We start from the raw sequence: 72,089 nt of genomic DNA on the forward strand, positions 1-72,089 counted from the left end.
AGACAAAAAATTAGACCATGTTCCTCAGTAGTCCACCCAGTTACTGAGAAATCTCACCTCTAGTGACTCTCTCCCCCTGCTCTTCCCAGATCACTTGTGGAAAAGTTAATCTTCTGTTCTCTTTCTTTCCCTCCCTGGAGACCTAAGTGATGACTGATTCTTTAAATCTCCTAACATTTCCTTTCCTCTTCCTCCTTAAAAAAATATGTGTCAAAATGAGAGTCTGTGAGGGCCTGCCCAAATTTGGTGAGATGTGAGAGGCAGTGACCAGCATGACAAACCAGAATGGTGTTTCGAGGACGGCTCTACTAGGAGGGAACCATTTGCAAAGAGTGTGGTCTCTAGTGAGAGAAGGGCCCACAAACTCATCCATAATAGAAACCCTTAGCCACAGGCTGTGATCATGCTTTTAATCCTGAGGTCTCTTCACTTTCACAAACCCCAGTGAGCCATGTTGAACGACTGTTCGTTTCTCTTTAAGAGTAAAGAATATTCTCAGCTTCACACCTTCACTCTTTAGGAAAGAAAAAAAAAATGAAGCTCTCACATGTTTTTTTGGAAGTAAGAGAGTCTCTTGGGTAAATATGTTGTATCCTTTACAAATAATAGCCACCATTTATGAGGCACTGACTTCTGGCATGTACCTGCCATTGTGCTAGTGTTCTCTGAGCATTTTCTCATTCAGTCTCTCAACGACCTTGTGAGGTGGAGTCTTTTGTACACCCCATTTTACAGATGAGAACAATGAGGCTTATAAACTATGAAATACAATTTAGTGGTTCCTGAGAACATTAAACATAGAGTCACCATATGACCTAGCAATTCCACTCCTGGGTGTATATATACCCAAATGGCTTGAAAACGGGTATTCAAACAAATATGCCTACACAAATGTTTATAGCAGCATTATTCACAATAGCCAAAAGGTGGAACAACCCAAATGTGTGTCAATGGATGAATGAATAAGCAAAGTGTGATGCAGCCATATAACAGAATGTTATTCCGTCACAAAAAGGAACAAAGGACTGATACACATGAATACAATATGAATGAACCTCAAAAACCTGCAGCCTGCAAAAAGGAGACCCCAAACACAGTAAGATAAGCAAAATGAGAAGACAGCAAAACACACAGCAGATGAAGGAGCAAGATAAAAGCCCACCACACCTAACAAATGAAGAGGAAATAGGCAGTCTACCTGAAAAAGAAATCAGAATAATGATAGTAAAGATCATCCAAAATCTTGGAAATAGAATAGACAAAATACAAGAAACATTTAAGAAGGACCTAGAAGAACTAAAGATGAAACAAACAATGATAAACTACACAACGATAAACTAAACATTAGACAATGAAATTAAAAATACTCTAGGACTTCCGGGAAGATGGCGGAAGAGTAAGACGCGGAGATCACCCTCCTCCACACAGATACACCAGAAGTACATCTACACGTGGAACAACTCCTACAGAACACCCACTGAACGCTGGCAGAAGACCTCAGACCTCCCTAAAGGCAAGAAACTCCCCACGTACCTGGGTAGGGAAAAAGAAAAAGAATAAACAGAGACAAAAGGATAGAGACGGGACCTGCAGCAGTGGGAGGGAGCTGTGAAGGAGGAATGGTTTCCACACACTAGAAGCCGCTTTACTGGCAGAGACTGCGGGTGGCGGAGGGGGAAAGCTTCAGAGCCACGGAGGAGAGCACAGCAACAGGGGTGCAGAGGGCAAAGCGGAAAGATTCCCGCACAGAGGATCAGGACCGACCGGCACTCACCAGCCTGAGAGGCTTGTTTGCTCACCCGCCGGGCCGGGTGGGGCTGGGAGTTGAGACTCGGGCTTCGGTCGGAGTGCAGGGAGAGGACTGGGGTTGGCGGCGTGAACACAGCCTGCAGGGGGTTAGTGCACCATGGCTGGCCGGGAGGGAGTCCGGGGAAAAGTGTGGACCTGCCGAAGAGGCAAGAGACTTTTTCTTACCTCTTTGTTCCTGGCGCGCGAGGAGAGGGGATTAAGAACGCTGCTTAAAGGAGCCCCAGAGACAGGCGCGAGCCGCAGCTAAAAGCGCGGACCCCAGACACAGGCATGAGACGCTAAGGCTGCTGCTGCCGCCACCAAGAACCCTGTGTGTGAGCACAGGTCACTATCCACACCCCTCTTCTGGGGAGCCTGTGCAGCCCGCCACTGCCAGGGTCCCAGGATCCAGGGATAACTTATCCGGAAGAACGCACGGCACGCCTCAGGCTGGTGCAACGTCACGCCGGCCTCTGCAGCCGCAGGCCCGCCCCGCACTTCGTGCCCCTCCCTCCCCTCCGGCCTGAGTGCGCCAGAGCCTCCGAATCAGCGGCTCCTTTAACCCTGTTCTGTTTGAGCGAAGAACAGACGCCCTCCAGCGACCTACACGCAGAGGCGGGGCCAAATCCAAAGCTGAGCCTTTGGGAGCTGTGAGAACCAAGAGAAAGGGAAATCTCTCCCAGCAGCCTCAGAGGCAGCGGATTAAAGCTCCACAATCAACTTGATGAACCTGCATCTGTGGAATACATGAATAGACAACCGAATCATCCCAAACTAAGGAGGTGGACTTTGAGAGCAAGATTTGATTTTTTCCCCTTTTCCTCTTTTTGTGAGTGTGTATGTGTATGCTTCTGTGTGAGATTTTGTCTGTATAGCTTTGCTTCCACCATTTGTCCCAGGATTCTATCCATCCGTTTTTTTTTGTTTTTTCTCTTAATAATTATATTTTTATTTTAATAACTTTATTATATTTTATCTTACTTTATTTTATTTTATCTTCTTTCTTTTCTTCCAGCCTTCTTTCCTTCCTCCCTCTCTCCCTCCCTCCTTTCTTTCTTTCTTTCTTTCTTTCTTTCTTTCTTTCTTTCTACTTCTACTAATTCTTTCTTCCTACTTTTTCTCCCATTTCTTCTGAGCCGTGTGGATGAAAGGCTCTTGGTGCTGCAGCCAGGAGTTAGTGCTGTGCCTCTGAGGTGGGAGAGCCAACTTCAGGACACTGGTCCGCAAGAGACCACCGAGCTCCACATAATATCAAATGGCGAAAATCTCCCAGAGATCTCCATCTCAACACCAGCACCCAGCTTCACTCAATGACCAGCAAGCTACAGTGCTGGACATCCTATGCCAAACAACTAGCAAGACAGGAACACAACCCCACTCATTAGCAGAGAGGCTGCCCAAAATCATAATAAGCCCACAGACACCCCAAAACACACCACCAGACGTGGACCTGCCCACCAGAAAGACAAGATCCAGCCTCATCCACCAGAACACAGGCACTATTCCCCTCCACCAGGAAGCCTACACAACCCACTGAACCAACCTTAGCCACTGGGGACAGACACCAAAAACAACGGGAACTACGACCCTGCAGCCTGCAAAAAGGAGACCCCAAACACAGTAAGATAAGCAAAATGAGAAGACAGCAAAACACACAGCAGATGAAGGAGCAAGATAAAAACCCACCAGACCTAACAAATGAAGAGGAAATAGGCAGTATAACTGAAAAAGAATTCAGAATAATGATAGTAAGAATGATCCAAAATCTTGGAAATAGAATAGATAAAATGCAAGACACATTTAACAAGAACCTAGAAGAACTAAAGAGCAAACAAACAATGATGAACAACACAATAAATGAAATGAAAAATACTCTAGAAGGGATCAATAGGAGAATAACTGAGGCAGAAGAACAGATAAGTGACCTGGAAGATAAAAGAGTGGAAATAACTACTGCAGAGCAGAATAAAGAAAAAAGAATGAAAAGAACAGAAGACAGTCTCAGAGACCTCTGGGACAACATTAAACGCACCAACATTCGAATTATAGATGTTCCAGAAGAAGAAGAGAAAAAGAAAGGGACTAAGAGAATATTTGAAGAGATTATAGTTGAAAGCTTCCCTAATATGGGAAAGGAAATAGTTAATCAAGTCCAGGAAGCACAGAGAGTCCCATACAGGATAAATCCAAGGAGAAATACGCCAAGACACATATTAATCAAACTGTCAAAAATTAAATACAAAGAAAGCATATTAAAAGCAGCAAGGGAAAAACAACAAATAACACAAAAGGGAATCCTCATAAGGTTAACAGCTGATCTTTCAGCAGAAACTCTGCAAGCCAGAAGGGACTGGCAGGACATATTTAAAGTGATGAAGGAGAAAAACCTGCAACAAAGATTCCTCTACCCAGCAAGGATCACATTCAGATTAGATGGAGAAGTTAAAACCTTTACAGACAAGCAAAAGCTGAGAGAGTTCAGCACCACCAAACCAGCTCTACAACAACTGCTAAAGGAACTTCTCTAGGCAAGAAACACAAGAGAAGGAAAAGACCTACAATAACGAACCCAAAACAATTAAGAAAATGGGAATAGGAACATACATATACATAATTACCTTAAATGTAAATGGAATAAATGCTCCCACCAAAAGACACAGATTGGCTGAATGGATAAAAAAACAAGACCCATATATTTGCTGTCTACAAGAGACCCACTTCAGACCTAGAGACACATACAAACTAAAAGTAAGGGATGGAAAAAGATATTTCATGCAAATGGAAACCAAAAGAAAGCTGGAGTAGCAAGTCTCATATCAGACAAAATAGACTTTAAAATAAAGACTGTTAGAAGAGACAAAGAAGGACACTACATAATGATCAAGGGATCGATCCAAGAAGAAGATATAACAATTGTAAATATTTATGCACCCAACATAGGAGCACCTCAATACATAAGGCAAATACTAACAGCCATAAAAGGGGAAATCGACAGTAACACATTCATAGTAGAGTACTTTAACACCCCACTTTCACCGATGGAAAGATCATCCAAAATGAAAATAAATAAGGAAACACAAGCTGTAAATGATACATTAAATAAGATGGACTTAATTGATATTTATAGAACATTCCATCCAAAAACAACAGACTACACATTTTTCTCAAGTGTTCATGGAACATTCTCCAGGATAGATCATATCTTGGGTCACAAATCAAGCCTTGGTAAACTTAAGAAAATTGAAATTGTATCAAATATCTTTTCTGACCACAATGCTATGAGACTAGATATCAATTACAAGAAAATATCTGTAAAAAATACAAACACATGGAGGCTAAACAATACACTAGTTAATAACAAAGTAATCACTGAAGAAGTCAAAGAGGAAATAAAAAAATACCTAGAAACAAGTGACAATGGAGACACAATGACTCAAAACCCATGGGATGCAGCAAAAGCAGTTCTAAGAGGGAAGTTTAGAGCAATACAATCCTACCTTAAGAAACAGGAAACATCTCAAATAAACAACCTAACCTTGCACCTTAAAGCAATTAGAGAAAGAAGAACAAAAAACCCCAAACTTAGCAGAAGGAAAGAAATCATAAAAATCAGATCAGAAATAAATGAAAAAGAAATGAAGGAAACGAGAGCAAAGATCAATAAAACTAAAAGCTGGTTCTTTGAGAAATAAAGAAAATTGATAAACCATTAGCCAAACTCATCAAGAAAAAAAGCGAGAAGACTCAAATCAATAGAATTAGAAATGAAAAAGGAGAAGTGACAACTGACACTGCAGAAATACAAAAGATCATGAGAGATTACTACAAGCAACTATATGCCAATAAAATGGACGACCTGGAAGAAATGGACAAAATCTTAGAAAGGCACAACCTGCCAAGACTGAATCAGGAAGAAATAGAAAATATGAACAGACCAATCACAAGCACTGAAATTGAAACTGTGATTAAAAATATTCCAACAAACAAAAGCCAGGACCAGATGGCTTCACAGGGGAATTCTATCAAACATTTAGAGAAGAGCTAACAACTATCCTTCTCAAACTCTTCCAAAATATAGCAGAGGGAGAAACACTCCCAAACTCATTCTACGAGGCCACCATCACCCTGATACCAAAACCACAGAAGGATGTCACAAAGAAAGAAAACTACAGGCCAATATCACTGATGAACATAGATGCAAAAATCCTCAACAAAATAGTAGGAAACAGAATCCAACAGCACATTAAAAGGATCATACACCATGATCAAGTGAGGTTTATTCCAGGAATGCAAGGATTCTTCAATATACGAAAATCAATCAACATGATACACCACACTAACAAATTGAAGGAGAAAAAACATATGATCATCTCAATAGATACAGAAAAAGCTTCGGAAAAAATTCAACACCATTTATGATAAAAAAACGCTCCAGAAAGTAGGCATAGAGGGAACTTTCCTCAAGATAATAAAGGCCATATATGACAAACCCACAGCCAACATCATCCTCAATGGTGAAAAACTGAAAGCATTTCCACAAAGATCAGGAACAAGACAAGGTTGCCCACTCTCACCACTCTTATTCAACATAGTTTTGGAAGTTTTAGCCACAGTAATCAGAGAAGAAAAGGAAATAAAAGGAATCCAAATCAGAAAAGAAGAAGTAAAGCTGTCACTGTTTGCAGATGACATGATACTATTCATAGAGAATCCTAAAGATGCTACCAGAAAACTACTAGAGCTAATCAATGAATTTGGTAAAGTAGCAGGATACAAAATTTATGCACAGAAATCTCTGGCATTCCTATACACTAATGATGAAAAATCTGAAAGTGAAATTAAGAAAACACTCCCATTTACCACTGAAACAAAAAGAATAGAATATCTAGGAATAAACCTACCTAAGGAGACAAAAGACCTGTATGCAGAAAATTATAAGACACTGAAGAAAGAAATTAAAGATGATCCAAATAGATGGAGAGATAGACCATGTTCTTGGATTGGAAGAATCAACATTGTGAAAATGACTCTACTACTCAAAGCAATCTACAGATTCAATGCAATCCCTATCAAACTACCACTGGCATTTTTCACAGAACTAGAACAAAAAATTTCACAATTTGTATGGAAACACAAAATACACTGAATAGCCAAAGCAATCTTGAGAACGAAAAATGGAGCTGGAGGAATCAGGCTCCCTGACTTCAGACTATACTACAAAGCTACAATAATCAAGACAGTATGGTACTGGCACAAAAACAGAAAGATAGATCAATGGAACAGGATAGAAAGCCCAGAGATAAACCCACACACATATGGTCACCTTATCTTTGATAAAGAAGGCAGGAATGTACAGTGGAGAAAGGACAGCCTCTTCAATAAGTGGTGCTGGGAAAACTGGACAGGTACATGTAAAAGTATGAGATTAGATCACTCCCTAACACCAAACACAAAAATAAGCTCAAAATGGATTAAAGACCTAAATGTAAGGCCAGAAACTATGAAACTCTTAGAGGAAAACATAGGCAGAATACTCTTTGACATAAATCACAGCAAGATCCTTTTTGACCCACCTCCTAGATAAATGGAAATAAAAATAAACAAATGGGACCTAATGAGACTGCAAAGCTTTTGCACAGCAAAGGAAACCATAAACAAGACCAAAAGACAACCTTAAGAATGGGAGAAAATATTTGCAAATGAAGCAACTGACAAAGGATTAATCTCCAAAATTTACGAGCAGCTCATGCAGCTCAATAACAAAAAACAAACAACCCCATCCAAAAAATGGGCAGAAGACCTAGACAGACATTTCTCCAAAGAAGATATACAGAATGCCAACAAATACATGAAAGAATGCTCAACATCATTAATCATTAGAGAAATGCAAATCAAAACTACAATGAGATATCATCTCACACCAGTCAGAATGGCCATCATCAAAAAATCTAGAAACAATAAATGCTGGAGAGGGTGTGGAGAAAAGGGAACACTCTTGCACTGCTGGTGGGAATGTGAATTGGTACAGCCACTATGGAGAACAGTATGGAGGTTCCTTAAAAAACTACAAATGGAACTACCATATGACCCAGCAATCCCAGTCCTGGGCATGTACCCTTAGAAAACCATAATTCAAAAAGAGTCATATACCAAAATGTTCATTGTAGCTCTCTTTACAATAGCCAGAACATGGAAGCAACCTAAGTGTCCATCATCGGATGAATGGATAAAGAAGATGTGGCACATATATACAATGGAATATTACTCAGCCATAAAAAGAAACGAAATTGAGCTATTTGTAATGAGGTGGATGGACCTAGAGTCTGTCATACAGAGTAAGTCAGAAAGGGAAAGACAAATACAGTATGCAACACATATATATGGAATTTAAGAAAAAAAATGTCATGAAGAACCTAGGGGTAAGACAGGAATAAAGACACAGACCTAGTAGAGAATGGACTTGAGGATATGGGGAGGGGGAAGGGAAAGCTGTGACAAAGTGAGAGAGAGGCATGGACATATATACACTACCAAACATAAAATAGATAACTAGTGGGAAGCAGCCGCATAGCACAGGGAGATCAGCTGGGTGCTTTGTGACCACCTAGAGAGGTGGGATAGGGAGGGTGGGAGGTAGGGAGACGCAAGAGGGAAGGGATATGGGAACATATGTATATGTATAACTGATTCACTTTGTTATAAAGCAGAAACTAATACACCATTGTAAAACAATCCTACTCCAATAAAGATGTAAAAAAATAACCAAAAAACATTGTGCTAAGTGAAAGAAACCAGGTACAAACATCACATATTTTATTATACCATTTATATGAAATGTCTATCATAAGTAAATCCATAACAATAGAAAGTACATCAGTGGTTGCCAGGGTGTGGGGGAGAGGAAAATGGGGAATAACTGCTTAATAGGTACAAGGTTTCCTTTGTGGGTGATAAAAATGTTTTGGAACTAGGTAGTGTTGATGGTTGTATGCAAGTTGTGCACGTAATAAATGCCTCTGAAGTATATAATTTTAAATGGTTAATTTCATGTTATGTGAATTTCACCTCCATTTTAAAAATAATAAAAGTTTTTAAATGAGACAGAGTCTGTGGTGGCCATGGAGGTACTCCACTCAGCTCTTGCTCTAAGAGGACTTGCTGCAAGGGAGGTGGTTGGCTGACAGCCTCCAGTTACCGCAGTATTTATGCCCCAACTCCATGCTCTCTGTGGGTTGTTCCCAGTCAATGATGAGACACAGCAGGGGTACTGGAGCTGCACCAGTCCTGCCCAATTCAGGACCCCCCTCACAGGCGAGCTTTGCTTACAACTGAGCTGCAAGCTGAGGTTCCTTCCACTCACTTCTACTTCCCTCTCTTCGTTTTTTTTGTTTTGTTTTGTTTTGTTTTGTTTTGTGGTACGCGGGCCTCTCATTGTTGTGGCCTCTCCCGTTGCAGAGAACAGGCTCCGGACGCACAGGCTCAGCGGCCATGGTTCACGGGCCCAGCCGCTCCGCGGCATGTGGGATCTTCCCGGGCCGGGGCACGAACCTGTGTCCCCTGCATCGGCAGGCGGACTCTCAACCACTGCGCCACCAGGGAAGCCCTTCTCTCTGTTCTTTAACACATCAGATGTGTCCTTCGCTCCTCCACCTACTCCTGCTCCTCATCGCTTATCCATCACAGACACTTCCCCCCAATAAATCTTTGGCACATCTAATCCCATTTGCTATTTGCTTCTTAGAGAGCCCAAACTGACACAGCCAATAAATTGCCCATAGTTACACAGGTAGCTGGTGGCAAAACCAAGACACCGTATCTACACAACGAATCTTCATCAACTGAACAAAAATAGAAAATAAGATGTATTGGATGATCAGAGCTACCTCAGAAGCATTTTCATGTATTTCTGGTGGAATGGTTCTGATTCTCTCATTAAACAGCTGTGATTTTGAGCAAACCACTTACCTTTCTGTATCTCTCTGTTTTAAAACGGAAAATGAAAGGTCACCCGCTTACAACTTGTAAACCACTTCTCTCTCAGGTGTCCATGGTTGAGCTCATTAATCCATCTCAGCCCTTTCTCACACTGAGGCTCCAGGCAGCTATTCTAATTAATTAGGCATGTATATATATGATGAAACACTTGCCTCAGATGGGTAGGGTGTACTACAGCTAGTCCAGCCCAATGTGACTAAATCATCACATGTTTTTGACCTTGGCACTACCCAGAGCAGTGAGTTCTCCAAGCAAGACCTCCACTCCTTCCTGCCCAGCATCCTCACTGCCCAAATTGGCCTAAACCAGGACATCTGGATGAACTGATCTTACCCTGCATCCATATTTATGTCAGTCCACACCAGATGTCCCGTCTCCCAGATCATCTTTCACCACCCTATAATTCTGCATATCTTCTATGTGACTCTATCTACCACTCCTCCCCATGAGCCTTCTAGAATTCATGGCCCATTGTCAGCAAACCCTTCCTTTTATCTGCATTCCCTTCCTCTTCTCTTACTTACTCTAACTGAAATCTTGCTCTTTGCTGAGGACCCCGGCTCCCTCATAGCACTCTTTTTTTTTTTTTTTTTTTTTTTTTTTGTGGTATGCAGGCCTCTCACTGTTGTGGCCTCTCCCGTTGCAGAACACAGGCTCCGGACGCGCAGGCTCAGCAGCCATGGCTCAAGGGCCCAGCCGCTCCGCAGCGTGTGGGATCTTCCTGGACCGCGGCATGAACCCGCGTCCCCTGCATTGGCAGGCGGACTCTCAACCACTGCGCCACCAGGGAAGCCTCCTCATAGCACTCTTAAGTACTTGTTCCTTTCTCTCCCATACTCCTTATACCATTGAACCTAGGGGCAGGCTGCTGTTTTTGCACCTCCTAGCCATTTCTAGATCATTGTCTCTTCCTCTCACTGAAATTCCCAGGCTTGAACTTAGCTCAGTTGGACAATGCTACCACTGCCAACCTCCTTCTTAATCACTAGCCCTTAGTCACTCCTCATTTCTTAACAATTTCAGTACCTGACTCATGATTAGTCTCCAGTATTCTTCCTGTCATGACTCTTGGTGACTTTCCATATCCATTTAGACAGTTCTTTTATTACTCTAGCCTCTTGGTTAGATGCTTTTTGACCTCCCCTCTCCATGCTATTGTGTACTCAACTTCAGCCATCCAATCTTCAGGCTATTTCCTGAACTTAGTCATCACCATAGTTTCCATTTCAAGTATCCTCTTCTCATACCACACATTCTCTCTGTGCAGCTTACTCACTCTTATGTCATGACTCAAATAATTAACAAACCCCACAGGAACCAGTAGACCATCCATCCCAGCACTCATTCTTCTTTTGTCCTCATTTCCCCACTGTCCCCCAATTTAAATTCCATGGTTCTTTGCAAACAAGCTCAAGTCCCTTTCCCTATCTTCCTCCATCATGATTCCAGGGCCAAGCCCCAATCTTGAATAAATGTAATCCCCCACTTTCTCTGTGCCTACACCAGGGTAATTGAACTTAGCTGGAGAAAAACATACACAAATGCTCACTCATGTCACTTACAATCATTACCATGGCTCTCAAGAGAGTCCTTAAATCTGCCTGAGAGGTCCCAATTCGGTTTTCTCTCCCATGATTCTAGGTGACAATTTTATACCTTCTCTTTAAAGTTTCAACACCTCCTTCCTCATCTTTACTCCCCACAATGATGTCACTTCCAAGTGCACTGAGAAAATAGAAGCAATCAGAAGGGAACTTCTTATGCTCCTACTATCACACTTACTCTCTCCTCACTCCTTTGCTCTTACTCCCATGTTGTCCCACCAAGGACCTGATTATTACAGAATGATTATTTATGTCATCATTTCTTTATTGCTTTGTCATCCACTTTCTCCTGTAGAACCTAATTCCCAAGATAGTAGAGATTTGTCTTTGTTCACTGCTATATCCTGAGCACCAGAGTAATGCCTGGTATATAGTAGCATTCAATAAATATTTTCTAATTGTGCAGCCATTATGTTGAACTGAATTTATGTATTCAATCACCAAACAACCTTGCTTTGTCTCCCATTGCCCTTTTAAACCCACTCTCATGGTTCTAGTCCTGCCAGGAACCTCTGCAGGATTCATGACTTTTTTTTTTTTTTGGTCATCCTTCAGTTTATAATTAGTTTTTTTTTCACCTTAAGTAACAAAACACTCTCTCAGTTCAGTAATTAAAATGTGTAGTTCCATGTATATCTTCAATTAAACAGTATATCTTCAATTAAAATTAAACCTTCTCCCTCGCCTCTGCCTCAGACTTTTCCCTTTCGCAGTATTTTTCCCTCTTCCCCAATTTGCCATATAGGGTTTTTGATGGCTTCCCCCCAAATCCAACATTTAGGGACGTAAGAGAAGAAAGTAAAGGGAGAAGGACATTTCTTATTAGCTGACACTATCAACTTGACTTGTCATTGACTCTTTCTGAAGTTGTCAGCTGTTGACAACTGACTCTCTTATGAAGCTTTCAGGAGTCATTTGGTGTCCTTCCATCACTGAGGATCTCACCTGCAGTTCCATAGATGTGGTGAATGCGCTTCTATTTTGGCTGACTCTTACTCCTTTTCTCAGATCCTAGGAATCCTGTAGCATCTCCAGCTTCTCTCTGCTTAGATCTGCTCACTGCTTTTGGACGAGACTTAAGACAGTTCCTTGCAGATGTCTCTTGTGTGTAGCCACATGGATTCATATAGAATATTAATTCTTCCTTTACCCTCACAAACTCTTAAGTGCCTGCGGCTCAATGCAGCAAACTTGCCTTTGTTTTACCAAACTGATCATTCAGCCAGCCAACCCATTCTTGCTGGAACTTGACAGCAAACTGGAGTCTCCAAACAACCATGTCATAATAGCTTAATTTGGAACTTAATATATGCCAGCTGCATTTGAAGTGCTTTAAATACATTAATTTATTTAATCCTCTAACAGCCATTAAAGGTATGTATTATAATCATTTCTATCTTACAAATGAGGAACTGAGTCATCCCCTTTGTGGCAAGTCCTGCATGGTGGATTCCAGCCCCACTCTTTGAGGCATGATTTCTAGTACCTCTAGCCTTAGCCAAAACAACTCAACTGGTTAACTAATAATTCTAGAGTAGATAATTTCTCAGGTTATTTCCAGTACTTATAATTTAAAATTTTTAATATCATCATTTTCCCATCTATCCATGGTGAAGAATAGGAATGGGTTTAATTCATGGAGGTGATGATGGTGCTGACAGTAGAAGATTGGAAAAGGATTTTCCTGGCCTAAATCCCTAGAAGTCCCCCAATGTGATTCTGACTATGACTTTGTAGTTCAGCAGAAGACTAGCATAACATAGAAAGTATTACTCATGGAACCATGGAGTTATAACTCTTCCCTGGTCCTATTAACAGATGTTTAATTGACTATTCAAACTTGCACCAAACTGCATGAAGCAAATGAAAGCATAGTGCCAGAGAGACTAGATACGAAGGCCTGCTTTTTTAAACGTATATACATAAAACCAAGCTCCCAACTGTTTATGCCTCTCTGCCCCCATACAATTGCAACATTCCTCTATTGCAAAGATTTCAGGAGAGTGGGAACAAAAGTTAACTCCATGATAACTAGTTGGAGATTTTCTGATATAGGAAAAAGAGGCAATAAACATGACTTTTATGACAATATTTTGGTACTTGCTGCTGGGGCATCTCCTGCCTGAAAGGGAAGAAACAAGGGAACTTAATTATGCATTCAGAAAGATATTTAATTTGGGTTCCTGAACTTTGGTCTGTGATGATCACCGACTTTATAACTGTAGCTGAAGAGCATCACCATGATGTAGAACTAAGGAAAGCAAAGAAATATTAAAAGTCAGAAAGCTCCTATGCCTCATGTCTTGGATTTTGAAGGCTCTTCAGTGCACCTGGAGAGCAGAGTCCCCTGTCTACCACTATGCAGCTGTAACTGGTGAGGTATCTGGAACTCATAAAAAAAAACAAAAGAGAATCCATGAAAATAAGTATGTAATAATAAGGTGGATGTAGAAAGAAAATGATACCTGGTTCTTTCCTCTCTATCCCCGCTACCATTGTCTTGACATTGCAGTTATTGCCTAACTCTTTTCTCTACTTTCAGCCTTCCCTACTCTTATCCAAACTCAACTTCACAGCCAGAGTCATATTTCTAAAATGCAAATCTGATCATGTCACTTCTCCGCTCAGAAACTGTTGCTCCCCACTGCCTACAGGCTAGAGTCCAAACTCATTAAACTGGAAGTCAATGTCTTGAAAAGCTGACATCCACTTTCTGGCCTCATATCTTTCTTTTTTTTTTTTTTTTGCGGTACGCCGTTGTGGCCTCTCCCGTTGCGGAGCACAGGCTCCGGATGCGCAGGCTCAGCGGCCATGGCTCACGGGCCCAGCCGCTCCGCGGCACGTGGGATCTTCCCAGACCGGGGCACGAACCCGTGTCCCCTGCATCGGCAGGTGGACTCTCAACCACTGCGCCACCAGGGAAGCCCTGGCCTCATTTCTTAATGTAACATTTCCAAACCTATCATGCCCTCTTCTCTGTGAGCCTTTGCACATGTAGCCCTCCTACCTAGAATTCCCGGCAGTTAGGATAAATCATTTGCAAGTAACAGAAAACTCAGCTCAAACAGGCTTCAATAATGAAGCGTATATATCGGCTCACAGAATGGAAAGTCAAGAGGTGGACAGGATTCAAAGTTGGTTTAACCAATGACTCATCGGCATTATCAAGGGTTCACATCTTGCCATCCCTTTTCTCTGCCTTCTACAGCATCTGTTTCAGTATCTGGGAGGTTCATCTTGGGGTTACAGGATGAATATAAGCAGCAATAAGGTCTACATGGGATGGAGCATACATACCTTGAGGAAAGAGTGGTTCCCCAGAGAAAAATCTGGATGTTGAAAGGAGAAACAGAGAAATAAACTAAGTGCATCTTTCAAGTCCCAGCGCCTCAGCTGTGGGGAATCCCCCTATCCCCCAGGCGAAGCTAATAGTTTCTGCCTTAATGCTCATCTGATGCATTATACATAGCTCTTTCCTATTTATTAGTACTCCCACAACTCATAAAAGTTTTCATGTTGGCCTATTATGTGCTGACTATTTGATATATGTTAACATATTTAACACTAATAGTAAAACTCTGAAATAGGTATTGGTATCCATGTTTTATTTATGAGGAAATTGTTCTGAGGCATTAAATAACTCTCCCCAAACTCTAACTTCTGAGTTCATATTCTTTGCTCTATACTATGTAAATGAAAGCACATTACAAAATATTCACTACATAGCAGTCATCAGAAAGGTATGTTGAATGAATCATATCTTATCATATCTTCAATTCAATCATACCTTGAATGAATCACAGCTTACCATATTGTTATATATTTATGTATCTCTCTTCCACACCAACCATAAAATCCTCATAAAAAGGGATTATATTTTATTCCAGTTGAGAGCTCCGAAGTGTCATGATTGAAATCGTAGGCTTTTAAATACAAACTTTCTGGGTTAATACCTGAGTTCCTTCACTTCCTATGAGATTTTGGGCAGATTTCTTTTTCTTTTCTTTTCTTTTTTTTTTTTTTTTTTTGGCCTCACGGCCTGTGGGAACTTAGTTCCCCCAACCAGGGATTGAACCCGCGCCCCCTGCAGTTGAAGCACAGAATGTTTTTTGTTTTTGTTTTTTTTTGCAGTATGCGGACCTCTCACTGTTGTGGCCTCTCCCGTTGCAGAGCACAGGCTCAGCCGCCATGGCTAACGGGCCCAGCCGCTCTGCGGCATGTGGGATCTTCCCGGACCGGGGCACGAACCCGTGTCCCCTGCATTGGCAGGCGGACTGTCAACCACTGCGCCACCAGGGAAGCCCCTGAAGTGCAGAATCTTAACCACTGGACTGCCTGGGAGGTCCCCCAGTCAAATTTCTTAACCTTCCTATGCCTCATTTGCCTCATGTGTAAAATGGAGATAATAGTAGTACCTATATCATGGAGTCGTTATAAGAACTGAATAAGGTACAGAAAATCCAAACAACTATGCTTGAAACATTGAACGACCTCAGTAAGTATTACCTATAAAGTATTGCTATTTATCTGTTGTCCCCTTAGGATAATGACTGATACAAGGCAAAACAGTCAATGAAGTATGATCAGTCATGGGTAAGATCCTCACCCTGCAGAAAATGTTTAACCTTTCCTCACATTTTTCTTCCGTCTTCTAGTTTCAAGGACACAGAACTATTTTGTTAATCTGTAAAGCAACCAGGACTTGTTCAGCACTGAACAATGACCTTTTGGTGTTCTGGACAACACAACATAGGGGAGAAAAAAATCATGTTATGGTGAGATGGAAATTAAACATTGTCTAAGAATCAGGAGATTTCAGTTCTTAGAGTTGCTTTTTTTATTGGAGTATAATTGCTTTACAGTGTTGTGTTAGTTTCTGCTGTACAGTGAAGTGAATCAGCTATATGTATAATATATCCCCTCCCTTTTGGATCTTTCTCCCACATCCACCACTAATCCTACCCATCTAGGTCATCACAGAGCACTGAGCTGAGCTCCTTGTGCTTTACAGCAGGTTCCCACTAGGTATCTATTTTACACATGGTACTGTATATATGTCCATCCTAATCTTCCAATTCGTCCCACCTTCCCTTTCCCCCCCTGTGTCCACATGTCCGTTCTCTACATCTGCATCTCTATTCCTGCCCCGGAAGTAGGTTCATCTGGACCATTTTTCTAGATTCCACATATATGCGTTAATATACGATGTTTGTTTTTTTCTTTCTGACTTATTTCACTCTGTATGAGAGACTCTAGGTCCATCCACATCTCTAGTTGCTCTTTTTAAAAAACTCTGTGGGACACAGGTGAAATCAATAGAACCAGATGACTGTCTGAATGTTGGGATTGAGAAAGAAAACGAATCATTCTCAGTTATTCTGATCTAGTTTGTTTCTATATCTATGAGTGTGTTACTATTATATTCATTCTTTTATTTTTTAGATTCCACATATAAGTAATAATATACAGTATTTGTCTTTCTCTATCCAACTTATTTCACTAAGCAAAATAACCTCTGGGTCTATCCATGTTGTTGCAAATGGCAAAATTTCATTCTTTTTTTACTGCTGAGTAATATTCCATTGTGTATGTGTGTGTGTGTTTATCACATCTTTTTTATCCATTCATCTGTTGTTGGACACTTAGGTTGCTTCCATATCTTGGCTATTGTAAATAATGCTTCTGTGAACATTGGGGCTCATGTATCTTTTCCAATTAGTGTTTTTGTTTAACCAAAATCTTATTTAAAATGGAGGCAGGAGGCCATAAAAGAGAGTTGTCACGCCCTACCACTCCACCTCAATTGCAGGAAGAGATATATCTTGCTTCTCCAACAAAAATAAGGTTACTACTTAGCAGGAGGAAGGAAGAATTTCTTCTTCCCTAGCAACACCCCAGCCAGTGAGAGACTGTCACAACTTTAGATGAAAAGAACAAGTAGCAATAAAACATGTTATAACTCCATTTGTTTACATTTCAAAACCGAGCAAAACTATAATAGAGCCAATCCTTGGTATCCACTGAGGATTGGTTCCAAGACGTGCCTTGGATATCTAAATCCAGGGATGCTTAAGTTCCACAGTCTGTCCTCCTCTCTCCGTATCTGTTGATTCTGCATCTGAGGGTTCAACCAACCTGGAAGGGATTGTAAGCATAGCACTACACAATTTGTGGTTGATTGAATCTACGAATGTAGAACAGCTAATAGGGAGGGCCAACCTTATAACACAGTTGACCTTTTAACACCATGAATTTAAACTGTGTGAGTCCACATACACGAGGACAGATTTTGGTAACCATAGCAGGTCCTGGAACCAATACCCTGCCAACACAGAGGGATGACTGTATAATATACGGTAAAGATACATATATATGTGGCAGAACTATAAAGAAAAAAAGAGGATCATTAACAAAATGCAGGATAGAGGTTTACTCAGGAGGCAGGGGCGCATGCAATCAACATCTTCAAAGATGTTGGTGATTCCTAAACCTTAAACTGGTTGATGGATACAGGGACGTCATTTTATTATTATCTTTTAAACAATACATTTAAGTCCTCTAAATTCTTCTATTATATAAAATAGAATGTGTGTATGCTATATTTCACAATAAAAATGAAGAATTAAAAAAGAGTCTATTGTCTTGGTCCAGGTGATGGTGGCTTAGTCCAAGCTGGTGGAGACTAAAATATGGGGTCAGATTGGTAATATATCTTAGAGGCAAAAGGGACAGGACTTTGTGATGGTTTGCATGTTAGTGTTGGGGGTGGGAGTGTCAAAGATGACTCCTGAGGATTTGGAATGAAGACTGGGTATACATGGCATTAGGCATTATTTCTTAAAATGAGAGGACTTGAAGTGAAGCAGAGTTTGGTCCTGAGTAAATTGGGGATGCCTGTGAGATACCTGGGTGGAGACGGCTTTAGGCAACTGAGTATGTAGGTCTTGTTCAGAAGAGAGACTGAGACAGGAGGACTCAGTAGGGAGTCATCAGCAAGAGGATGACATGTCGTGCTGTGGCAGTGGATGGGATCAGTGGGTACTAAGCACAGAGGAAGGCTGTTTGTTCAGTGGTGAGTGCCTAGGTCTCAGAGTCAAATCCATCCTCTGCTAGAATGACTTGGGAGAGTTACTAAATACTCTCTGGCTTAGTTTCTTCATTACATGAAGACAAAGGCAATTGAGGCACATTGCTGGTGCTTGATTAAAGGTAGCCCTTAACTAATATTATTACTCATTAAGGTCACAGAAAATGTTGACCCAATGAACGAGTAGGGAGACTTGAGAAAGCGTCCCTATTCAATTCTGCCCTTTTCATTCTTGCTGGGGAGAAACATCCACCCTTTTACCAAAACTGTACCTTTTATTCCCAGCCTAAGGCAAGTGGAAAGCTGTGGGGAGAAACCAAGGAAGGAGGAAGGAGGGAGGAAACACTGGCTCACCAGATTATACTGCATTTTAACACAACATAAATCTCACCGAACTTGTTTCCTGCCTATTAGCATTGCATCCTGCTCTCTCTCTGAGTAGGCTGCCCAAGTCTGTAAATGTATCTGAACCATGCATAAACTTCATTTTCCCTTCCTCTTTTCTTTACTTTTCATTGAGCTCATCCACCCACATCATTTTCTCTCCATGAAAACCACCATTCTCATCTAGAAAAAACATTAAGCTCTCAGTATTGTCTGTCACTGGGAAACATTTTCAGAAATTTGGTACGAAGATTGCTGAAGAAAAACAAATTCTCTCCAACCTGGCAGAATGACTGTTGCTATACCAAATTTAGTGAAAGATTGCCATCAGGTGTTTAAATGCTTAAGCGACCCAAAGGTCAGAGGATGCCTTTATCTGCTGTTGCAAAACCTAATGCAAATTACAGACTCCTAGAATCAAGGGAGGGAGAGTAAACAACAAATACAATTATGAAACTCCTTCTCCTTTGTCTTGTCCATATGTTCATGCAAATTTTCAAAAATATTAATATAAAATATTTTCTATGAAAAATGTGAAATTAAAAGCTCACCTTTTCCATTACTGCAATGTGTTGTTACATCTTCTGAAACTTAAATATTTTCTAAAATTATTATTATTAGGAATGAGCTCTTTAATTGTAAAAGTATTAACCGAAAACATCATTCCTTTTGAGTGAAAGTGAAATGATATAAAATATTAAAGTGGTTTTAACTCTCAGGAAATTACAATGCTATAATTCAGTTTGAAACATAGTAATCCATTCATTTATTCAACCACTATTTAATGAGAACCTACTAGGTGCTAGAGACTGTTCTTGACTCCAGGAAGAAGCAATAGAACTAAATAGACAGGGTCTCTACACGCTTAGAGTTTGCATTATAAATGGGGGGCAGGGAGTTGAAGTGGGAGAGGCTGACAATAACTATAAACAAATATACAAACAAAGATTTTGATTTCAGAGCATGAGAAGTGCTTTGAGGAAAAAATAAACAGGGTAGGGACTCAAAGGACCCCGGGAGCAGAGAGTTCAGGAAAGGAAGCAAACCCTCTAGGAGATGGTTTTAATACCAGAAGGATGGGAATAAGCCATTCATGTGATGATGGGAGTGAGGGAAGAGTCTTCCAGGCAGTGAGATTTGGAAATGCAAAGGCTCTGGCTGGGAGAGCACTTGGAATGTTTACAGATCACAAAGTAAGCCAGTGGATGGGGTATTTATGTAAAGAAAGTGACTGTAAGAGTGCATCTGCAAAGCCTCATGGCCAATGAGAGGGTTATATTCAAAATCAATCCATTACCTTTGGACCCAGGATTCTTACTATTGACCTAAAACAATAAAACAGCCAGGTATTTTAACCAGCAAAATGGGTTTATTCAGCAACAGCAAAGAATTGCAATTCGGGACATGCAATCTATGGCGAACCACAGGCAAGTCTGGAGAACAAAGGAGAGAAACATTCTTTACGGAGGAGAAAGGGGAGTTGGGAAGGGTTATTATAAGTCCATTGGAGGAAACTGAGAGTTTGAAGTGTAGTGGCTTTCCAATGGCTGAGATGTGACAGTCTCTCATTGGCTGGGTTTTGCCAGACAAGGAAAATTCTTCCTTCCTCCTGCTAAGTAGTAAAGTAGTAACCCTCTTTCTGTTGGAGATGCAAGATATATCTCTACCTGTTGGGTCTGCAAATGAAGTGGAGTGGTAGGGCATGACAGCTCCCCCTTCTGGCCTCCTGCCTACATTTTAAGTAAGGTTTCTGTGAAACAGAGACTAATTGGCAAAGACACATACACCACAATGTTCATAGCAGCATTATTTATAATAGCCAAGATACGGAAGCAACCAAAGTGTCCATCAACATATGAATGGGTAAAGACGATGTGCTATGTACATACAATGGAATAGTACTCAGCCATAAAAAAGAATAAAATTTTGCCACTTGCAATAACATGGACGGAGAGTATTATTCTTAGTAAAGTAAGTCAGACAGAGAAAGACAAATACTGTATGTTATCTCTTATATATGTGGAATCTAAAAAAATAAAAGAATGAGTATAACAAAATTGAAACTGACTCATAGATATAGAGAACCAACTAGTGGTTACCAGTGAGGAGAGAGAAAAGGGAAAGTAGCTGATTGAGAGGTACAAAATACTATGCATAAAATAAATAAGCTACAAGGATATATTGTACAACTTAGGGAATATAACCAATTTTATAATAACTTTAAAAGGAGTATAATCCATAAAAATATTGAATCACTATGTTGCACACCTGAAACTAATATAATATTTTAAATTATAATATGTATAATATATTGTAAAATGTACTTCAGTTTTTAAAATTGAATCCACAAAAATAAATAAATAAGGTTTCTGTTTCTTAATTTTCACATTACCCACTTGTGATCAATCTGAGGAGAAAACTACTACAAATCTAGCAGCTGTTTTGATTTCTCCTTTTTTGTCAGCTCTGTCTTATGGCTGATCAGGTTTACTTATGCAATGTTTTACAAATCCCACCCAAAGCTCCTGGCCTAATTTAGGTCTTCAACATTTTTCACCTGGCCCATTGAAGAAGCCCTGAGCTCTGGCGTCCTGCTGTCACCCTCTCCTCCTTCAGCCTAAAGTTTTTCCACTCTGCTGCAAAGTTAGCTTGTTAAGGTACCTCTAACCAGGCTACTCAGCCTCAGACAACCTCAGAAGCTCCCGGCTGCTCAGACTGCTGGGCACACAAATGAAGGGCTCTCACAGTCTAGCCCCAATTTACATTTCCTGCTTCACCTCCTGTATTAGTTTCCTAAGGCGGCCCTAACTACCACAGATGGGGTGGCTTTAACAACAAATTTTATTGTCTCATAGTTCCGGAGGCTAGAAGTCCAAAACCAATGTGTTGACAGAGTTGGCTCCTTTTGAGGGCTGTGGGAGAAGGATCTGTTCCAGACCTCTTTCCTTGACTTATAGATGCCTGTCTTCTCCCTGTTTCTCTTTACATCACTTTCTCTCTATGTGTATCTGTGTCCTAATCTCCTCTTCTTAGAAGCATACCAGTCATATTGGATTAGGGCCCACCCTAATGACTTTGTTTTAACTTGATTACCTATGTAGGGTTCTATCTCCAAGTAAGGTTACTTTCTGAGGAACTGGGGCTTATGACTTCTGCATATAAATTGGGGGGGGAAGACAGAATTCAACCCATAACACCTCCCATCTCCCATCCAATATTTTCTTATCCTATGCTCTGATCCCATTTAATATTCAGGTCCCCAAATCATCCTATACTCTTTAACACCACCAGGGGTTTCCTCATTCTTTTCTCTCTGCATATAGAATTTCCTTCATGTCTTATTCAATTTGGTGAAATCTTACTCACCAAAAAAGCCACTCTCAAAAGCCATGACCTCTATAAACTCCCTTATCTCCCCCAGTACACACATATCTACAATTGGAAGAAATGGCCTCACCCACTTGTGTTTTTGTGGCCATTTGTTTATAAGTTGACATGACTTGTAATGCATTATATTAATTAATTTGAGGCACAACCATATCCCCAGATAGAGAGTGGTGAGCTGCTCCATGCTCTGCATGTAGTAAATCCTCAATAAATGCTTGATGGACCACACTGCATGGCACTGATTTTACTCTTACTTTTTTGGTTTTCTTTTTAGAAATATTTTTTTTTGGAGACTTTGACAGTGACAAATGGCATTATCAAAATGATGATGGAGACAATGTGATGGATCATGTTGTCAGACTCTACAGTTTCTTTTATATATGAGGTATTGACCAGCTGTGTGATTGAAGGAAAATAAAAGTATTATCCATTGGATGAGTGGTTGGACTTGACAACCTTTAAGCTCTCTTCCATCCCTGCCATGTTATGATAGAACTTTCAGTTGGATTTGAATATGTAGCTGTTTAATTATTAACCAATCCCATAACCCCCATAAACAATACTTTATTACCCAGCTTTTAAACATGCATGGCAGTGAATAATAATCCAAACCATTAGCCAATGAATAAAGGTGTTCCATGGTCAAATGACTTTCACTAAGGCTAAATTCCAAATCTCCCTTTTGAAGATGAGAATGATGTCAACATATTAAAGACTCTGAAAAATCCAGCAGCAAAGAAGACTTTTTAAATGTATTCCAACATTTCTGCCACGTATTTGATTACATAAAATTATATATATATATACAAATATAAATAATGCATAAATGTATAAAATGTTTATAAACATTTGTATATAAATTTGTATTTGTATGTAAATACATTGTACAAATACATTTGTATTTGTATGTAAATACATACACATGTATTTACCTATATTATAAAATTCATGTTTTGTATGTAAATGCAGATATAAATGCAGATAGATATATAAATAACAATATTGCAAACAGACATTTCATCTTAAGAAACTAGTGTTCTGGATTGGTTCAAGATGGTGGAATAGAAGGATGTGCACTCACTCCCTCTTGCAAGAGCATCAGAATCACAACTAACTGCTGGACAATCATTGACAGGAAGACACTGGAATTTACTAAAACAGGTACCCCACAGCCAAACACAAAGGAGAAGCCACAGTGAGACGGTAGGAGGGGCGCAATCACAATAAAATCAAATCCTATAACCACTGGGTGGGTGACTCACAAACTGGAGAACAATTATACCACAGAAGTCCACCCATTGGAATGAAAGTTCTGAGCTCCACATCAGGCTTCCCAACTTGGGGGGTCCAGCAATGGGAGGAGGAATTCCCAGAGAATCAGACTTTGCAGGCTAGTGGGATTTGATTGCAGGACTTCAACAGGACTGAGGGAAATGGAGACTCCGCTCTTGGATGGCACACAGGACCCAGGGAAAGGAGCAGTGACCCCATAGGAGACTGAACCAGACCTACCTGCTAGTGTTGGAGGGTCTCCTGCAGAGGCAGGATGGCTGTGGCTCACCATGGGGACAAGGACACTGGCAAAAGAAGTACTGGGAAGTACTACTTGTCATGAGCCCTCCTGGAGTCCACCATTAGCCCTACCAAAGAGCCTGTAGCCTCAAGTGCCGGGTGGCCTCGGGCCAAACAATAAACAGGGAGGGAACTCAGTCCCACCCATCAGCAGAAAAGAGGATTAAAGTTTTACTGAAGTCTGCCCAGCAGAGCAACACCCAGCTCTACCCCCCACAAGACCCTCCCATCACGAAGATTGCACAAAACTCTTAGATAGCCTCATCTACCAGATGGCAGACAGAAGAAGTAAGAAGAAGCACAATCCTGCAGCCTGTGGAACGGAAGACCATATTCACAGAAAGACAGACAATATGAAAAGGCAGGACTATGTATCAGATGAAGGAACAAGATAAAATCCAGAAAGACGATTAAATGCAGTGGAGATAGGTAACCATCCAGAAAAAGAATTCAGAATAATGACAGTGAAGATGATCCAGGACCTCGGAAAAAGAATGGAGGCAAAGATCAAGAAGATGCAAGAAATGTTTAACATAGACCTGGAAGAATTAAAGAACAAACATCTCGAAGAATTAAAGAACAAACAAACAGAGATGAACAATACAATAACTGAAATGAAAAATACACTAGAAGGAATCAATAGCAGAATAACTGAGGCAGAAGAACGGATAAGTGACCTGGAAGACAGAATGGTGGAATTCACTGCCATGGAACAGAATAAAGCAAAAAGAATGAAAAGAAATGAAGAGAGCCTAAGAGACTTCTGGGACAACATTGAATGCACCAACATTCGTATTATAGGGGTCCCAGAAGGAGACGAGAGAGGGAAAGGACTGGAGAACATATTTTAAGAGATTATAATCAAAAAAATCCCTAACATGGGAAAGGAAATAGCCACCCAAGTCCAGGAAATGCAGAGAGTCCCAGGCAGGATAAGCCCAAGAAGAAACACACTGAGACGAATAGCAATCAAATTGACAAAAATTAAAGACAAAGAAAAATTATTAAAAGCAACAAGGGAAAAATGACAAATAACATATAAGGGAACTCCCAAAAGGTTAACAGAGGATTTCTCAGCAGAAACTCTACAAGCCAGAAGGGAGTGGCATGATATATTTAAAGTGATGAAAGGGAAGAACCTACAACCAAGATTACTCTACCCAGCAAGGATCTCATTCAGATTCGACAGAGAAATCAAAAGCCTTACGGACAAAAAAAAGCTGTGAGAATTCAGCACCACAAAACCAGCTCTACAACAAATGCTAAAGGAACTTCTCTAGGCAAGAAACACAAGAGAAGAAAAAGACCTACAAAAACAAACCCAAAACAATTAAGAAAATAGGAACATACATATTGATAATTACCTGAAATGTGAATGGATTTAATTCTCCAACCAAAAGACACAGGCTCAATGAATGGATACAAAAACAAGACCCACACATATGCTGTCTACAAAAGACCCACTTCAGACCAAGTGACACATACAGACTGAAAATGAGGGGATGTAAAAATATATTCCATGCAAATGGAAATCAAAAGAAAGATGGAGTAGCAACACTCATATCAGATAAAATAGACTTTAAAATAAAGAATGTTACAAGAGACAAGGAAGGACACTACATAATGATCAAGGGATCAATCCAAGAAGAAGATATAACAATTCTAAAAATACATGGACCCAACATAGGAGCACATCAATACATAAGGCAAATGCTAATGGCTATAAAAGAGGAAATCAACAGTAACACAGTAATAGTGGGGGATTTTAACACCTCAGTTATACCAATGGACAGATCATCCAGATAGAAAAACTAATAAGGAAATACAATAGACCAGATAGATTTAATTGACATTTATAGGACATTCCATCTGAAAACACCAAACTACACTTTCTTCTCAAGTGCAAACGGAACTGTCTCCAGGATAGATCAAATCTTGGGTCACAAATCAAGCCTTGGTAAATTTGAGAAAATTGAAATCATATCAAGCATCTTTTCTAACCACAATGCTATGAGATTAGAAATCAATTACAGAGAAATAAATGTAGAAAACACAAGTACATGGAGGTTAAACAATATTTTACTAAATAACTAAGCGATCAATGAAGAAATCAAAGAGGAAATCAAAAAATACCTAGAGACAAATGACAACAAAAACATGACGATCCAAAACCTATGGGATGCAGCAAAAGCAGTTCTGAGAGAGAAGTTTATAACAGTACAATCCTACTTCAAGAAACAAGAGAAATCTCAAATAAACAATCTAACCTTACACCTAAAGGAACTAGAGAAAAAAGAAAAAAAAAACCAAAGTTAGTAGAAGGAAAGAAATCATAAAGATCAGAGCAGAAGTAAATGAAATAGAAACAAAGAAAAAAATAGCAAAGATCAATAAAAGTAAAAACTGGTTCTTCGAGAAAATAAACAAAATTGTAAACCTTTAGCCAGACTCATCAAGAAAAAGATGGAGAGGATTCAAATAAATAAAATTAGAAATGAAAAAGAAGTTACAACAGACACCACAGAAATACAAAGCATCAGAAAAGACTAATACAAGCAACTCTATGCCAATAAGATGGACAACCTGGAAGAAACAGACAGATTCTTAGGAAGGTTTAAACTTCCAAGACTGAACCAAGAAGAAATATAAAATATGAACAGACCAATAACAAGTAATGAAGTTGAAACTGTGATTAAAAATATTCCAACAAAAACAGTCCAGGACCAGATGGCTTCACAGGTGAATTCTATCAAACATTTAGACAAGAGCTAACACCCATCCTTCTCAAACTCTTCCAAAAAATTGCAGAGGAAGGAACACTCCCAAACTCATTCTACAAGGCCACCATCACCCTGGTACCAAAACCAGACAGAGATACTACAAAAAAAGAAAATTACAGACCAATATTACTGATGAATATGATGCAAAAATCCTCAACAAAATACTAGCAAACAGAATCCAACTACACAATAAAAGGATCATACACCATCATCAAGTGCGATTTATCCCAGGGATGGAAGGATTCTTCAATATACGCAAATCAATCAATGTGACACACCACATTAACAGATTGAAAAATAAAAACCATATGATCAGAGACCTTCAAGATGACAGAGGAGTAAGACGTGGAGATCACCTTCCTCCCCACAAATACATCAGAAATATATATACATGTGGAACAAATCCTATAGAACACCTACTGGATGCTGGCAGAAGACCTCAGACCTCCCAAAAGGCAAGAAACTCCCCACGTACCTGGGTAGGGCAAAAGAAAAGAGAAAAAACAGAGACAAAAGAATAGGGACAGGACTTACACCTCTAGGAGGGAGCTGTGAAGGAGGAAAAGCTTCCACACACTAGGAAGCCCCTTCACTGGCAGAGATGGGATGTGGCGGGGGGGAAGCTTCAGAGCCATGGAGGAGAGTGCAGCAACACGGGTGCAGAGGGCAAAGCGGAGAGATTCCCACACAGAGGACCGGTGCCGACCAGCATTCACCAGCCCAAGAAGCTTGTCTGCTCACCCGCCAGTGGGGGGGTGGTGGGGGCTGGGAGCTGAGGCTCCGGCTTCGGGGGTCAGATCCCAGGGAGAGGACTGGGGTTGGCTGTGTGAACACAGCCTGAAGGGGGCAGGTGTGCCACAGCTAGCTGGGAGGGAGTCCGGGAAAAAGTCTGGACCTGCCTAAGAGGCAAGAGACCATTGTTTCAGGGTGCACAAGGAGAGTGGATTCAGAGCGCCACCTAAACGTGCCCCAGAGACAGGCATGAACTGCGGCTATCAGCGTGGACAAAAGAGACAGTCCTGAAATGCTAAGCTGCTGCTGCAGCCACCAAGAAGCCTGTGTGCAGGCGCAGGTCACTATCCACACCTCCCCTCCTGAGAGCCTGTGCAGCCCGCCACTGCCAGGGTCCTGTGATCCAGGGACAACTTCCCTGGGAGAACACACAGAATGCCTCAGGCTGTTACAACATCACGCCAGCCTCTGTCACTGCAGGCTCACCCATCATTCGTACCCCTTCCTTCCCTCTGGCCCGAGTGAGCTAGAGCCCCCTAATCAGCTGCTACTTTAACCCTGTCCTGTCTGAGCAAAGAACAGATGCCCTCAGGTGACCTACATGCAGAGGCAGGACCAAATCCAAAGCTGAACCCTGGGAGCTGTGTGAACAAAGAAGAGAAAGGGAAATCTCTCCCAGCAGCCTCAAAAGCAGTGGATTAAATCTCCACAACCAACTTGATGTACCCTGCATCTCTGGAATACATGAATAGAAGATGAATTATCCCAAAATTGAGGCCGTTGACTTTGGGAGCAACTGTAGACTTGTGGTTTGCTCTCTGCGTCTAATTTGTTTCTGGTTTTATGTTTATCTTAGTTTAGTATTTAGAGTTTATTATCATTGGTAGATTTGTTTATTGATTTGGTTGCTCTCTTCCCTTTTTTTATATATAGATAAAATATATTTTTCCTTTATCTCTTTTTGTGAGTGTGTATGTGCATGCTTCTTTGTGTGATTTTGCCTATATAGATTTGCTTTTACCATTTGTCCTAAGGTTCTGTCTGTCCTTTTTCTTTTTTTCTTAGTATATTTTTTACTGCTTGTTATTAGTGGATTTGTTCTTTGGTTTGGTAGCTCTCTTCCTTCTTTCTTTTTCTTTTGTATCAATTTTTATTTAAATTTTTTTATTTTAATAACTTTATTTTATTTATATATTTTTTTATTTTGTTCTTTTTTTCTCCCTTTTCTTCTCAGCCCTGTGGCTGACAGAGTCTTGGTGCTCTGGCCAGGTGTCAGGCCTGTGCTTCTGAGGAGGGATAGTCAAGTTCAGGATATTGGTGCACCAGAGACCTCCCAGCTCCACATAATACCAAATGGCGAAAGCTCTCCCAGATATCACTGTCTCAAACTAACAACCAGCTATACTGAACGACCATCAAGCTACAGTGCAGGACACCTTATTCCAAACAATTAGCAAGACAGGAACACAAACGCAACCATTAGAAGACAGGCTGCCTAAAATCATAATAAGGCCACAGACACCCCAAAACACACAACCAGACGCGATCTTGCTCACCAGAAAGACAAGATCCAGCCTCATCCACCAGAACACAGGCACCAGTCCTCTCTAAAAGGTAGCCACCACAACTCACTGAATCAACCTTAGCCACTGGGAGCAGATACTAAAAACAATGGGAACTACACACCTGCAGCCTGCGAAAAGGAGACCCCAAACACATTAAGTTAAGCAAAATGAGAAGACACAGAAACATACAGCAGGTGAAGGAGCAAGGTAAAAACCCACCAGACCACACAAATGAAGAGGAAATAGGCAGTCTACCTGAAAAAGAATTCAGAGTAATGATAGTAAAGATGATCCAAAATCTGGAAATAGAATGGAGAAAATACAACAAATGTTTAACAAGGACCTAGAAGAAATAAAGAGCAAACGAGCAATGATGAAGAACACAATAAATGAAATTAAAAATTCTCTAGAAGGAATCAATAGCAGAATAACTGAGGCAGAAAAATGGATAAGTGACCTGGAAGATAAAATAGTGCAAATAACTACTGCAGAGCAGAATAAAGAAAAAAGAATGAAAAGAATTGAGGACAGTTTTAGAGACCTCTGGGACAACACTAAACGCACCAATATTCGAATAATAGGGGTCCAAGAAAAAGAAGAGAAAAAGAAAGGGACTGAGAAAATATATGAAGAGTTTATAGTTGAAAACTCCCATAATATGGGAAAGGAAATAGTCAATCAAGTCCAGGAAGCGCAGAGAGTCCCATAAAGGATAAATCCAAGGAGAAACACACCAAGACACATATTAATCAAACTATCAAAAATTAAATACAAAGAAAAAATATTAAAAGCAGCAAGGGAAAAAACAAATAACATACAAGGGAATCCCCATAAGGTTAACAGCTAATCTTTCCTAAGAAACTCTGCAAGCCAGAAGGGAGTGGCAGAACATATTTAAAGTGATGAAAGGGAAAAACCTACAACCAAGATTACTCTACTCAGCAAGGATCTCATTCAGATTTGACGGAGAAATTAAAACCTTTACAATCAAAACTAACAGAATTCAGCACCACCAAACCAGTTTTACAACAAATGCTAAAGGAACTTCTCAAGGCAGGAAACACAAGAGAAGGAAAAGACCTACAATAACAAACCCAAAATAATTAAGAAAATGGTAATAGGAACATACATATGGATAACTACTGGCTGAATGGATACAAAAACAAGACCCATATATATGCGGTCTACAAGAGACCAACTTCAGACCTAGAGACACATACAGACTGAAAGTGAGGGGATGGAAAAAGATATTCCATACAAATGGAAATCAAAAGAAAGCTGGAACAGCAATACTCAAATCAGAAAAAATAGACTTTAAAATAAAGAATATTACAAGGGACAAAGAAGGACACTACATATATTTATGCACCCAACACAGGAGCATCTCAATACATAAGGTAAATGCTAACAGCCATAAAAGGGAAAATCGACTGTTACACAATCATATTAGGGGACTTTAACACCCCACTTTAACCAATGGGCAGATCATCCAAAATGAAAATAAATAAGGACACACAAGCTTTAAATGATACATTAATCAAGATGGACTTAATTCATATTTATAGAACATTCCATCCAAATACAACAGAATACGCTTTCTTCTCAAGTGCTCATGGAACATTCTCCAGGATAGATCATACCTTGGGTGACAAATAAAGCCTTGGTAAATTTAAGAAAATTGAAATCATATCAAGTATCTTTTCCAACCGCAACACTGAGAGTAGGTAACAATTACAGGAAAAATATCTGTAAAAAATACAAACACATGGAGGCTAAACAATACACTACTAAATAACAAAGAGATCACTGAAGAAATCAAAAGGAAATTAAAAAATACCTAGAAACAAATGACAATGAAAACACAAAGACCCAAAACCAATGGGATTCAGCAAAAGCAGTTATAACAGGGAAGAAAAGAGCAGTACAATCTTACCTCAAGAAACAAGAAACATCTCAAATAAACAACCTAACTTTACACCTAAAGCAATTAGAAAAAGAAGAACAAAAAACCCCAATGTTAGCAGAAGGAAAGAAATCATAAGGATCAGATCAGAAATAAATGAAAAAGAAATTAAGGAAATGATAGCAAAGATCAATAAAACTAAAAGGTGGTTCTTTGAGAAGATAAAGTTGATAAAACATTAGTCAGACACATCCAGGAAAAAAAAAGGGAGAAGACTCAAATCAATAGAATTAGAAATTTAAAAGAAGTAACAACTGACACTGCAGAAATACAAAGAACCTTGAGAGATTACTACAAGCAACTATATGCCAATAAATTGGACAACCTGGAAGAAATGGACAAATTCTTAGGAAAGCATAACCTTCCGAGACTGAACCAGGAAGATATAGAAAATATAAACAGACCAATCACAAGCACTGAAATTGAGACTGTGATTAAAAATCTTCCAACAAACAAAAGCCCAGGACCGGATGGCTTCACAGGTGAATTCTATCAAACATTTAGAGAGAAGCAAACACCCGTCCTTCCAAACTCTTCCAAAATATAGCAGAGGGAAGAACACTCCCAAACTCATTCTACAAGGCCACTATCACCCTAATACCAAACCAGACAAAGATGTCACAAAGAAAGAAAATTATAGGCCAATATCACTAATGAACATAAATGCAAAAGTCCTGAACAAAATACTAGCAAACAGAATCCAATGGCACATTAAAAGGATCATACACCATGATCAAGTGGGGTTTATCCCAGGAATGCAAGGATTCTTCAATATACGCAAATCAATCAATGTGATAAACCATATTAACAAATTGAAGGAGAAAAACCATATGAAGGTCTCAATAGATGCAGGAAAAGCCTTCAACAAAACTCAACACCCATTTATGATAAAAACCTCCAGAAAGTAGGCATAGAGGGAACTTACCACTATATACTAAAGGCCATATATGGCAAACCCATAGCCATCATTGTTGTCAATGGTGAAAAATTGAAACCATTTCCTCTAAGATCAGGAACAAGACAAGGTTGTCTGCTCTCACCACCATTATTCAACATAGATTTGGAGGTTTTAGCCACAGCAATCAGAGAAGAAAAAGAAATAAAAGGAATCCATATTGGAAAAGAAGAAGTAAAGCTGTCAGTGTTTGCAGAGGACATGATACTATACATAGAGACTCCTAAAGATGCTACCAGAAAACTACTAGAGCTAATCAATGAATTTGGTAAAGTAGCAGGATACAAAATTAAAGCACAGAAATCTCTTGCATTCCTACACACTAATGATGAAAAATCTGGAAGAGAATTTACGTAAACACTCCCATTTACCATTGAAACAAAAAGAATAAGATACCTATGAATAAACCTACCTAAGGAGACAAAAACCTGTATGCAGAAAACTATAAGACACTGATGAAAGAAATTAAAGATGATACAAACAGCTGGAGAGATATACCATGTTCTTGAATTAGAAAAATCAACATTGTGAAAATGACTATACTACCCAAAGCAATCTACAGATTCAATGCAGTACCTATCAAAATACCAATGGCATTTCTCACAGAAGTAGAACAAAAAATTTCAAAATTTTTATGGAAGCACAAAAGACCCCGAATAGCCAAAGCAATCTTGAGAAAGAAAAACGGAGCTAGAGGACTGAGGCTCCTGGACTTCAGACTATACTACAAACCTACTGTAATCAAGACAGTATGGTACTGGCACAAAAACAGAAATATAGATCAATGGAACACGACAGAAATCCCAGAGATAAACCCACACACATATGGTCACCTTATTTTTGATAAAGGAGGCAAGAATATACAACGGAGAAAAGACAGCCCCTTCAATAAGTGGTGCTGGGAAAACTAAAGAGCTACATGTAAAAGAATGAAATTAGAACACTCCCTAACACCATACTCAAAAATAAACTCAAAATAGATTAAAGACCTAAATGTAAGGGCAGATACTATAAAACTCTTAGAGAAAAACATAGGCAGAACACTCTATGACATAAAACACAGCAAGATCCTTTTTGACCCACCTCCTAGAGAAATGGAAATAAAAACAAAAATAGACAAATGGGACCTAATGAATCTTGAAAGCTTTTGCACGGCAAAGGAAACCATAAATAAGAGGAAAAGACAACCCTCAGAATGGGAGAAAATATTTGCAAATGAAGCAACTGACAAAGGATTTATCTCCAAAATATACAAGCAGCTCATGCAGCTCAATATCAAAAAAACAAACAAACCAATCCAGAAATGTGTGGAAGACCTAAATAGACATTTCTGTAAAGACACACAGATGTACAAAAAACACATGAAAAGTTGCTCAACATCACTAACTATTAGAGAAATGCAAATCAAAACTACAATGAGGCATTTCCTCACACCAGTCAGAATGGCCAATAACAAAAACTCTGCAAACAGTAAATGCTGGAGAGGGTGTGGAAAAAAGGGAACCCAAATGCATTGCTGCTGGGAATGTAAATTGATACAGACACTATGGAGAACAGTATGGAGGTTCCTTAGAAATCTAAATCTAGAACTATCATATGACTCAGCAATCCCACTGCTGGGAATAGCCAGAGAAAACCATAATTCAAAAAAACACATGCTCCCCAATGTTCATTGTAGCACTATTTAAAATAGCCAGGATATGGAAGCAACCTAAAAGTCCATCAACAGAGGAATGGGTAAAGAAGTTTTGGTACATATATACAATGGAATATTACTCAGCCATATAAAGAAACAAAATTGAGTTATTTGTCGTGAGGTGGATGGACCTAGAGTCTGTCTTACAGATTGAAGTAAATCAGAAAGAGAAAATCAAATATCGTATATTAATGCATATATGTGGAATCTAGAGAAATGGTACAGATGAACTGGTTTGCGAGGCAGAAATAGAGACACAAATGTAGGGAACAAACACATGGACACCAAGGGGGCAAACAGGCAGGGATGGTGGTGATGGTGGTGGGATGAATTGGGAGATTGGGATTGAAAAATATACACTAATATGTATAAAATAGATAACTCATAAGAATCTGCTGTATAAAAATAAATAAATAAAATTTGAAAAATTAAAAAAAAAAGAAACTAGTGTTCTGGGGAACCAACTTTAGGAAAGGTGGGCCCTGTAATATTCATTGACTCTAATAACAAAATAGTATGTTTTATTAGAAATACCCATTTATATTTCTTTTTTAATATCATATGCTTGTATTTTTCTCCCACTCTACACACACATGGAATTAAGGGAGTAATATAAAACTCATTTCTCCACCTAATTCCTCCCTAGAGACATACCAGCAAGAGTCCTGAACTTCTGAAGCCAAGGTAAAACTAGTGATTATAATTTCGAGGTAAGATTGTTAGCAATTTATGTAACAGATTCTCATATTTGCTTACCAGTCACTGTGATTTTGGAAGAGCTTTACATTAGATCTCTGACTCATGAGGATTTTGCAAATGATGATTGTCAATTTTATGTGTCAGTTTGGCTGGCTCTAACCCAGGGTTATTCAGTCAAATACTAATCTAGGTGTTGCTCTGAGTGTATTTTGTAGACGGGGTAAAAGTCTATAATCAGTGGACTTCAAGTAAGAGACTTTGTTTTAGATAATCTGGGTGGACCTGATTTAATCCATTTAAAGGTCTTAATTGCAGCTGGGGCCTCCCTGATGAAGTACCAGTCTACTTGTGTCATCAGCTTCACTTGATCCCATGGATTCCAGCAGGCCCTTCCTGATGGCCCATCCTATGCATTTGAGACTTGCCTAGACAGTCTCCACAGCTTCATAAGCCAATTCTTTGCCATAAATCTTTTAATATGTATCTCCTGCCAGTTCTACTTCTCTGACTAAGCACTAATTGATACCAAGGTAATGTGTCTTCTGTGGCCACCCCCTTACACTTTATTTTGCCTTTTTTGATCAAGAGACTTTGAAGGGCAGGGAGCAAATCTCAATTCAAGTCGGTGATCCCAGTACCTATGGGACTTGGCAGACTCCAGCTTAGTAAATGTACATTGAATGAAATAATTAACCAACATAGGCTGAACCCATTTAAATAGGCTTTTCTGTGCCTCTGTGTGGTTTTAAAATAACCCACTGTGGTCATATTTTTTCCGGTTTTGCTGATAAAGGAAAATAATTTTGTTTTTCTCTATCCTTCTATGGAATGAAAGAAAAATATAAAAGCACTATAAACACAAGCATTGGCTAATTTTTAGGGAAATTATATGGAACAAGCACAACAAAATAGTTTCAAGGGTAATAACACTGTGGCATTTTATATAACTATATACTTTTGTAACGGAAAGGTTTCTTTCCAGTCGTATGATAAAATTCCATAAGTTTGTAACTAAGATAACTTTCTTTTAAATCATTTTTATCACACTCTAAAATGCAGGTGTATCATAAGGAAAAAAACCCAGAGTTTCAATGGGGCTGTGTTGGTAAGAAAAGAAAAACAGCATAATTTTCATTGAATGTGTATATGCTAGATGCTGCCCTGGGTCATCTGCATTCCCAGCAAACATGTCCTCCCTTAACAATAGGTCAAGTGATTATGATAAAGTGAAATGGGCTTATGAATGTACAGAAGATGTGTATGTGAGGGGGTGGAATATAAATAAATGTTACTTGTTCAAGAGAAGAGAAGTGAGGAAAATAATTCAAAGTAGAGTTCTACTATATGCCAGCCTTGGTGATATTGAGAGATAATGAAGTTATACATTTTACATCATTTAATCTTTACAATCCTGTAAGATAGGTTTGTTTGTGATACTTCACAGATGAGGCTCAGATAGGTTGAATAATTGGGTAGATAAATGGTTAGTCAAAGAGGTAAGGTTTGAATTCAAGGCTGACTCCAAGGTTGATGCTCTTTTCATTACATAAATGTTTCCCTTGCATTTTATCACACTTTTTACTGGACAAACTCTAATATGTGTTTGGGTTAGGGTTCATAAATAATCACACCTATTTCCCACATCCATTTCTTAAGAAAGGAGAAGAAACATTAGGTAGATGGAGAATAAGTATCTCCTTTATTACAGGTAAAAGTGGAAGAGAGAAGCCAGCTTAAATGGGCCTCCACATGAGGGCTTCCCAATACTGACCCCCCAAATCTGGACCTTGGGAAGACCCACCTGAGGGAGAATGCAGACATGCAGATCATAAACTGTTACTCAGAAACTCTGGACCACATGCCTTTTTTTCTTACTAGTAGGAAGAGTCAGAACTCCAGCCTACCCTTTAGAAACCAGGCTTAGCCCTGATTCACATGTACTAGTCATATGGAAAACCAAGGCAGAAAACAGCCATGCTGTAGGCAGGCAGATCCAAAGGGAGAAACCAGAAATGGATTCACCTATGCATGTTTACCCTCTTTCCAATCTCAGCAGTCAAAAGAGTCACACTTCTCCAAGGGAGAGGAGTGAGTGAGTGATGGAGAAATATCAGAAGCATACCTTCTAAAATTTTCCCTCCGGCAAGTGTAGTGGAACCCCACTCCACCAGCATTCCTCACCCTGCTAGTCACAGAAATTTAAGGAGTGAGAATTGAGGCCCTTTCTAATACCTTTCAACAATGTCAATCGGAATGTAGCTACCTTTCTGGCTGCAGATAAAGGAGGAGTGGAAGATTAGCATTTTATTTGGAACAAACTTACTCCACTTTCATGAGATGGTTCCCCTCACCACTGCTTCTTTGGAAGAGCAGGAGGACAGCTGAGTTTTTCCTTAGAGAAGGCTCTGAAATATTTCTTTTTTAATTGATTAAACACCAAAGCCAAGTCCCACCCACGGTTGCAAATTCATTTCTTAGTCTATTTATCATCCAAAATTTTGCCCAGTAAATTATTCTACACGGCTTCCCAGAGCTATACAAAGTGTATTAGTTTCCTAAGGCTGCCAAAACAAATTACCACAGACTGGGTGACTTAAAACAACAGAAATTTCTTTTCTCAAAGTTTTGAAGGATAGGAGTCTGAAATCAGTTAGAGCCATGCTCCTTCTGAAACCTGTACAGGGAATCCTTATTCTTCTTCCAGCTTCTGGTGTTGCTGGCAATCCTTTAAGTTCCTTGGCTTATAGATGCACCACTTCAATCTCTCTCCCCATCATTAAATGGCTGTCTTCTCCATTTGTGTGTTTGTGTCTTCACATGGTGATCTCTTTTCTGTAGTCCCTTTCTTCTCATTATAAGAACACCAGTCATATTAAGTGCCTACCCTACTGCAGGATGTCCTCTTCTTAACTCAACTAATCACATCTGCAATGACTCTTCCAAATAAGTTCACATTCTGAGTACTGAGAGAACTTCAACACAATTCAACCCGTAACACAAAGTTATCACATAAATACATAAAGGTACTAAGATGATACAACATCAACAACCTACCCAAAAGAGCTCCAGATTTAAACAAATCTTTCCATTCCCAGAGAAAAATTAAGGCTTCAAGATTAAATGTTCTTGCCTTTCAAGTTAATGTCCAATGATATTACAGTCCAAAAAATCTGGAACTCAGGTCCCAAATTTATCCAGGAGTCCTATAATACTACCTGGAATGGAGGTGATTCATCCATGAATTAGTTCAATACAAAGAATTAGTTCAATACAGTTTTTTTTGTGTGTGCTTTTTTCTCTCAAAAGTCTGAAGAGTCAATAGGACACACAGACAATCACAATACCCCTCATGTTCACACAATTTAGAGAACAAGACAATCTCCAGTACCAAAGGAAAAGTTACATTCTTCTAATCCAGCAGTGGGTATAATCCTAGTAAAGGAGGAAATATCCAAATAAGTGAAGACATCCAAGTGAAAGAGGAATGTTAGTGGTAAGATGGTTACTACTATGTTTTATGCTTTCCAGCAGGTCCACTCCTAATAACTATGGGGCCTGGAGCAAGAATATATACAAATGGAAGCCCTCATACCATTGTCTAAACATTCAAAAGTTACAGATCAAGTTAACAAACTATGAAATACAATATGTTCTATCCTCCTACTTAGATAAAAACACAACCTGGAAGTCAAATTAGAATTCAGAATTCTCAAACTCTTCTGTGTTCTTCTTCTAATAACACTTTTAAGAGCATTTAGACCCTGTGGCAACCCCCCTTTTCTCCTGTACCATGTGACCACAGAGCTCTTCTCAGCAGCTTCCTCTATTTTTATTTTTAACTTTTTGGTTCTACCTCAGTTTCTCTGCTGTTTCCAGAGCTAGACACTTTGCCTGAGTTCTGGTTCTAAGTTCATCTAAAATATCTTCAATTTGGTTTATCTGCTCTCCCAGGTCTTTGCACTCTTCCCATGTTCACCTGATTCCTGAAAGAAGACATTCCAGATAAAAGCTATCTTTGGTAAATTTGTGGCCTTTGAGTTTGTGATGATCTCATGCAACTTTTTTTCCTCCTTTGTTCATAGAAACCTTTCCAGTGGATCAAGAGCACCACTAATCTCAATCTGTTTATCAATAAAACACACAACTCTTCCATGATTGAAGCCAGTGTCCAGGCTTCTGGAATAAAAACCATTGTCAGAACTTCTATAATTGAAAAGTCTAGAACCAAAGTGGAACAACATGATGGGCGGGCGTGGGGGGCAAGAGAATTAATGACTCTAGGACTCTGTAAACAATCCACATGCAACCAAGACGTTGTTCCTTCCAGAGTCCTATCATTGACCCTCTTTATTGGTAGTTCACAGAAAAGGGGAAAGAGAGCGAGAGAGAGAGAAAAGAAACAGAATTGGGGCAGCTAATTTATTGCCTTTTATACCTAGCAAAAACAATTTAAAGGCTCAAATATAAAATATAGTTTTTTATGTTCCAGTGGAACTCAGCTACAGAACAAGTCCTGTTCTGAAGTTCTAGGTGAGAACACAATAAAAGCAACAACAATAAAGATATTGTGACAAATACTGATAGATTAAAAGTCAGCATGTTACAGATCTACTCATTTGAAGTAAGCTTTAACAAAAAATAAAAATAGCCTTTCCTTATAATCTAATCACTGTCTCAGTTAAGCCTGAAAGGTCAAAGTCAGCTTTAAAAGTCAGTTCATTCAATCCCCAGTTGACTAGGCTCAGCACAGCCCAAGTGAGTTTCAACAGCAAAAACAACAAGAAGGATACACAATTTTAAAACTTTGCTTGTTCTTCTCTCTGGTCCTTACTATCACAAAAAAAGGGTCAATTCCTTCCAAAGGAATTAAGATAGGTTGAAGGAAGAGTTAACCTTGTCCACTTTCAAGATGACATTGTCTGTCATTTTTTTTTTTTTTTTTGCGGTATGCGGGCCACTCACTGTTGTGGCCTCTCCCATTGTGGAGCGCAGGCTCAGTGGCCATGGCTCATGGGCCCAGCCGTTCCATGGCATGTGGGATCTTCCCGGACCAGGGCATGAACCCATGTCCCCTGCATCGGCAGGCAGACTCTCAACCACTGCGCCACCAGGGAAGCCCTCTCATGGTTTTACAGGCAAGAAAATCACAAGCCTTTGTATCACAAGCTGAACACACACTGATTATACTGAGGATGAGCAAAGATCTACACTCATACCTTGAGCTATACAAGAACAAATGAAAGACTTTTATTCCTTCAAGAATTATCTTGTGGAAAGAATAGTTCTAAATGATGACCCTTTTTTATTCTGAGAATCTATGATTTTAGGGTTACCAATTTCTATGAACCCAGACCATAAAAAGTAGGTTATGTTGGAAACTTCTTTATGAGTAAGAGAAAATATTCAACTGAAGGAATGGACAAGATATCAGGGAGAAGGAGACATTAGAAATAGGACAGGGTGGATAGAGGTTTACACTCTTTGATGCATGTAACTATCTATAGCTCAACTTAATTTGCTCATGAGCCCTAATTCCTACTGTTTTGGTGCCAAAAGACTCAATCATACCATTTCAAGGTTGTTCCATCAGTTTTTATTGAAACAATTTCTTCCAGTTTAACACTTTCTTTTGGTTTGAACAAACTTCAAGGATGGTCTGTTTTGTTGTTTTCTTTTGTTTTCAGGATCTCTGCCCACCGTTTTACTGTCTTTTTCCCCTTGGACTTGATCTAAAATCCTAGAAAGCCCAACCCTCATGGTATTACCAGAAGGAGCAGTTGTTGGGTCTGTTTTCATCCACACACTCTCACGTGGTCCAACTGTTCCACCAGGCCATGTGATGTCCTGCCCCAGAATCCACTGAGGTGTAGCTGGATACACCTGAATCCTTTTGAAATGGTACTAACACCACCACTGTGGTCCGTGGTCTCCTTTGTGGCCTACACTCAGAGCGTCCATCCTCATCCGCACCTCAAGCCCCTCCCACTCAACCAGTCTTCTTCACGTTTCCCTACAACCAAAAAGCAAACTTTGATTTTGCCATGTGCTGGAAACTATTTACATAGCATTTACATTTTATTAAGTATTGTAAGTAATCTAGAGATGATTTAAAGTAGATGCGAAGATGTGCTAGGTTATATGCAAATGCTATGCCATTTTATATAAGGAGCTTGAACGTCCCAGGATTTTGATGTCGGCAGGGGAAACCGGAACCAATCCCCCAGGGATATTAAGAGACAACTGGATGTGATAGCCTGCCTCCTCTACAAGCTGTAGCCTTGATGACCTCTGAGAGACAGCCTTGCCTCTTCATACGTAAAACCCATCTTTGGTAATAGAGCAGAAAATCACTTTCTCTCAGTACAGCCAGGCTCCTGGAAACACTGAGCCTCATTGGTGGCAAGGTAGACCAGGAGAATTATAGTTGTCTGGCTGCTTGGGGCTGTACAGGGGTTAGGAAACTTGGAATTGTGTGGGCTTCCGTGGATGCCTAGCCTAACAGGCTCAGCTGAGGCAAAGACTCATTGTAAGGGACTTTTTCATTCCAATTAAGGCTCCTCTCAAAATGGGCAGAGCTGCTGTATGTTGCCTTTTGAATCACTGTTTTCTTTTCTTTTTTTTTTTTCGAATGCCACTTTTATGATGTTTCTTAAACATTACTTGAGGCCCCTACTTTAAGATGCAAAGGGTAGAAAGTGCCACTGGGCTACAAACTACTGGCCTTTGAGGTTTGAGCCTTATTTCAAGGATACAAATATGTAATATTAAGTACTTTCCTTTTTTATATTCTTTTCCATTTGGGTTTATTACAGGATATTGAATATAGTTCCCTGTGCTATACAGTAGAACCTTGTTCTTTATTCATTCTATATATAATAGTTTGCATCTGCTAAACCCAAACTCCCAGTCCATCCCTCCCTCACGCCCCCATCCCCCTTGGCAACCACAAGTCTGTTCTCTATGTCTGTGAGTCTGTTTTTGTTTCGTAGATAAGTTCATTTGTGTCATATTTTAGATTCCACATATAAGGGATATCATATGGTATTTGTCTTTTTCTTTCTGACTTACCTCCCTTAGTATGATAATCTCTAGTCGATTCATGTTACTGCAAATGGCATTATTTCATTCTTTCTTTATGGCTGAGTGGTATTCCATTGTACACATGTACCACATCTTCTTCATCCATTCATCTGTCAACGGACATATAGGTTGTTTCCATGTCTTGGCTACTGTAAATAGCACTGCTATGAACGTAGGGGTGCATGTATCTTTTCAAATTACAGTTATGTCCAGCTATATGCCCAGGAGTGGGATTGCTAGGTCATATGGCAACTCTATTTTCAGTTTTGTTAAGAACCCCCGTGGCTGCACCAATTTACATTCCCGCCAACCGTGTAGGAGGATTCCCTTTTCTCCACACCCTCTCCAGCATTTATTATCTGTGGACTTTTTAATGATAGCATTCTGACTGTTGTGAGGTGGCACCTCATTGCAATTTTGATTTGCATTTCTCTAATAATTAGCGATTTTGAGCATTTTCTCATGTGCCTCGTGGCCATCTGTACGTCTTCTTTGGAGAAATAGACATTTAGGTCTTTCTGCTCATTTTTTGATTGGGTTGCTTGTTTTTTTATTATTGAGTTGTATGAGCTGTGTATTTTGGAAATTAAGCCCTTGTCAGCCGCATGATTTGCAAATATTTTCTCCCAGCCCATAGGTTGTCTTTTTGTTTCGTTTATAGTTTCCTTTGCTGTGCAAAAGCTTATAAGTTTGATTAGCTCCCATTTGTTTATTTTTGCTTTATTTCTGTGAGGTTTGAGCCTTTAACTGATATTTTTGGGGATAAAGAAGTGGTGTTAAGTTTGCTACCTGAAGTTCTGGAACTTTCCATCTCTTTTGAACCACCTGTATACAGGGCCAATGAAAGGACTGTGGAGGGGCTACCTGCTCTTTCCATGCCATCAATCCACCCCCTTCCTTGTTCCCAATCACCACTGGCTTCAAGTTGGCTCTGACTGGTCTTTCAAAATATCTTCAAGTCAGACTATTAAAGGGCTTACTCTAGGCAGGAAGAATAAAAGTGACAACACTGAGTAAACAGTAGTGGGGTGGAAGGAAGGGACAGCAAGAACTAGAGTTTGACTTCAGTTTAGGTTTAGACCATACTGTTAAGAGCCATGATTACAGAGTTTATTCAATAGACAAGGAGGAAACACTAAAACGTTTAGGTTTGTGAGCAATATAACTAAACCAAGTCTGGAAGAAAAAACTTAATGATCTGAAACAGTCCTCTGTAGGAGCTAAGAATAGATGTGACTTTGGGGAAAAAAATCATAATTTACAGACACATTATATGGACAAAGGGGCACTGCATCCTAGAAAATGTCCTTTTCCCAAAACCTGAACCAATAACTTTTACTGAAAAGACCATAGAACTCTCTCTAGTAAAAATAGTTATTTATATCATTAAGGCATAAACATAGCCTTGAGAAATACAAAACGCATCAAGACACTTTTTTAAAGAATATTAAATATAGGTCACTCACAAATCTCCCTGGCCGATCACACCGAATGCATTCAAATTACACTCTGATGACTTACACTGTGCCAGCCTGGCCTGACTTCCGAGTGGCAGCAGCTAAGATGTGCTTTAAAAATAGCTTTTCTTTAATTGGATTCAAAATCAATTAAAATCCCATTAGGAACATAATTGTAGTGATACAAATCATAAAATCATATCTTTTAAAATAAACTAAAAAATGGGGGATGCTGGCATAATTAAGGTTAGGTACCACATAGACAGCATTGTACTTTTCAGTCACCACCTGCTCAGATGCAGGTAGATGCTTCCTTTACTGAAGAAGGAACAATTGGAAGAGCATGTCAAATGCAGGTGTGGACACCAATAAAACGTATAGATTCCCACTGGTTCTCTTCTGAGAGCCAAAAGCCTTATGTATATCCCATCATGGTTCCAGACACATTCTACGTCTTTTCTATCAACTGATTAACCAGTTAGAACATACTAAGCAACACCCCCTTCTACTTACTTTATTCAAGATCCAACTCAAATGTTGTTCTTTTGACAAAGCTAAGCCCGCTTCTCTCAGCTGCAGTTACTAGTTGGCTTCTTAGAACAACCATAACACAGTCCTTTGGCATTTATCACTTCAAAATTGCTTCCAGTATAGACTCTGTCCTTGTTCTCAAAGGGTGGTCTTCAAACCAGCAGCATTAGCATCGCCTGGGAATCTGTTAGAAATGCAGAGGCTCAGGACCCACTCAGACCTGCTGAATCAGAATCAGCAGTGTGACTAGATGCTCCGGTAGTTTGCCCAGACATTCAAGTTCGAGAGGCAGTACACTTTGCCTTGTTCTTAGGAGAGTGCCTTGGAAAGAACTAATTCTCAACGTACAATTTTAAATAAATTCTTTTTAAATTTTGATGTATTAGCAAAATTACATTTAAAAATTGAGCCCATTTTTTTTCTATATTGAGGGCATCCTTTGCTTCTGAGTGGTAAGAATTAAGTGAGACAATTACATATAATGTGCTTATACAAGGCAATTAGATTTAAAGCACTTAGAGTGCCTATCATTGAGCTTATTAAATGCTAGTTAATAACATCATTATCTAGACTATTAAACCAACTGGTTTCTTTACCCATACAGGCATGATCTCCCTGTTTTGGTCAATGTATTCCAGTATAACTTGGCTGAATTTTGCTTCCATTTTAAAGCAGAGATATGACACAATATTGTAGAATCATTATTTTAAAAACCAGTGGGAAAGGCAATGGAAATGTGAACTTTTTCTCTTGTAGCAGATGACTGTGAGCCTTAATGTGAGGAATACAATTATTGTGGTCATCGTAGAGTACATTTAAGTAGCCACTGAGTATCTGAGAAAATTCAGAGCCCACAGAAGATGTGTGTTCAATATAGCATAGTGCTACAAAAATGGTTTTTGTGGAAGGCGGAGTGGGAGGAATCTTCCTTCAACCAAAGTAAATTCTAATTTTCAGTCACTGCCTTGTCAATCTTGCCTTTAAAAATCTTTTTAAAAGAAGATATTTAGAAAAAAAAATTTGTGTTAGAAAAGCACATTTCCAGTTTCTGGAATGATCCTCTGAAATGATTCCAGTTTCTGGAATGAGCCTGTATAAAAACGAAGTGCATAGTTTAATTGTCCTTTTATCAGATTGGGGGTGGGTGTGCCTGATAAGATTCCCTTCAGCAGACTATTGACTCTTTCAACCTTGCCTCTTGAAACCTTTCCGAAAACAGGAGCTGATACTGCAGGTTTTATATTTATAATGATTAATTAATTCTGCGTTAAGCAATGTTCTTGACTGCAAGAACAAAATCCACTTTAGAAAGCCTAAATGACAGCTTGCCTAAAATAATTAACACCCATCCGGATAGAATTGAAATGTTCTTACTCTACCCAGGCAGATTTCAGCAATTTAATTACTAGTATTGCTAGTTGTTCTAGAATTATAATAAAAATAAGGAGAGTTTGATAAAGCAATGGTGTAGATGAAAAAAATCAAGCAAGGGATAGGAAATGAAGAAACAACATTTAAACGAGGATGCACCTAAAATTATTACATACAACCCAGGCACAAACAGGTATTTTGGTTGGGTGAACTACAGACATAAAAATGGAGCTGATTATGGTCTAGGTTTGGAGAGAAAGCTCTGAGAACACCATTGTAGCTCTCTGGAACTATTAACTACCCCAGTGAAGTATTATGTAACTGTGGCTTCTGAATGTCAGAAGTTTAGCATTTTATTGAAACTCCTTGGCCCTGTCAACTTTATTATCTAGTTCACTGGGACTTAAAAATCTCCAAATTTAAGAGTTCTGACATCTGGTTCATGTGACATAAGTAAATAAAAGAGGCAGAAGCATGTGATATTGCCTCTTGCCTTTTCCCATGAATTTCTGAGTATAGTTCATAAAATTACCTTACAAGTGGATGCTTTCAACCAAAGCAAACTCAGTGTAGGGTCTGTCAGATTATGTCTCTATAAAGTGACAGCTTTGCTGATAAAAGACTTTGATGGCATCCTCAGTTTTCATTCTCCCATCTCCCTGTTTCGTATTGCCTAAATATCCGGTAAATGAATTCTAAGTATTTCCTCCTGTTCCACATAAAATCCTCACTACCTTTTTAAAGTTTGTTTTTAAAAAAGTAAAAGCAACCGAGTTCCTATTCTGAATGAACAAATCAGTTCTTTTTCTTAAGAGCAAAATAAGTGAGACTCTTCTTTTCTTTGTAGATTTAGCGAGTGTAGTCCAAAATTTCACTGATAGGATTGATTCATAAAATCTTTGATCACATTTTCCTTTCTGTTAGTTTTACTAGTCATACGGTGACAATCTTGCTGTGGCTACCAACTTCAATCCCTTCCATAGCTTGGAGAATCATCCAAATTTACAGAGCTGCTGTCTAAAGCTACCCTATCCAATGTGGTAGCCACGAGCCACTTGAGGATTTCTATTATTATTTGAAATGTGGCTAGCCACCACTGAGATGTGCTGTAACTATAAAATACATAATGGATATCAAAGACTAAGCACAAGGGGGAAAAACAGAATGCCAACACCTCAGTCATCTCCATATTGATTACATGATTACGTGTAAAAATATTTCAGATATATTGAGTTCAAGAAAATATATTAAAATTAATTTCACCTCTCTCTTTTTAACTTGTTTTAAGGTGACTACTAGGCAATTTTAAATCACATCTGTGTCCTGTTTTGGGGGCTCACATTCTATTTCCATTGGACAATAGTGGTGTGCAAAGGGCTATACACTCAACATTTTACAGAATACGCATCTGTATGTTCTTTTTTTAAAATAAATAAATTTATTTATTTATTTTTGGCTGCTTTAGGTTTTCGTTGCTGCAGGCGGGCTTTCTCTAGTTGTGGCGAGCAGGGGATACTCTTCGTTGCGGTGCGTGGGCTTCTCATTGCGGTGGCTTCTCTTTGTTGCGGAGCACGGGCTCTAGGCGCACGGGCTTCAGTAGTCGTGGCGCATGGGCTCAGCTGCCCTGTGGCATGTGGGATCCTCCCGGACCAGGGTCTGAACTGGCAGGCGGATTCTTAACCACCGTGCCAGCAGGGAAATCCCTGCATCTGTATGTTCTCGGTATGGAAAGAGAGTAGGCTTTGGGATCAGAATTATGGCTTTAGATCCTCTTTCTGGGATTTTCTATAAATGAAAAGCAGAATGCCTATGTCTCAGAGTTATTGTAAACAATAAATGAATAAACTATTAAAGAGTCAAAGATGATGCCTGGCAATGCTGTAGAAGAAAAGGCTTGGAACGTCTTTGAGTACATGTCTCTCCCAGCATCATGGTTGTGGGTCAGGTAGACTCCAAGCATCAATTTTTTTCATGCACAAAGGAAGGGGATGACACAGCCTTGCCATGTCATGGTGGTGACAATGAAGCTCTCAACAAGTACAGACCATTATCAATAGTCTCTATAAACACAATTATATTCCTTTTTCTTTCTACCATTTACAGCTTAGCAGGTGCCAGGCATTGTTTTCAAGAATTCAAATACATTTTACCATTTAATCCTCACCACCACCACCACAATAATAATACAGTAACAGCCAATGTTTGTAGAGATTTGACCAGATCCTGAGCAAAGCAGCTCATCTGTGTCACCTTACGCATCACGATGGAGTGTGCACTCTGGTAAGGAAAGTGCAGGCACCAAGCATTGTTAGACACATTTTCTGGATGAGGAAATTGAGGTTCGGAGAGGCTAAGTAACCACCCAAAGTCACACAATTAGTAGGAGACAGAGCTGAGATTCCAGTACATTAGTTTTAAGCCATTCTCTTAATCACCACAGCACTGAGTCTGCCGGCATCCTCTCTCCTTTCTCGACTTTGTTCCCTTCTGCCTCCTTCCCTTTCCTGTCTTTTCCTTTCTCCTTCCCATCCTATTCTTCCTTCCTTTATGTCTCATTTTCTTTTATTCTTTCTTCTCTCCAACCACTTTTAAGATGTCAGTTTACATGTAAATACCATTTTTTCTCTCCCAGTAACGTGTAGTTCAGTGCATCAAATAACTGTTCTTCAACTTTTTTAAGCATCTCTGCCAAAACTGTCTCTGCCTGCGATGCTGGGTTTGCGCTTTTAGTTGTAAATTAAGATCTGGTTACTGCTCCTCTAACATATTAACAGTGGATTCATGCAGCCTCTTGGAGTTGCAGTTGAGGACTGTCAGATGTCCTGGCAAACCAGTCACATAGCACTGCTGCTGGGTTCCAAACTGTCAAGAATATATATGATCTCATAGTATAAATCATAGAATTTAGTACTAATCAGCATCTTGGACGTCATCTAGTTTCTCCATTTTACATCACCATCATCATCATCATTTCTATATTTTACAAATAAGGCAATTCTACCCCAGAAAGAGTTTGACTTGATTTTATTTTTCACATAGCTATTTAGTCATTAAGGTCTAGAGCTAATCCTGTGTTCTTTGTATTATACTAGTCTATCTCCAAGCTTATTTATCTTTTAAAAAATAGCTAAAATTTTTAGATACAAATCTCCATTTCAGAAAAGAAAATTCAGGGAAAGCAAAGCAGTATTAACATTTTTGTGGCTGAATCCCATTATTACTTTTTTACTTATATTGCTCTATTACTATATTATCCATATTACTACATAATTATCTACATTACTGTTTACCTATATCTCTTGACCCTGTTTTAAACTGTATCCTGTCCCATAGCCAAGCTTTCCTTGGCTCCAAACTTCAGCACAGAAAAGAGCAAGCAACCTGTCTTTTCCCCAATGCTTGATCTTCTAGCATCCAATGGAAAACCGGTCGCTTGGTTTCAGAGCTGCAAATCCACACCTGCCTAGTGTACAAATCAAAACAACAAAGGTATCAAGTTTGGCTAATGTCTCATTTGCACCTGACTCCTTTCACAGATCTAAACCCTCAGTACATGTTAGGTATTATTGTTATACTTAGGACTGGAGTTTTACCATTTCAAAAACTACTCTGGAGGAGATATGGGGATATACGTATATGTATAGCTGATTCACTTTGTTATAAAGCAGAAACTAACACACTATTGTAAAGCAATTATACTCCAATAAAGATGTTAAAAAAAAAAAACTACTCTGGGAAAACATGCAAAGCTGAGTGAAACCCTCTAAGCATTTCTGATCCAACTTTACTAACCATTTCTCTGTACACCTCCAATAAAGCTTTTCAAACTCGGAAGCATCACTTCCTGTTTATCTACTCTCAGTAACAGTGAGCCATTGTACAACACTGTGGGGAGGGGTGATTATTTGAAAACGCCTTCACAAGTAGAGTTGTCTCAATCTGAGAGAATATTTACAAACTCGTCGTGGTGGCAGCTTACTCCCTCTGTGTTTCATACAATCCCCCCCTACCACCTCCATGTCTTGTCACCTTCCACAGTCAGTTATTGTGATTATATCTTCTAAGGAAGGTGGCAGAAATGATCGTTTATTGTTCTACATCTTTAATACGCTGATGAGAAATGAACTACAAGTTTATTAACCTTGACCAGACTGTAATAAATTTGATGGAAATAATTTGTAGTGACCATAGTACACGTTGACATCTCTCTAATCTCTGAGGCTGGTTACCAGTCCTTTTGATCCATATCTCTAGCAGGGGAATCTAAATCTTTCATATCTCATGGGGTCATTAGTTCTTAGGAGAGTTAGATATATTTTCCAATTGTGCTTTCTGGTGAGCGAACAGAAACAAGTCACCAGCACCAGTAGCTTTAAATAGCATCAATGGAGTATCCATCTACTCCCAGCAGAGCTCTGGGCATAATATAAAACCAGATAAGTAGAGGCCATCCTGCCCTCTAGGAGCGTAAACACATACCAAGTCTGTGGATACATATAGGCTTCAAGTGTGCACTTCTAGCTCCTATGTGATGGACACAGCACTCAGTTATATAACATAAAAATACTGGGTTTCAACACTTATTACTGTGGTCTCTATTTACAGCAAATTCTGTAGAAGTGTATTAAGTGCTTTCCTAAGAGAGTATGTTCTTAAAACTTGTGTTGACTATCATTTTGCTTCAAGACTGAGCCATAAATTGAACTTGAATTATAACTCGGTGCCGTCTACAGCCTCTTCCTTTCACGTCAATCAAACTCTGGTGCAAAGATGCAGATTTCTGAGCGATGTGGGGTGGATGTCCCAGGGAATAAATACCATACATCATGAATATCCTTTCTATAATATAAAGAGAATTGTTCTATTGTTTCTATAATATAGAGAGAATTAAAAGGAAATAGATCCCTGTTTCTCCCATAACCCCAAACATAACAGACTAAGTGTGAATATGTTCCCTTTGAGAGTAATCGTTCTTGGATGCCTGATGACCTGACGTGCATGCAAAAGGTATTTCGATTTCCCTCCTCTAAATTCTCTCTTGGTTATTTCTTGAGGTCTCCCGGGTGTGTAATGTACCCTCTGAAGCGTTTTCTTGCTTCACTCCAGCCCATCAGTTGACATCCTATTCTTCTAGAAGCTTCTCCCATTTTCACTTCATCCCGGGTCCTCAGTGGGATCAAAGATGTCCACCTGGGGGTCAGAGTCAGAATGTCCCTCCTCCCCACATGGTGAGCTGAGGGGTCCCAAAACAGCACTGCCACCCTCTCAGGCCTCGCAGAGGTAGAGGCACCAAGTCACGTTTCACACAGACACGAAGAGAAGGATTACCCACCCAGGCTATCCAAGCAAGTGCTGCTGAGACCCCGGCATCTAGAATCCTCTCAAAGTCGACAGAAAGTAGTCCAAGAAGCTGAACCTCCCATGCATCCGAGGTTTTCCCTGGCTTCCCTTCACTCCCGCCAGACCTCCCCTCCCACACAACATCAAATTATGAAAACTAGATGTCTAGCTCCTGAACCCAAATAGAGCCAGGCAGGGGACTCTCAGGAAATAGCAGAAGAACATCTCACCCTTTCTGAGCACCTAATGTAAGCCAGGCATTGCTCCAAGCACCTGGTGGGTTCAAATCCTGACTCTGCCACTTCTGACTGTGCGACTTCAGGCAAATTTCTAAACTCCTCTATGCCTCAGACTCCTCAGCTGTAAAATAAGGATAATAATAACCATAATAACAACAATACCTTTGCCATAGGTTGCCCTGAGAACCAAAGGATTCAGACATAAAAGACTTAGAATAACACCTGACACATAATAAGCAGGATGTTGGTTTTAATTGTTAATCATTCTCACAATAACCCTCCTAGGACTCACATTATTCACAACTTGCAGATGAGGAAACCAAGGCCCAGAGAAGTAATGTCACTTGTCCAGGGTAACCCAACAAGTAGGTGACAGACCTGGGACTCAAAGTCAGAGATTCCAGAACCACAGCCCAAGCTTTGAACCCCACCTTCGGGACCTGTTGTGTGCAACAAAATTCAAATCTGCAGATTACCTAGCAAGAGTTTTGTAAAATCCCCATTTTAGCCCTTCTACTTGATTATCTCCAGTTTTTGCCTAGTGGTGGCAACAAGGAATAGTAAGCAAAGAGCCCCCGAGCACCAAATACCCTAGCAGTGCCCTCTGCAAAGATGTCTTTTCCTCTCAAATGCAGTCAGTATTACATCTTTAACGCCCGGTGCCACGTCCCTTCAACACCAGTAATCGCCAACCATTCCTCTCTGATTTTTGTCTTGCGTTGTCCTGTTTTGTTATCCTCCAGTACCAACACTGCCTTCACTCACCCACTTCTCCACTGCAGCTGGGCATCTGCCCTGAACTTTTCTCTTTTGCACTTTATTCCATCAAATAACCTATAACCAAAGTTCTGAAGCAGAAAACTTGGGCAGTGCAGCCCTCCCCCTAGTGGTGATGCAGGGAATATCCTAAATTTGTCTGCGTTACAAATGAGTTGTTTTGTTAAAACCTACCTACTTCTTTGAAAGATATTACAAAAAGAAGCAGCAGATGAATGTGGAATGTCAAATGAGGATGAAACAGGTTTCTGAGGCGCCCTAAAAACATAGGTACTTCAGTCATCTGGAGGCTAAGTGGAATTCATAAGTTGGAGTTGGGGGAGGGTAAGAAAACTCAAATTTACAGGGGAGACCCTTATGGTGAAGGTCCCTGATGCAAAAGCGAGTAAGCTATGTGTGGGCGGAAGGAGGGAATAAAGGAAGGCCAGAGAGGCTGGAATTCACAGAAGAGAGAAAATTAGCAGGGCCAGAACATGCAAGCTCTTCTAGGCAAAGTTTAGGATTGGGGGGTTTTGTCTAAAAGCAATGGGAAGCAATTAAAAGTCTTTAATCAAGGAAGGGGCATGATCAGACTAGAATTTTTACCCAGTCCCTTACATCATATCTATGCCATGTTAGAGCTGGGAGTCTTTCCCAATCCAGTGATTCTGTTATCTCCATTATCTTCATTTCATATTCCTTGACATGGGCGAGACTAAACCAATAGCAGTTGAGACCTGCTCGCTGAACCCAGACTGTAGGAGAGATGCTGTCACCGGGAAGCAAGGGATATTTATAAGTCAGCATTCCCTCCTGGGCAGATGTCAGCTCCATCTGGAAATGGCTAAACGTATTTGTTGGAATAACAAGTGTAATAATTCCTTGGCAATCTTCCCCTCTGTGAAAGGAAAAACTGTTCAATATAAATGCTTCTCTGTGGTTATAATACATTTGCTTATCCGTTTCCTTATCCAAATGACAAGGGAGTCCCAGAGAAGCCTGGAATTTAATATTGCCAAAACTCTACCCATCCTCGAGGCACTTTTCCATGAAACCTTTCCGGCTATGATCTGCCTCTTTCTTCTCTGCTCTCCTGTAGTAACTGGCATCACTCCTTGGAATCGAATAGCCAAACCTCTGTTAGCATAGTCAAAAGAGAAGCTGTGAGATCTCCTCCCTGCCCCCAGCCTGCTAATGCGATATGGAGACAAATGCAGAGATGGGGAGATGCACCTACAAGCCAAGGAACACCAAGGATTGTCAACGAACCACCAGAAGCTAGGGGAGAGGCATGGACCAGATTCTCCCTCACAGTTCTCAGAAGGGTCCATCCGTACCAGACCTTGATCTCGGACTTCTAGTCTCCAAAACTGTGAGACAATACATTTCTGCTGTTTAAGGCGCCTGGTTTATAGTACTTTGTTAAGACAGCTCTAGCAAACTCATACGGATTTTTGTCTCAGTCTTCCATGTCTGAGGAAACATCACCCGTATTTCCCAAAAAACCAAGGTCACAAAGTTAAGAGTCATCCTTGGTTTGTTCATTTTCTTCAACAACCCCCTGTATTCCAACCACCAATCAATAAGCGGTCTATCAGTGAGTAACATCGCCCCCTTCCCTCCATTTTCACTGCTATCAGCTAATCTAAGCTTCCATTATTTCTTGTCTGGGCTGTTACAAAAGATTGTCTTATTTTTCTATTTAAAACCTTCCAGTGGCTTCTACTGCATTTCAAGTAAAATCCAAACTCTACCCAGGGGCCTGCTGGGCCTCACATGACCTTGCCCTGCCCATCTCTCTGGCCTCCTCTCTTACCCACCTTATACCCCACGCTTCAGCACACCCACCTTTTTCTGTTGTTAAAAAATCACAAAGCCTATTCCCATTTCAGGACCTTTGCACTAGCTGTTCATTTCTGAATGGAACGTTCTTCATCCAGGTATTTGCATGGCTGACTTCCTCTTGCCTTTCAGACCTCAGATCTAATGTTGAACTCTTCAGTGAAGTACTCCCTGACTAGCTAATCTGAAATAATCCCTCAATCCCCCTCGATCACATCTTGACTTTGTTCTCTACTTGTTAAATTCTATTACTTGGTAATTTATTTTTGATTAATTGAGAATATTGATTGAACTCTTACTCTGTGCTGAGAACTCTTCCAGGTACTATGGAATACTGTCGTGGACTGATAAAGTCTTTGTTCTCAAGTTTACCTTCCAATGGGGAAAAACAGATAAGTGACTTATCCCTACCTGATGTTTTTCTGGTTTATTCATTTCTTAACTGTCTGCCCAGCCCACTGCTCCTCCCACTAGAATGTAAACCATAAGACATCAGGGCACTCTTCTACCTTGTTCATCTCTGTATCTCCAAGGCCTTGAAAAGATCCTGGAATATTTTTATTTAGATAAAAGTACTGAACAAATAAAAGGGGGAAAAAAGAATGAATGATACAGTACTTGCAACATGGCATTGCAAACTTAAATCCCAACTCTATCATTGAGCATGCCAGTTCGCATAACTGAGTCTCAGTGAACTCACCTGTAAAGATGGGAGTGATGATAACTACCTTCAGGGTTATGTGCATTAAAGAAGATTCTGGTTTGTAATATTTTGCACAGTGTCTCATACACAGGGCATGCACAGTAAATGCTTAATGAATTAAAATTTATGAAGGTAATTAGGAGCCTTTCTTTGAAACCTAAAAATTATGACTGGGTTCCCAGGTAAATTTTTAGATTTTACTAGTACCTTAATTCTGCAGTCATCTTCCCTTTCTTTTTACTCCTATACAATCTCTTTCTTGCAGAACTTGTGATTTTTTAGTTTAAACCACAGGTAATCAGATACATGCTTCATCTGTAATAAGCAACGCCACTTATTTTTACAAAGAATTACACGCAGCCTTGTATTAATTAACAATTCCTGTTGGTTATAGGCCATCTCTTCAACTCCACTGCAATTCTCTTGGGAAATGGAAATGACTCACACCCATCTTTTGGCTGCCTTAGAGCCCACTCATCACTGCCACACAAAACCTCCTTATCTGTTGGGTAGCCCTAAGGAGAGGCCCACATGGCATGGAACTGATGTCTCCCATCAGCATCCAGGACCTGAGGCCTCCTCATGGCCACATGAGTGAGCTTGGCAGTGGACATTCTTGAACCTGTCAACAGCCATGTGAACGAACCTGGAAGTGGATCCTTCTCCAGCTGAGCCTGAGATGACTGCAGCCCCCACAGATACCTTCATTTCAGTCTTGTGGGAAACCCTGAATCTGGGGCATCCAGCTAATCCACTCCTAGATTCCTAACCCACAGAAACTCTGAGATAATGAATACGTGTTGTTTTAAGCAATTAAGCTTGGGGATTACCTATTACACAGCAATAGATAACTAATACACTGATGTAGGGCACTTGGTAATTGCTCAATCAATGTTCTTCAAGTAACCAAATGAATATCTTCTGACTCTTGATTGACAATCAAGACATATTAATTCAGAGATTTATAAAAGCAACTTTTTTTACTTTACTCTGCAATCCGAAACTACACAAATATAAGTATAGAAATCAGAGATTCTTATTCAATTAATAAAATTTTTGAAGGCACTAAGTGTCAGAAAGTGAATACGATACACTCTCTGACTCCAAAATGGACCTTCCAAACTAGAAGGAACACAACAGTCTTCTTATCACTCCATATAGTGGCATCCTTTATAGAATTCTGAGCAAATGAGAACTTACTAAATCTGATAATAATTTTAAAAGAATATTGAACCAGACAAGCCTGTATATAAGTCTTGACTCTCCACTGACTAACAAAGATGTCTGGAGGAAGTGAATAAATCTCTCCAAGGCCTCAACTTCTTTATTTCTTTCATTGTAAAATAGGTATCATGATATCTACCTTGTTAAAGATTTATATGGTCCAAACCCCAGGTTCAGAATTTCTAATCCAAAGAAACAAAACAAAACAAAAAAGATTTATGGCCTCCTTTGCCATAAATAAAAACAGTATCGTCAAGTAGGAAAAATACAGAGAGGGTCAACTACAAGGATCCCATAGAAAAGCAAGTGACTCATGTTGGGAGATCGAAAACCTATAGGCAGGAATTTCTGAGCAAGCATGACTATAACTAAACCTTTAAAACAAACTGGGGTACACTTAGATCTCAGACTTTTCTCCACATCCTCCAAGCCCATATGGAAGCATGAGTCACTTATTTTGAGAAAAATAAACTTTAAAAATGACTGTGTAAAATAGGTAATAAACATAAGAAACCAGTAAACCTGAGAAATGGGATGGGATGAAATGGAAATGCAGAAATATAGAACTGAAAGGGGATTTGAAAACCCAGAGCTTATGTGAAAATCTTAGAAAAAGAGAAGAAAAGTCCAGTAAAAGACAGAATAAGTGTCACAATGTTTATTCATGAAAATTTGTCACTTTTAGTTTCTTGGTGCCTGTTTTGCTTTTGTTTACACACAATTCTAACAAATATGGAAATGTAATTTTTCAGTCCTCTCTAGATTAGGCTCAGTTGCATAGTCAAACAAGCTAGAAGCACTGGGAAGCACGAGTCTGACAGAAAGAACACAAATGACAAAAAGTCAGACAAAACCTGAAAAACAATAATAAGAGCACTCCGGGGCCATTTAATGAAGAGGAAGGAAGTCCTACTTAACACATAACATCAGTGCATCCCTATTTTATAGAAGTACGTAAGTATTCTGATTAAACTGAATCTTTCCAAAGGTGAAAAAACTTATGTTTTGCATTTCCTCTCTCTAAACGTGAAAGTGTGCCATAACTTTTAAAAATTTTTTATTGTTATTTTTCATTAAAAATTATATACAATGTCGCATTTCAGTCACCATCCATTGAATTCAAATATAAATCCCCCTAACGTTGTGACAGCAGGTAAATAAAATATTAAATATATGCATTAAAAAAAAGATCTAATGAATCACTGTGGGATGCTAGGCTGCATGAAGTAGCCACTAATGTTTGATTTTGACATCCAGAAAGATGGGCACATCTATGTTTCACATGTCCCTTGGGACTATCAGACAGAGGGTTCTGCAGGTGAGAAAGAAGTTTCAAACTATGGTGCCTGGATTTTTCTTTCTATGTGCAGTGATGGGAAATACAGAGGCACACCATGGATGACTCTTTTACAATATCACACTGTACTTTCCTGGTATAGACAGGGTCCTTCAATCAATTTGCCCTGTATTGTCAATTGTCCCATTTGCAAGTCATTTAACCAAGAAGTACTTTCCTACCTAACATTTTTCTCCCCGGTGGTTCTTCAAGGATCTCCTATGGCATGAAAACATTCTGTGCTGGATATTCTCCACTTGCTCCTACGGATCTCTCCCCACTCTGCTCTGGGCCCCAAAAGGCTGACCTCTAAGCCCTGCCTCACAGAACTCCTGGTCCCCTGGCTTCTGGGTAGCTACTCTACCTATGAGAGATGATGGGAGGGGAGGAAGATTGTATTTTATCCCCCCAGTTTCCTTTCTGCTGGACCTATCATTAAATGTGGCTTCCTTCCTTCCTTCCTTCAATCCTTCCTTCCTTTCTCACTCTCTCTCCTCTCACTTTTTTCTTTTTTCTCTCTCTGTCTCTCCCTGTCTCTCGCTTTCTTTTTATCAACTTCATTTGCCTGTTATGAAACCCCTTTCACTTGTACTGTTCAATGCGTCTTAACAAATGTGTAACCACCACCTGTGTAACCACCACCACAATCAAGAAAGAAAGGCTTCCATCACCACAAAATGTTATGTAGTCTCCCCTTGCAGTCAGTCCCTGCCTTCCCGGGTGCTGGTGACTATGCATCTGACTTCTGTCAGTATAGATTAGTTTTACCTTGATTAGAATTTAATGGAAATGGAATCACAGAGTACAAACTCTTTTGTTCAATATAATTATTTTGAGATTTATCTACGCTGTTGAGTCTATCAGTAGTTCATTACAGGTTATTGCATTGTAGTATTCCATTTCAGGCCTATCACGACAAAGACCGACATTGGCTACTTTCATATAGGTTCTCCTACGACTGGTGTTTTTCCTGGTTCCACCACCCTTTTTGGTTTCCCTTAAGTCTTCTGCCATCTTTTTAAAGAGCCACTTTATGAAATTCTTGTCAATGATCCCTTGTGGCTATACCCTCTGTCTCCTGCTGGGCCTCTAATTGACCCACCATCACGTAGGAAACACAATATGAAAAGAGCATATACAACGTTCATAGCAGCACTGTTTATAATAGCCAAGACATGGAAGCAACATAAGTGTCCATCAACAGATGAATGGATAGAGACAACGTGGTACATATACACAAAGGAATACTAATCAGCCATAAAAAGAATGAAATAATGTCATTTACAGCAACATGGATGGACCTAGAGATTATCATACAAAGTGGAGTCAGAGAAAGACAAATATCATATGATATCACTTATATGTTGAATCCAAAAAAAAAAAATGATACAAATGAACTTATTTACAAATAAGAAACAGAGTCACAGACATAGAAAACAATCTTATGGTTACCAAAGGGGAAGGCATGGGGAAGGGATAAATTAGCAATTTGAGATGAACATATACACATTACTATATATAAAAGAGATAAACAAGGACTTACTATATAGCACAGGGAACTATATTCAATATCTTGTAATAACCTATAATAGAAAAGAATCTGAAACATATATATATATCTGAATCACTTTTTTGTATACCTGACACTAACACAATATTGTAAATCACCTATATTTCAATTTTTTTTAAAGTGAAAAGAGTATATAAACTTTTGTTCTCTAAAGTTGTAAATGTTTCAATAGACATCATTTGATCATCCTTCTTTGTGTCCCACTATGGCAAAGAAAAGTAGATATCAGCCTTTTTTAACTGCAAAGGGAAGAGAAATGTAGAGATATCCAGCTCCTTGCCTGTGGTAGGTCAAGAAATAGTAGGTAGAAAAGGGTGAGGGCAGAAGAGCCTGAAGCCCTTGAATTTCTAAACCTTGTGTCCCTTTAATTATTTAAAAATAGCCTATTTCTTCAGCTAATAGAGATATGGATGTCAAATAAATATTTGAAAAATGTGGGAAAATATAAAGAAGTAAAATTTAAAAAATTCATAATCCCACTTTCCTAAAATAAACATAGCTTATTTCTTTCCAGCTGTTTTTTTTCAGGTGTTCCATATGCAGCTGTTTTAAAGAAACAGGGTAGTTGGTTTTCTGCCTTTTTGCACCTAACTATATATTTCAGCATTTTCATTATCATTAAATATTATTTGTAGAGATTTTTTTTAATGGCCATATAAATCTTATATTGTATAGCACATGGGTTCATCTTCTTCCCTATTGTGATCCTTGGCTTCTAGCAGGGAGCTACACTTTGCAGAAAGCAAACCAAGTTTCAATCCACTCATTGGCCATTGTGATGGTGTTCTTTGACATTTAGGGCCAGCCTCAATCCTAAACAGAATTTAAAATCAAGGGACTTAAGAACTGAGAGAAAGGTGCTTGACAGCTAGTGGAGGCATTTGGGGAATATTCACTGGGTCTAACAAGAAAACTGGTGGGGTTCTCAGTCTCCACCTCCAGATAACTTCGAAAGCCTGCCCTGCTGAGGTTCAGTTAAGGTGAGAATGATCAGGTAACTTCACAGGAAGACCATAATTCCTGCAATAACAAATGCCAAATTCTGCCATTTTAGCAGTTCTGAGTGACTGCCTTGTTATTTCTAAGGGTTTTAAGTGTAGTATTTGTCAGTGGTAGTCACACTGACTTTTCAAAGTAATTAACTTTGTATCCCAAAATAAACCTAATTGTTTAACCACTGATGTGTTAGGCACCAAGGGAGGGATGTACCACTTTCTTTGGAATTAAAACTGATTCCTTCAGCCTCTCGATTTCTTTCTCCGGGAACCATGTTATTGTCTTGTAAAATGGGCCACCCCTCCCATTATCTCCTAAGTAGCAGTTAGGCTGGGGAGAAAACAGTTATACTGATATATGAAGTTGGAGGCAGATGCCAAGCTAAGTGATTAACTGAGTACCTTAAATGGGAGAAAATACTTCCAAGAATCAATAGAGGTGCTAATTCGGCTAATTGTTGGACAGTGTTCCTTTTTTAAGTGAGTGATTTTCCCAATTATTGTTTGTCATGTTGATTTTTTGTTTTTTACCCTGAGTTTATCAGTTTTGACTTTACTAAACCTTCTATGATATTGGTTTCCAATGTGTCTTGGTCCCAAAGTTTTTATCTCCAACCTAATGACAGGTAGTTTTCCTGGATGTGCTGCTCTTACAGTGCGAAAACCAGGCTTGGTCTTTTACCAAAATGACTCCAGCAGGGACAAGTTTCTTCTAATGGCATCTAAAACAAAAACAAAAGTCCCTGTCTCACTAGAGTGGATGGACCAGGAAATAAATGTTGAAGCACATTACTTAAATTTACAAAGGTAACCAATAGACAAACTGAAGATTAATATCTTACTAATTAAAAACAGGGAAGAGAAATACAGAGGGAATGTATAATAAACCAATGTCTTACCTTTCTAAAGGTGTTGGGAAGGGGGTTTCAATAGATTTTGCTCAATATTGGTAGTTCAAGACTTTGGTCAACAATGGATACAAGGAGTGGACATAGGGAATGGAGTGACGGGACAAGAAGAGAGAATTTTCTCTTTTATTTAACCTTTCTATGTAATAACGTAAACTTAATAATAACATGACCACAAAGGTGTTAAAAGTTTGGAAAGAATAGTGAGCAGATAAGAAGGGAAGAGGAAACCTGGAATCCTAGAATGTCAGTGAAAGAAAGCAGGACCTTTTGGTCCTCACCCTCCATGTCCTCTGCCTGCCTTTTGTTTGTGGAAAAACCTTAGCCAAAGAATAAGTTTAATCAGAGAAGTGAGAAAATGCAGAAGCAAAACAAAGCAGTCAAACAGGACAAAATAATAATAGTTTAGTCAGTAAGCAAAGTAGAGGACATTTAGTTCCTTCTCAAGGGCTGTAGATAATATTCTGAGCCATATCCTATTAACTTGTGAACTGTCTAATAGATACTGAAACCCCCATCAAGTGGAAGAAGTTAACTACATGATCATCAGACTGTAGCCATGACCTAAGCTGCCACAATTCTGAGAACTGGCCTCAAGGAAATGGGAACAAACTGACCCTGGAACTGAAGATTAACTGTACTTATAACAATCAAGACAACGCTGGTCAGACCACCGCATGACCAATTTCAAGATGGCTGTCAGAGCTGACTGTGCTGTTTCTGCATGTAGCCCCCTCCCTCCATCTATAAAAGCTCTTGCCCACCGGTTGTCAGTGGCGGGGGAGTGAGCCTTTGGACAGGATTCTGCCCTCAGCCCACCCCCTGTGGTCGGCATCCAATATAAAGCAAACTTTCCTTTCCACCAACTTGCCTCTTTAATGGCTTGGGCAGCCAGCAGCCAGACTCCACTTTCGGTTACATCAGGACTAAAAGAGACCCAGGAGAACAGTCTTTTCCCACTTACCTCCTTTACAAATGACAGACTGAGGGAAAGATGGTTGACTAACAGAGATTATTACAAACTTTGAGATGCAAAAATAACAAAGCAGAGTATAGTCTACTGATACGTGTGATATTTTCTTGGAATAATACTTGGAAAATTCTCCTTGCTAATCCCCACTCCCAAGCCTGCTCACTAATGCCTGAAATTCTTTTAAGACAGGACTAAGCCTTTCATTCCAAAATGAGGGATACCCTAGGGAGAAATTTACACATTAACTCAGGGTTCTGCCTGAGTGATTCTGACCTAATTTGAAACAAAGGTTTAATGTCTGCTATTAGAAGAGTACAAAACTCTGAATGCAGAGACAGAGGAGGCCCTATCAATATGAGCTCAAAAATGTATGACCAGAGGCGTCGGATACAAATATTTTACATCATAACTGTTTCCTTCTGTCAGCTCTTTCTCCAGCCTCCTTCTTTCTTTCTGTGCAATGGCCCATGACGTTGGAGTTGTTTTTTATGGCGAAAATCAGCGTTAGAACTGGAATTTCAAAGAGTTACTGTCAGAGTCTGGTTGGCATCTTTTGGCAGATCTCCCTGCTGGAGTGTTCACTGTCATATCAGGGTGGTAATGATAAAATGGAACCAACATATAAGCTGGTGGCTAACCTGGAACAGAGAAGTATTTTTCAAGGCCTTTCTCAGGGAAACTGGGGTTCACTGATTAAAAGAATTCACACGAACATCAAGGCACCACCACACCACCACCAAGTGTCTCCCTGCAAGTGATGTGGAGACATCATCACCATCATCATCAACACTGCACTTGGGTTGCCATGTGACCTAGAACTTATTTCACTTCTCTGAGATCAGCCCGCTCATCTATAAAATGGAGATGTTGAACATGGCCCTGCCCACCTTGTAAAGAGACATAAATGTGGATAAATAAATGAGGCAAAGATGCGTAAGAAAGCCATGAGAAAGCACTAAGCAAATATGAAAATAATCAGAAATGACTCCAAGGTCATGAGCTGTTTGAGGTCGGAGATACCAAAGAGCATTGCATGGAGTGTTGCACATTGTAGGTATTCAAATGTGCTTTATGCACACGTAACAGAGAAAACAGGGCAAAAACAGACAGGAATGTAAATGATAATATAACTGATTCTATAAGGTGGCATATGATTAGTGAGGGGTATGAATAGTCAGTGCTATAATTTTAGAGGATACTGAGCCCTGCAGAAGGATTCTGGAGTGAAATTATGGAAGAGAAACTTCAGCTGAGCTTTGAAGGACAGATCAGGTTTAGCTAGGTATTGAAGAAAAGAAAAGATGACCAAAGGTAGGGGCAACATATAACTGGCAAATTAATCCAGTTCTTATAATACATCCAGATATGGTTACATATCACAAATTCATTTATTGGATTTGCTAACTCCTCTTGGGAATGAAATTGAAGTTGGAGGCAGGGACAGAGGTGAAGAATGGGTTGGACAGTGTTCTGAACTAGATGGACAAGCACAGATGGGTTAGCACAATAGTGAGGGAGATGGCGTCAGGCGGAGCAGCTAGATAGAGTTGGGTGTGTGAGATTCTGAGTGTGAGACACTCTAAAAAGAAGCAAGGAGGGGACCAGTGAGCACAAGCTTCCACTTCTCATTATTTTGTCTTTGTCTTTGTCTTAGCTGTCTGGGAAGTGGCCATTGCAGTCAGTAGGAATTATGCAACGTGACCGCCCTCTCCCTGAAAGCCTAGTTAACTCTCCAGTTTGGGCCTACAAACTCTGCAGTCTCCTCTTCAATATCTTCGGCTGGGATTTGCCCATCCCGGTCTCTGCTTCTAAACCATCCCATGGAGCCAGTTCTCATCAAGTCAAAGGAATGTCTAGGCCTGGAGATTGCCTGAAGCTGCCTAGCATCAAGGTTCAAAGCTTCTTTGTGGGTTTATGTTTTATCACGGAAATTCAGAGACTCGGGTGAATTTTGTGTTACACTCTATAATGGACCTGTGCCTATGAGTGCAACAAAAAAATAACATAAAATTAACATTTTAAGAATAATAGTTAATCTGTATGCAACACTGACCATGAGCCAGGCTCTGATCTATGCCCTTTACTTTCATTGTCTGTTTTAATCCTCACAGTATGAAACAGCATGATTATTATTGTCATCATCCTCCTTTTACAGGTGGAAAAATGAAGGCTTGGAAAGAATAATTACTTTACCCAAGCACACTCAGCCAATGAGTGCTGGAGACAAGATTAAAACCCAAGCTGGCTCACTCCAGAGCTCAGGTGGATCCTTCAAGGCCCAAGCAAAGTTTCTCCTCCTCCACAGATCTCTCCACATCCCATGTACTGAGCTCAGTGTCCTCTGAAGTCACTGCATTTATCATCCATCCCCTTCTGTAATCATATACCCCTTATGGTATTAGGTATATTGTCGTTCACACTTTTATGTCAACCTGCCTACTCCAGGGCCTCTAGAACTCCCAATCCCAAGACCTCAAGTTTGAGAAGGACAGAGCTACATGACTAGGCCTGCCAGGGAAAGTCTTAACATTGTCTGAGCTAAGCAGTAAGCTTCAGCATGTGTCACAGCCTGAAGGCCTCCAATGTGGGGGAACAAGATAAAAGAGGGCAAAAGAAAGTGGTGGTGAGGGGAACAAAATAAAAAGATTTAAAAAATCTAATAGAGGGAAAGGAAGATGGGATAGAAAGAAAAATAAATACAAGTAGTGTATTAGCCTGGGTGTGTTAGAGCAAAAACAAGAATGAGAAAGGTGTCTGCTACCATGCATATCCCATGGGTTACCCAACTCACATGGGCTGGCCCAAGCTCAAGGCTAGTCATTAGAAAACAAGAGCTCTGACCCTACATTCACTACTAATTAGTCAGAAAATCTTTAGCGATTCAACCAATTTCCAATCAACCTACCTCACTTAATCTCAGTCTCTTCTACTCCATTACCTCTCCTGACTACTGCATTAGATGACTGGAAGACCCAAATGGAATTATGCAACGTATGAAACGTTGTGTGAAAACATTTTTTGGGGGAAAAAAGCGTTCGGCAGAATATTCCATTGCACTGCTAGAAAGTAATGTACATCAGCCATGCTCCATGCTGAGTGTTAGAGATCCAGAGATGGGCAAGACCTCATCTCCACCTTCAAAGGATCCACAAGGCAGGGATGGAGACAAGATGGATTAACAAGTGTATTACAAAACATTATGACAGGTGTAATAAGAAAACACATTCCAAGAGTAGGGAATGGTTAACTCTATCAGAGGATGGCAGGGAAAACATCATAGAAGAAAACACAGGCATCAGTATTTGTTTTATGGGAAAAAAAAAAAAGGAAGGTGATGAAAGAAAAGACAAGAAGTAAATAAAAATGTCCAGCTTTAAACCCACCTGATTCGGTATCAGAGTAACAATGTATTTATTAATGTCCAACTTCTTTCCTCTGCAATTTTAATCAAGTCCTAAAAGACACTTGTGAGATTAAATCACCACCCACAAGACCTTGATTTATCCAGGGAAAATGGACTATTTCAGCCTCCATTCCCTGAGCAGAACAGACAAGCCAATTTTGCCTTAAAAAAAATCAACAGGTAGGGGTATAACAAAGGTCGTATATTATGAGGCTGCAGATGGAAATTCAGCCCCAGCAGTTACATCGACACAGTTATTACTGTTATTACAGCTAACCCTCCTCATTCCACTGACATTATTAACCAAGACAAACATGGCCCTGCAGCTTTATTTCATGGGGCAGATCACCTGTTAAACCAAGAACAATATCACTGCCTTTTGTAGCATTTCCAAAACTGCTTCCCGCCTCTAAGAGATTTCCTGGGCTTTTTTCCCCTTACCCTCAAAATAGACACCATCTATCTTGTACATGTTGTTTTATGGCCAGAATCTGTTTTGCATACCCCCGTATATCCCCGTGATATTCAGTCAGGTAAAAGATGTGCAATTGTTGGGATCATTTGTGAAACTATTAACATGCTCTCTGGTAATATTATTTAGGGGCTTACCGAGTGAATCCACCCCTTAAAAAGCTCAAATTTTATCAGGGTATTTTTTTCTCCTCTAACCAAAAATGCACATTTCAGAATCCATGAGAGAAATTCACCCCGGAGTTTGAGAGTGCTACGTTCATCTAGAGGAAGAAACCATGTCCCAAACAGTATAAATGATTTGACCAGAGCTACACAGCTATATGTGGCTGAACAGGGACTAAAAGTGAGGCCATATAAAATGATTTTTGCCTATTTAATCTAGGAAAATTGGCTACTCTTTTGAAACAGGAACACAAATCCTTATTTGCTATGTGGGTGATAACTAAAATTCAAACCACCTTTATTTGGCTGGTAGGGTGGGCTAATTTTTGCATGGAAATATCTCTCATTTAATTATACTTTTTTCACCTTAATTAATGTATTGAGTAAATCATTCCCACACTCCATGTCATGTGCCTCAGATTTGTTTCAATTTGAGCACAGTCCCTTCTTGTCAAAGGGGGAAAAAAATCCCCTCCAAGCACTGATGATCCTGGAACTGACAATATTGACTATTTTTGATGCAGCCCTAGGTGCCCTGTATAATTGTAAATAAAAACCCAGAGAGAAATAATTACAGTAGTCACTCAATAGTATCCTTGGTTTTCTTATGAATGGTACCCTCAAGAGGCAGAGTCCAGCAAGAAGTTTATGACAATGTGATCCTTAAAAAAGGGGAAATATCTTCTTGGTTTTGTGAAACTCCAAATGACCAAAGGTTTCCCAGGAGGTCTGCCATATGGCTTGGGCTTTTGCATGTCTTTTCTTGAATTTTCTTCTCGAATAAAACACACCAACATGTTGCTGTTGAACGACAACAAAATAGCAGGACTTGATATTCCAGCCGCGTCAAGGTCGGAAGCCTGAACTGCGAGGACCTCTGCCTTGGCCTCCACTCTCCCTGCCACGCTGGCTGCCGGCAGACCAGCGGGATGAGTGAGGGCAGAGCCTGTCGCCTCGCTGGCTCCTCTGGTCTGTGTGCAGCCGGACTGATCCAGGGCCAGACCTGGCTCCCCAGCTCTCTGCCTTTTGGCAACCAGCCACCTGGAGTCTGTTCAAATGAACAAGCTGCCTTTTCTTCCTACATATTGGTTTCTCCTCCATTTGAAAACAAAACTCTTCCCCATCTGCTTGCTTCTGGGATCGCCATAATTGCATGGAGGATAATTGGCGGCAACTCAATCTGAGGAAAACCCCGTTGATTCAAAGCACAGTCTCCATAAACGTTTGTGTTTCATCGTTTTGCTAAATGGAGCCTGTGTCCCAGCCAGCTTTGCTAACGCAGAAGAAGAAATTAATGGGAGGCATATAAAGAGGAGGGAGAGCATTGAGCGATAGTCTACCACGATCTTTTTGTTTCTAAGAATTCTCAACTGTCAGGGGATCCGCTGATTCGTCTGGAACGTGCCCCGCCTCCAACCCCAATCCATAAAGCACCAAAGTAAATGACATCAGAACGGAGCCCTAAAAACAATGGCACTGCCGAGAATAGGGCTATTTTCCTGACTCCACGTCCTAAACTGTGGCCCTGGATATAAGTACTGAGCCAGTCAACTTCCATTAAAAAAATAATAATAATTGCCTTAATACCTAACATTTGCTTTCTGAAATAGTCCTTGATGCCGTGAAATAAGCCTCTCAAGTCTGTGCATAGTCCAAGCGGGGAGGACAAGAGAATAAACTTGTCATTCACGAACCTGGGTTTGAGTCTTGACACTCACCAGCTGTGTGACCTTGAGCATGTCCTTTAACCTCAGCCTCAGGGTCTCATCTCTAACATGGGGGTGAAGAATCATTTCAAACTCACTGGGTTGCTGTGAATGGGATCGTTCATGTAAGGATTACATCAGTCTCTGATGCATAGTAAGCTCTGTAACACTGGGCTATTATTGCTTATTACATTTGGTGTTCATTCAACAAACCTGTACTGAGCATTTCCTACCTATCAGGCACTCCTTTATGTTCTGGAAATACAGCATAGAGAAAGATAGACAAGGGTTGGCAATCATGAACCTTAGAGACTTGGAAGGGAGGCAGGCAATAAAGCAAGGAAATAAATTAGTAAACAAGATTGTTTGAAATAGTAACAATTTCTATGATGAAAATTAAACAACCTAAATGTCCACTGACAGATGAATGGATAAAGAAAATGTGATATACACACACACAATGGAATATTACTCAGCCATAAAAAAAGAATGAAATAATGCCATTTGCAGCAATGGATGGATCTAGAGATTATCACAGTAAGTGAAATAGACCAGCCAAAGGCAAATATTATATGATACCACTTATACGTGGAATCTAAAAAAAATTATACAATGAGCTTACATACAAAACAGAAACAGATCCATAGACACAGAAAACAAACCTGTGTTTACCAAAGGGGAAAAGATGAGGGAGGGATAAATTAGGAGTTTGGGATGAACATATACACACTACTATATATAAAATAGATAACCAATGAGGACCTACTGTTATAGCACAGGGAACTATACTCAATATTTTTTAATAACCTATAAGGAACAGAATCTGAAAAAGAGTATATATAACTGAATCACTTTGCTGTACACCTGAAACTAACACAACATTGTAAACCAGCTATACTTCAGAAAAAGAAAAGAAAACTAAGTAGAGGAGTAGAGAAAGACTAAGACAGGGAGACAGGGACTACTAGCTTACATAGAATATTTAGGAAAGGCCTCCCTAAAGAGGAAATATCCGAATTGCAACTTGAATGCTTAGGCATAGGAAAGAGTTACGGTGAAGGTCAGTAGTGGGAATGACCTTGACATGTTCAAGGGGAAAAAGGTAGACCAGTGAGGCTGGAACACAGTGAACAAGGGACAAGAGACATGAGATGAAATCAGAGGACTTGGCAGGACCTTGTAGTTCAAGGTAAGTGTTCTTTTGTAAACTGTGGAAGGCTCTGGGAGGAACTGGTGTTTTGTTATTTTTCATGTTGCATGTTTCATGTTTCACTTGGCTGCTTTTTTTCATGTTTCATGTTTCACTTGGCTGCTTTGAGACCAGGTCATGGACAAGAACAGGAGCACACCAATAGGAGTCTGGTGCTGTGACCTTGTTGGGACATGATGGGTACTTGGACCAGGTGGAAGCAGCAAGATGGAGAGAGGTAGACAGCATTCAAGCCATATTCTAGAACAGCAATCTCTATCAACCTGGCACGTGCTTACTTTCCCTGATCTGATTAAACTCAGGTTCTGAATTTCAGTCATGAGATCACCTGTCCAGCAGCATTCACACAGACATAGAGAGGGTTGAAAAGAGGTATATTCAAGGGATTTCTTTTTACTATGCCAAGTAGGCACCATAGGGTAGAAGAAAATACCCTGGGCTTTTAGTCAAAAGAACCAAGAATGAGTGGGCTGGACTCCACCACCTACCAGCTGTGTCACTTTGATCAAGACAGTCAGCGTCCAGCCTCAGCTGTTACATCATCTGTAATATGAGGGGGTCATACCAAACTCATGGAATTGTGGATGATAATGTATGTGGAAACTGTTCTGTGAACTTTAATGTGGTATTAAAATATAAGAAAGTATTTCCAAACAGAAAGCTGGAACAGATGGTTTCTGCTTTTCTTGATGTTCGGTGCCCAAGTGTAGGGCCAACTGGGCCCCCATCTTGTTTGAGTTTCTATATGTGTTTCCTACGCCTGCAGTAACAAATTAACACAAACTGGGTGGCTAAAGATAAGAGAAATTTATTCTCTCACAGTTCCAGAAGCTAGAAGTCCAAAAACAAGGTTCTAGCAGTGCCATGCTCTCTCAAAAGACTCTAGGGAAGGGTCCTTCCTTGCCTCTTTAAACTTCTGGTAGCTCAGGCGTTCTACGCTGGTAGAACACCAACTAATGCTGGTAGCTTGGAGCAACATCACTCCAATCTTTGCCTCCATCTTCACATGGCCCTCTCTCCTCGATGTCTGTGTATCTCTGTCTTCACAAGGTGTCCTCCTTGTGTTTCTGTTTTCTCTTCTTATAAGGACACAGTCAGATTAGGGCCCACCTTAACCGAGTATGACCTCATCTTAACTTGATTACTTCTGCAAAGACCCTATTTTCAAAGGGTACCAGGTACCAGGGAGTAGGACTTCAATATATCACTCAAAGGGACACAAAAAAGGAAATATGCAGATTTGGACTATCTTGGTATCTTGCTAAACAAGAGGGCAATTCCCAGTTTTGAGGTGCGGGAGATAGCTTGGCAAGAAGGCAAAATCAAGAATCCAGGGTATAGGGCCATCGGTAGATGGGATAAATGGGATAAGTTTGATGTTAAGGTTAAAAATTAAGCTGGAGCCATCTGGTGGCCCTAAGGAGGGTTGTCAAGTTGGAAGAAAGGAAAAGAGGGACCAGAGAACAAGCCAGCATTGTTATGGGGAAAGGAAGATTTGAACTGGTACAACTGGGGTCTGGGGGCAGTTGCCACACACAATGGACACTGCCAAGGCATTCCATTTGTCAGGCAAAGAGTATGTTACCCAATAAGAAGCAAAACGATTCAAGGAAAGCAGGTTTCAAGTTCTGCAGGTCATTAATTGAGCACAGGTGGAAGCCCTAAAGAAATCAGACTGTAAGTCACTCTGAATGGTATGTGTGTTAGATGGTGGCTCAGTCTGGCAGGTAGCCCTGTGCCTAGGCAGACAAAATGGAGAATTAAAAAAAAAAAAATTGTCCTTTGTTGGCTTCCTTTTTGGTTTTTGTTTTACTAAAACTTCAGTTTAAACCTTTCATGAATATATGCTTAATTTCACTAAACAGAGATAGTAAGCAATAACCCCAACGTATTAACATTTTCCCTTTCTCAGCTGGGGGAGGGCCTCTAATCCTGGAATTAACTAGGTACATTAAAAAAATATTCAGATGGAGCTTCATGTGATATCTTCTGAAAGAAATTAATTCAAGGAATGTCAAAGTTTATGTAGAAAAGAAAGAACTGGAATATTCTCTTTCCACAAGAAATCATAGTGGCTTTCAGGGATCAAACAGTAGGCAAATCATTATCCTAGTGCTCCTGAAATGAAGCGTGCACTTTGAATCCATAAAGTGGGACTGACAATGTTTCTTTCACGGCATCAAGTACTGCCATGTGAATTTCACTATATATAATTTCACCCACATATGTCATATCAAACCACATTAGCAGACATTTAGAAGCACCAACACTGTACCAACCTCTGAGATTCAATAAGCTAGTGTAGTTGTATGGCACTGTTATATATAACATAAATAAATATATGTGTTATATATTTACTCACCTATCTCCCACCGTAGACTGAAAGCCCCCTAAAAGTAGGGGCTGTCTTTCATTTCCATATCCCTGGGCCACTGTTTAATCAAAACACAAAGAATGAATTTACCTGGCATACAAATATCTCACATCCCCCTAACTCTAGGAGAGAAAGCTCTCTCGGGGAAGATAACATCCAAATTGCGGTTTGAAGGAAGAATAAAAGGACATTCCAAGCAGAGAAAATGAAATGAGCAAAGGCATGGAAGGAGGAAATCATGATGTGATGATTAGAAGAATGTAAATTTGATGTTAAGACCAAAAAATTAGCTGGAGACATAGAGTGGCCCCATGCAAGTGATCCCAGACTGTCTTCCAGGCTTCAGTATCAGTTGGGGTTCCATCTAGAAACAGAAAACACCCCAGGTGTTTTAGTCGGGGAGGGATTTAACATAGGAAATTGGGAGTTTATAGGATTTTTGGAGCTGCTGGACTGTACCTCCAGGAACATCTGCTGATCTATATAGAATAGCCACGAGGAAAGCTTGTATATCTGAGGCCCCTGAAGCTATGCCAGAATCAGGAAGCTGGAACTGCCTCTCACGCTCGACTGTGATTTCCTCCAAATGCCCAGGAAGCTGATGGTGGTCAGTGGAAAGTTTCTGCAGAAACACCCACCTATCCAGGCCCTTGTCCAAGAAGGGCAGGAAGAGAGCACCTTCCAAATATTGCACAAAATCACTCATTGGTAGCACCTAATTCAAACCCAGAGCTCTATCCATAAAGAATTCTCAGAAATGTAGTTTTCAGCTTTTTAACCTCTTCAACTAGAAGGAAGCTGGTGGTTTGAGTGATGGAAACCACAGTATTCAGAAAATCTATTACAGGATTAAAGCACTGATGATAAAAATGATGGTTTGAGAAATTTTTCCGGGATGAATTAAACAGAGTCTGAAAACAGAGAAACCAACATAAACAAATGAAAAGACTTATTTTACAATGTGAACTAAATATTAATCAGAGATTTTATTGATGACAAAAATCTTTTTTAAAAGAATATCTTTCCTGCTTTGGAGTGTGTGTGTGTGTGTGTGTGTTTTAAGGAAATTGTTTTATGACTGATAAGGGCATTTATCAGTAGGGAACAATGAAATGCTGATAAGGAAAAAGCGTCCCTCAGCTCAGAAGGACTGCCTACTGTTGTCATCTTACGCTGTAGCTCACTGGATCCTGGAACCATCCACGGGATTTCTTGAATACATCTGGCACTTCAAATATCAGCTGCAGTTTTAGGTCAAGCGTTGGCTTAAATTTCTATGGGGTTTGTTCAATGTGGTGTCTCGGGTTTGGGTATTGGCGAACTGTCATTGTAATTGTGCATCTAATTGGATGTGACTTCAGTATGTACCTTTCACTAAAATCTCCTGAGCAGCTTTTAGAATCCCTGATTAGTTTAGGAAAAGAAAAAAGTTTCTCCATTAAAAGAAAGAAATAGAAATGGCCACATGAGTCACGAGGCTTTCAAGATCTGTAGTTGTGAAAGAACGAAGTTTCCATCACTTCACAGCTACTTTCCAACTAAGCTCCTCTCCAGTGCACCATCGGGCAGTGGGGACACATGTATTCAGCCTGGACTGAATCCCAAAGCTGCTCTGTACCAGCTAGTTATTTAACTACTCCAAACCTCAGTTTCATCTTCTGTAAAATGAACATGACACTTATTTTATAAGATGGTTGAGGGGATTAATATGATATATAATTTCTGACATATAGTACATAGTTTATACTATATACAGTTATAGTTTCAATAAATGTTAATGCATGCCTTCTCTCTCTCCTTTTCTACTTAACTATATGCTTAAAGAGCATACTGTGTGCCCCCTTGTTCCTAGTACCTACATATATACCTGGCATATAGTAGGTTCTTGATAACTGGTTTTTTGGATTAGTTAATGTTAGGATGGACAGGTGGGTTGTTCACAGCAGCCGCTTATACCATGAGCCACTGTTGGTTGATTGTCTGGGCTGTACCTATATCTCTGTAATGCTGGGTAGTGAGCTTATAATGCAGGTTCCAGCCCATGCTAAGCACAGAAGTAACAGTCAAATTTACTCCTGACTAGAACTGAACAGGACCCTCCCCTTACTGCCTCAGGAGGCCTGACTTGCATTTGAGGCCCCAGGAGTAATTGTCCTTTCCAACGGGCTTATTTCACAGTCGATTATGCTGTGGCAGCCCCAGACATCCCATTTTAAACATGTATAACA

This window comes from Lagenorhynchus albirostris, chromosome 4, assembly GCF_949774975.1.
Source record: "Lagenorhynchus albirostris chromosome 4, mLagAlb1.1, whole genome shotgun sequence".
Classification (NCBI taxonomy): Eukaryota; Metazoa; Chordata; class Mammalia; order Artiodactyla; family Delphinidae; genus Lagenorhynchus; species Lagenorhynchus albirostris.